The sequence below is a fragment of the Nannobrachium achirus genome (assembly GCF_963921795.1).
Source record: "Nannobrachium achirus genome assembly, chromosome: 23".
In the NCBI taxonomy this organism is placed as follows: Eukaryota; Metazoa; Chordata; class Actinopteri; order Myctophiformes; family Myctophidae; genus Nannobrachium; species Nannobrachium achirus.
Window position 1 is genome coordinate 23,273,163 of NC_137830.1, and position 62,021 is coordinate 23,335,183.

Genomic DNA, 62,021 nt, shown 5'->3' on the forward strand with positions numbered 1-62,021 from the left:
AATAAACAGCCTAATTATACATGAGAGACAAGCAAATCTGGGTATTGAAACCCTCAAGGGATGCGTTCATGACGTATGTACCATGCGACCACCTAAACTTAAGATTTCCAATGCTAGCACTTTTGACTCACAGATGAAGTATATTAAAGTATATTGTAGGTAGTGTGTCAAGATGACAGATATGCCACTTTAAAAAGGCAAAATTAAACTCATGGGACACTTTATTAGAACACAAAAAAAATCGCTATGGACTCAGTAGTCAACAACTGAAATTATGATATTTCACGATGCCTCTCATTGGGATTGCATTGGCAGCTGCAGTTCACCGTTCATCCTTACCCGAAGTGGGGTCGCTATCACAATAGGGCGGCCATATTTGTATGCGCCCGTGTGTCTCTATGCCTGGCGGAGATATTCCCCCAGAGGAGCGCACCTGAGCGCAGCAGCAGCCAGCACTAGCAGGTGAAATCAATTGAGGGGATTGCGCAGCAGAAACAGCTCAAGCTGATTCTAGCTGCTGAAAACGTAACATTTGGATCATTGCTTAAAAAAGCAACATAACATGATGTTTCTTGCATAAGGATTATATGTATTACTTGTACTTCACGTCAGAGAGGTGAGGTGCTGGTGCAGGGTAAAAACGCACGTCTCTTCTCTGTTCTCTCTATCCCTCTTGATTGAAAGGCAGTAAGCTAACAAGTGAACTAAACATGATCTGTCTTTGAATCGCCAAAACCAAATCTAAAAAAAAGCTTTTCCACTCTCTCTCTCCAATGGAGAGAGCGAGTGGAAAAGCTTTTTTTTCAGATTATCATTTTATTTTATTTCCTTTTATTATTTATGTTTTTTTTTTTATCTCATTTTGACATTAATTTTCAATAGTGGGAGAGAGGACTGAGTAGGCTATACAAAACGTGGCAAGGAAGATAAACCAATTTCTTTCTGCCCGTCATGTCAGCGTCACAGACATTGTTCAGACTAATTGAGAAATCTATGAACATTGGCACCTCAGAAGATCACACTTCTTGAGAAAGCTAGGTTTTGCTTCTTTCTTATTTGAATCCTGAAAAGTTACTTTTTGGGACATAATGAGTTTCATATGAGACCCAGTTTCTGACAAAAGATAACTGAGCCCAAACCCCAGGTAATCAAGAAGTGTTATCCTGTGAGGGAGGCACATAGTGCAGTGTTGATGTCCATCCCGGCTTACAATGTATCTAACATTCATTAATTCAAACAGTCACACAGTGACGGTGGAGGAGACCAAGGCATCATATCCTTCTTATGACAAGCAAGACACTTTGAGACGCAGTCAGGGATCGAACCCACCCAGGAGGGTCTATACACCACTGCAAGAGCCATTTCGCCTATACCCTCAAATCTGCTGTCAGACTGTCCATGTTTGCATATTATCCCTTTGTCTTTTAATTATTATTCTATAGTGACTGTGACAGTGGTGTTACCTGTCAAATGGTGACCATACACACGGCTATCCTATGCACTCCATAGGCCTATCACATCAATGCAGATTAGAGCTATGTGAATCAGGTGCGTCCAAATAATTAATTAATTTCCCGATACAATATAAAACATGGACATGGCAATTCTTTGGTGCAGTATTGAACAGTATTTTACGGGTACACATTGCCATTCCTAAAAGTGCCATTCCTACCCACTGCCATTCCTACCCACTGCCATTCCTACTGCCATCCCTAACCCTAACCCTAACCCCTAACCCTAACCCAAACCCTAACCCTAACCCAAACCCTAACCCTAACCTCAGTAGGAATGGCAGTGGGTAGGAATGGCACTTTTAGGAATGGAGAACTGACCCCGTATTTTACAATGAACAGTAGTGTAACATTAACATTAGGCTAATATAGGCTACAAATATATTAGCCCTATAGATATATGCTACACCAAAATAGCCTATAGAATGACTGGTCGTTATATAGGCCTACATTCTATTCCAAATTCAGTTCCATTGAAATGGCTGTATTGGGTTGTCAAACAGATCCAGGATCACAACATCATCTGCTATTTTAGCTATTTTCGTTCTGGAGTCCTTTTTAAATGTTCTAGGGTCCGTCTTTTTGATCCATTTTGCCTTAATAGACTGCCCATGTTTGCAACTGTGCGTCTCTCTCTCTCTCTCTGCGTCTTTTGTGTGAGGTACGCTGCGCACATTTATGCACACAGGTGCATTTACTCATGTCATCTCTGGTCGAAGCCCCACACCAAACACTCTACTCATACCTTGCTACAAATTAAACATTGGCCAAATTGTCAAATCTTAGAGGCAGAAATAGTGAAAATAGCCGATCTACATGCTCACATTGCCAGGCGTTGTGAGCAATCTGCTATTTTCACAATAGAACCTACAAAATGTAATGCCTCAACTCTTAGTGCTCGTCAGGGTGGGGGGCCCCAGCAGTTAAAATATGCACTGCACCTGCATAGGGCATGATTGTGAGATAAGAGCAGCCATGCACGGAATGCTTCACATTCTTCCGTATGAAATGCATATGATTCCCATATGGTAGGCTACGTATAAATTAATTATTTGGACGCACCACCTGATTCCAATAATCTGTATTGATGTGATTACTATGGAGTGCATAGGATAGCCTTGTGTCACCGTTTGACAGGTAACACCACTGTCACAGTCATCACTATAATAATTAAATGACAAAGGGATAATATGCAAACATGGACAGTCTGACAGCAGAATTGAGCGTAGGCGAAATGGCTCTTCAACGGCAGTGAATGGGCCAGACAGGGTAGGTGAAAACACTCTCCTCCACGGCGAAAGTGCCAGGCGAAAAGACCAAATCCATTAAGGCGAAAAAGTCTTAGGCGAAAGTGCTGGTGACCGGCCACTTCACACTCACTCCAGAGGGCCACATTGCATATAGTGAAAAATATCTGATCTATACAAGCTCAAAACGCGTTGCAATCTTCTCCCTGTGATGTGGCCCCCTTAGTGGTTGTGGCCCTAAGCGACCGCTTATGTTGCTTATGCCTAGAACCGGCCCCGAGTCAACGACAACAAATTCTCAATTCACCTTGGTAAAACTGAATGTATCCTCTTTGGATCCATCTAGTGAGAAACTCAGCAAAGTCGAGAACTTCAAAATTAAAGTAGGTGACACTGTGGTAACAAGAAAGAATGACATCTCCTACCTAGGTTGCATCCAGTGCAAAAATGACTACCAAAGTAAGTATCAAAAAGGTCAACCAACAAACTTTCTTGCATAGGGTTGCCCCGCTGATCAATTTTCCATGAAAGTCACTGGTTGCTTTCATGTTATATCCTTCATATACAGTCAGAGTGATGGACCACCAAGGTGGTTATTATATATTTTTTAAAGGTTGCTTATAGACTAATTCAAGTATAAGTGAAATTGTGTCTGATTTGATAAATTAAACCGGTTAAAGAGTTTGTGATTAATGACTACATTGGAATCATTGGATCCATTTGAATACATTTTATTCTTTCCATTAAATAGTAACTACTAGTTTTGGACATACAGGTGACGATATGCGAGTATTAAAGGGATATTTCACTTTCAAAACATTTTGGCGTAATATTATCATCTGCAGGCTTTTGTGAATCCCCCAGAAGTTGCTTGATGCAGTTTAGATATATATAGGCCTATTTTTATATTCTTCAGACACATCCCTTCCTATACAAACCCATTGTAATTTAAAATTCCATTATACCCATGATTCATGAAAAGACCATCCTTGTTTCTGGTGACTCATACTGCCCTCCTAATATGTGAGAGTAATTAATTTTTTCATTAATTTTTTATTGTATTGAATTATTTTCATTTTCACAAATATTATTAAAAAGAAATGAAAAAAGCAATGCAATAAATAAAATAAAAACATGTCTCCCTCGCGTATCCCGAGGGCAGTATGAGTCAAGGACGGGTGTTTTCACCAAGGTTAAAATGGAGCTTGAAGTTACAATGGTTTTGTATAGGAAGGTGGCATGTCTGATAATTTTTTTAATCAAATATCTAAATAATGAATCAAGCAACTTAAAAACTGTCCGGGTTCTCCCAAAATCCTGCCCTGAATAGACGATAAAATGACCAAAAAGGTTATGAATCTCAAATGTCCCTTAACTGGTTAGATGGTTCATTCAGCAGACCCGAGGCCTACTGTATCAATCTGAAGAAAATAGTGAGAGATTCTTTTAAAGTGAGAACATTTTCACATGGCATAACACATATGTTATCTCTAATCATTTTGTGGTTTCTTTATCTCCCCACATTCTCCATCCCAGATTTTGTTCCTTCCCAACTACCAGTCAAGAAACAACAGTGTAGGAAAACGTTCAGCCAGAGAAGTAGTCTCAAACGTCACCAGAGGATGCATACAGGAGAAAAGTCCCACCACTGTGACCTGTGTGGTAAAACATACAGCAACAGAGGGAATCTCAAACGTCACCAAAGAATTCACACAGGAGAGCAGCCCTACAACTGTGACCAGTGTGGGACAAAGTACAGCGATGGAAAGAGTCTCAGAGAGCACCAGAGGATTCATAGAGCAGAGCAGCCATACCACTGTCACCAGTGTGGGAGAAAGTTCCGCAGGAAGGATTATCTCAAACGGCATCAGAGAATCCATACAGGAGAGAAGCCCTACAACTGTCTCCAGTGTGGGAGACATTTCCGCCAAATACCTCATCTCAAACAGCACCAGAGAATTCATACGGGAGAGAAGCCCCACCACTGTCAGCAGTGTGGGAAAAGGTTTGGCAGAAGATTTGATCTCAGCCGTCACCAGAGAGTTCATACAGGAGAGAAACCGTACCACTGTAACAAGTGTGAGAAATGGTTCAGCACTGACTCAGGCCTCAGATCTCATGAGAGGATTCATTCTGAAAACTACTTCTATTGTGACCAGTGTAAGAAATTGTTCATACGTCACAGTTCCATAAAGAGACACACCAAAGCTATTCACACTTGAATGAAGGGTTCTAAGAAGGGTTTTAAGCTATGAATTGTGGGAACGGTTTTCAGTGAAGACAAATGTTAGTCTCTCCATATCCACTTTTTTCTTCTTTTTTTATTTTTTATATAGCATCAGTGTCAGCAATTATTCAGCCAAATGTGTCGCAATTTGAACACTTTAAACATGTCATCCCTAATTTAAGCATTTTGTAATATGCAAACATGTTCAAAGGTTTGATAATTATGCCTATATATGTTCATTTATTGATAATTTTCTTATTTTCTATGACTACTCACTTAAAGGTTCGACACCATGCATTTAACAATAATTTATATAACATTGTTTGTGTCCCAAAAAAAAAGAAAAACGTTTTTCAAAAGGTTTAAAGCTAAATTACAACTCCTGAATAGAGCCTCTGTCATTTCTGCCTGGCTTTCAGAGCATTTTCAGCTGCAGTACCACCTTGTCCTGAGTGGGAGGACTTTTGAGCCAGTTTTGGCCCCACACTCCTCCCCACCTCGTGCTCAGTAGGCCTGCCCACCCCTCCCCAACCCTCTCCCAGCTCCTCCTGCCTCCTTCTCAGGCCTTCCCATCCCTCCCCAACCCCAACTCAGCACAGCAGTAGCAGTAGGTCCCAATTGTGATGTCACAATTGGACCTAAAATCAGACAGCCTGTTCTGAGACCTGCTTACATATATCTGCCCATAAACTGAGAAAGACACAATGGTCAGAAATAGGACTTTGAGAGGATAGAACGTGCTGGTGGGACACCAAAAAAATACATACAAATTGGAAATGTTTAAATTCATGGTGCAGTCCCTTTACAATGTGTTATTGTTATTAAGCATCTACTTTCTTTGTATGTTTTAAGTTATTTGTAATTTCTGTTGTTTCCAAAGACTAAAAGCCAATCAGAATTTTATTTGTATGTTCCAGTGTTCAATGCCGGTAGAACAATAAAAGTCTGCACACCGATTTATGCTCCCAAACATTAAGTTTACTTGTGGTTATAGTAAACTTAATGTTTGGGAGCATACATCGGTGTGCAGACTTTTATTGTTCTACCTGTATGCACTGCTTTAGTCTAGCACCCAGCCAACTGTGGCTTTAGATGTGCGTGCCTTTTGGCTGTTTTGCAGTCACCTTGCTTATCCCAGTGTTCAATGCCAACAACAAATTGAAATCAGTAAAGGAAGACTTCATCCACTTTCAACCTATCTTCATATACTGTAGTTGGTCCTCACCAATGATCATTATACTATTGTACCATTTGTGTCTCAGAGAAGGGCTGTGGACTGTTCAGAAAGCCACCTACCAGTGACCTCTTCCATGTGGAATCCAAGCTACTGTAATACAAATGTTAGGCTTTCTATTCCTGGAACATCAGCATGCCTATAATGGAAGCCCTTGTTCTTGCGTTAATGAAAAATAAAACATAAAATTGGAAATGTTGTTTGAAAGAAACAAACCTGCCTAAGGGTTCGTGCACACCAAAGTATGGTTGTCACTGCCAAAAAAAAACACTCCATTGCCATTGAAATGCATTGGCAGAATCCGCTTATCAGCATCCAACCTTACTTTGGTGTGACCTTACCCTAATGATAAAGTCACTGGTTGGTGGGTTTCTGAACTGTCCTGTTTGACCAAAAAAGGTACTTTAATACTTTTACTCAAGTACATTTTGAATTCCAGACTTGTACTTGTTGTAACAGAGTGTTTCTACATTGTGGTATTGATACTTTACTGGTACTACACATAGACCGTAAAAAATATGGACCGTGGGAACCGTCACGTGACCCATTGGTTTCTATCAGAGGCTAGCGAAAATGAGCACACAAGCACACAAAGAAGAATCATTAAGCCTATGATCACAAGCCCCTCCTACAGCATACCCTGCTTTAACATCAATTATTATGTAAATGGAACCATATTTTCACAAAACGCATATCATGGTGATTGAAACGAGGCTTTAAACTAGCGACAGGAACCATAAAGTATTTATGACAATGTTTATTAAGGTAAGAAAATCAAATGTAAAGGTTTGAGGGAAATTAATGGAGTCCTATGGAGAACATATTGCTTTTAGTTCTGTGTTTGCTTCATGGGGGAAGCCAGGCGGGGATGGGGATATTCGGTCACTGCACGTAATCCAACAGGCTGGAGGTGGCACCTGTCAGCATGGAGTGTTGGGCGGGAGGAGTATAGGGCGAAGGTACCAAAGATAAAAGTACTCATTATGCAGAAGGTCCCATTTCACAAGTTTTCAAATGTATAAAATTCATATGACAATAGCAGATCTACAAGCTTTACTTTATTATGGATCCCCATTAGCACTTGCCTAAGCATGGCTATTCTTCCTGGGGTCCGTACAACAACAACATCACTTCCCCCAGAAGTCCCACACCCCACAGTCACTCTTATTGTCTAGCAACAGCCAGAGTGCAAAAAAACAGCAACCCGAACCGGTGAAGGGGTGGGGTCAGGCCTGGAGGCACAGGGGTGCAAGAGGGGGCTGGGCCCCCTCACACGGACCACCTTGCACATCCGTGAACCCTTTTTACAGAGTTGCAAATACTCTAAAACAAAGTCAACTTGCTTGAAACACACATTTGCATATGGTTGCAACCTTCACTTAAGCTCATGGCCCCCTAATAGTTGGACCAATCTGGGAACTAAATGCTAATGTAGTGATGCGTGGAAGCAGGATTGAACCCCAGGTTCCCACTCACTCGCCTGACCAACGCACAAACCGCCATGCCAATAGGGCTGACTGAGCCAAATTGGCAGGGCTGTTGTGGGCTGGTTCATGGCTGTACTATGGGGGCTACAATCACCCCCGATCTTTGGAACGCGTCCTCGCGCTTCACACTTCACGCCGGCAACGCCGCTGACCACCGCACACAATGTCCCTCATGATGTCCCTCACGCAAGGATATCCCGCTCCTCGTCTTGCCAACTACGCCAGATATAGTGTTGCACAGATTGAGGGGGCTCCCACTCGCCAGACCAACGCACAAAGGGGCCTTTTCCACCGACAAAGAACCGGTTCTGGTTCTTTCTCCCGCCTATGGGATGAACCAGAGGTGAGCTTTTCCACCGAGAACCGGAGTTGGTTCCGAACCGTAAAAGTTGGTTTGAACGGGAACCACAAAATCCTTGGTTCCTCTGGTTCAATCATGGTTAAAAATGGTGGAAACGCAAGCAGGTTCGCAAGAACGAACCAAGGTTCCAAGAAAGTTTAACCGGCACTGGTTCTGGAACCGGTTCTTTGCCGGTGGAAAAGGCCCTAAAATGTTGTGCCAATAGGGCTGAGCCCTGGGTTCAATCCCTGCTTCTGTACATTGTATCTTGAGCGTTAGGCGCAAGTTGGCACCTCGACAGAGTGCAGTTCTAGTTTATTCTGTTCCATATGGTTCGGTTTGGTTTGGATTGATTCCATATCATCTCATAATTGATGTATATGACCATTCATATATTTCCTTGTGATGGACACACACACACACAGCTGCTGGCTGGCTGGCCGATTGAATGATTGATTGATCGATCGATCGAACAATTGATTGATTGATCGTGTTGAGATTAGCTCTGCAGCGATCTGCTTGTTGACCAGAAATACTGAGGTGAAGAAATAGACAGAGAATATTTAGAATCAATAAATTAACCGACAGAGGGAGGCATCAGTGTCCTGCTAGAACTCAGTCAACACAAGCACTGAGGCAGATTTATTAAGTCTATCCGTCTTCCGTCTTTCAATGTTATATGAGATACTTAAAGTGTGGTTCCTGTGGAAATAAGCCTCGGCTTTCTAGGATCTCCTTTTAGTTGACCTTGTACCAGTGATTTGTACTGTCATGAAACTGTACTTTTTTCTATTGCAAACTTCTAATAAATTCTTCAATCAATCAATCAATCAGTCAGCTCTTAAATACAAGAGGGTAACAAGCACTTCCGGTCCTGCATTTCACAATAAGAGTTCATAATAAATATAATAAATAAATACAATGAGAGCATATCTCAACTTTATTTATTGATTCAGGTTGACTGACCGACTAGCGCAGACAGTATCAGTCTCCCATGGAAACCAACCAGCCAATCGCAGCGCAGCCGTCTCTCCAGGCCATGGCATCCAGAGACTACCTTTCTATTTGTGGCTGATGATCAGAGGAAGGGGGGAGGAGTGAGTGACCGAAGAGAAGGAGGAGAAGATGGGGGGAGGAGGAGAGGAGGAGGTCTCCTATCTATTTGTGAGCACAGAGGAGAGGAGACCACAGGAGGAGCGGCGCCATGTTGACCAAGAAAGCCCCCTGCTCCGAGCTCCTTCCTACCGGTGAGTCCTGCCTGTCCTCCCCGCCTCAGCCGTCACACAGCCCGGCTGCACTGTGTGAGACACACCGCCTCTGACCAGTGGTGGAAAGTAACTAAGTACATTTACCTAAGTACAGTTTTTTAGGTATATATTTTTTACATTTGGAGTATTTACAATTATCAGTACTTTTACTTCTACTCCACTACATCTCAGTGGCAAATACAGTACTTTTCCTCCACTATTTATTTGACAACTTTAGTTACTAGTTACTTTGTAGATTTTGATTATTATTACAAAATATACATTCACCACTTCAGCCCCAGTATACATTTCGGCCATTTGAAAATAGCAGACATGTATCTACTTATTATAACTCTATGACATACATTTTATACATTTGACAGCTTCTGAAATGGGACATTCTGTATATTTGTACTTTCTACATTTGGTTCATATTGCATTCTGATGCCAGTACGCCTAGTCGCCTACTTTCGTACTTTTACTCAAATGTTGAATTCCGGACTTTTACTAGAGTAGCTTGTTGTACATTGCAGAATAATTTGAGTACTCTTTCCTCCACTGATTAAGATTACTACACATGAAATGTGTTCACACGGACAGTCCTTTTCCTTGGGAATTAACGTCATTTTGGTTGAACAAAACGTCATGTTTCTCGAGCAACACGCTGGTGCTCATGTACTAATAATGTTATACGTCTGTAGTAAGTAACCAGTAAATACACGCTGTAACATTAATAACATGTATAATTCTATAAACGACAGGAATCTATCACGTTTCTATTGCTTGTAAATATGTCACGTGTATGTGTTTTGTCAGTTAAACGTGTCTTTTAAGTGTGGTTTGAGGTGTTTTTAGCATTTAGCAGCATGCTAACAGGCCCTCTGCAGCCTCAGTGTCTCCTGAGGGGAGAGACCCGCAGAGGGAAGCAACTATGCCCCGATACCAGTGGTGGAAAAAGTACTCACATTTCTTACTGAAGTAAAATATCAATACTGCAATGTAGAAACACTCTGTTACAAGTAGAAGTCCGGAATTCTAAATGTACTTGAGTAAAACTAAGTACAAAAGTATTGGCATCAAAATGTACTTTAAGTGGTAAAAGTACTCATTATTCAAGTTTTCAAATTGTGAAAATAGCAGCTCACAATGCGTTGCCATGTGACCCATTGTGAGCTTGTAGATCTGCTGTTTTCAAATAGACAAAATGTATATAGGGCTGCCTGTAAGTGGTTAATGTATGTTTTGTAATAATAACATAAATCTACAAAGTAATCAATAACTAAAGTTTTTAAATAATTGTAGTGGAGTAAAAGTATTGGAAACACTCCAGTAAAGTACAAATACCTTACATTTACTGTACTTAAGAAAATCTACTTAGTTACTTTCCACCACTGCCTATGCCCTGATACGAACAACACACACCGAACAACACACACCGTTATTATAATTTACAACTACAACAGCACGATTCATTATCCGTTTATATGTCCTCCCCTTTGAGATGAATGCAATGGCAAGGAAAGTCCTTGTGCAAGTTGTATTGTTTCATGTACTGATCATTTGTAACCTATGTATTGATCTGTTATTGATCTGTAGTAATAGGGTATAAGTCACTTTGACACTACCACTGCTGAGGTCTAATGCAATTAATAACAATGATGATGTATATAAACAAAACAGACACATGGTTAGGAGAATGGTCTAAGCTAAGGCCTTAAGCTCCTCGTACTGTAAAACCCTCAGTGAAACTGTTTGTAATTACTTTAGCTTAGTTTTTAACCCTGAGTGTGTAAGGATTCAGGGGTCCAATTGGTTGGATGGTACAATCTCAGAGTAACAAATGGATAAGGCGTTTACTGTGTATAAACCTACAGTGAAACACCAGGGGAAAACGTTAGGATCCTCTCTCTGTCAACATGTTTTAACAGAAATGTAGGAAAGACATCTAAGCAACACATTCAGGAGCAACCTTCCTGCATTCCTACTTGCCTCAGACTTTGTGTGACTACTGCTGGGACAGTTTGTTGTTTATGGTATGGAGTTCCTTTAGTGTGTTTGTGTGTTTAACTTTTGTGGCGACAACCTTCTCTCCGGCCAATGGCAGATTCAAGGAAAGCTTTCCTGGCTTCAGTACAGAGATTTTATTTTAAGAGTCTGTGGTTCTCTTCCAACATGAATTCTGTCAGTTTGTAGGCCTCTCATATGTTTGAGAAATGGACAACAATGTCGTTGTTGTGAGCATGTAGTTCGGCTATTTTCACAATATTTATCTGTGGAACCGAGTCACATTAAATGTAATGCCTACAATTCCAAGTGCTTGTCCGGGTGGGGTCCCCAGTTCAAATATGTTTATTTTGGGGGTCATGGCCTAAAAAGATTTGAGAACCCCTCCATTAGACACAACATTCATCCGACTGTTCTACATTCTACATTAGACAGACAGTAGACTATGGCTAGTTTGAGGTTGTGTGTTGTCACTGTTGTTGGATTTTATTGCAGTTGAAAGTTATGGCGCAAGTAGTCAAAGCAAACGTTCAGGTGAAGAGTTAACTACCCGGCCTAGTATTGAGTCTTGGGGGCAGGGGCGTAGGGAAAAGTGGGACTGAGTTACTAGGGCCCAAGGTGGAGGGGCCTTAATTATTTTGTGCTTTAACCAGGGGTGAGATGCCGCGAGAGCGCACAGGATCGACGTTCCCTTCCTTTGCAAGCTGCACGCACGCGCGCCTCACATGCACATGCGTGCATCACTGCGCGTGCATGCACGCCGTCAAGATGGCGGTGAACATTCAATCACCCTACCTAGCTGCTTTGCATAATAATACTCTTGTGCAGTCTCTCTGGCATTTCTCACCTGACACCTACTGTACGTCCTCACAGCAGGACGTTCGCCTAGTGTTCTGCTGTGGCTTTAGTTTTACCCAGGAATGAGGGTCAGGATAGGCGAAATGCCAGCCGAAATGCCAACGAGGTGCCCCCCCCCCCCCAAATCGAGAAGCCCACCCCCCAGGGGAGGGGGGCGCCCATAAAAAACACATTTTACATTTTAAATACGTTAAAGCGAATGAATAAATAAAAACACTATTCAAGTATATTCAATGTATGGATTTGTATTCTCAAAAAGCACAGCATTACAAACAAGGCAAACATTATGCCCAAATAGTGACACGTTTCAATTAGCGATTACAACACAACTCAATTAGTTCAAAGTAAACATGTGTCCCTTAAAATATGCCTACATGTCTCAAAACAGGAGACGGCGGGACTTGAACTTGAAAATATTGATAACTTCATCGTAATTCAGACCATCAGTTAAGTCTCTCTCAAACTCGAGGAGACACAGACCATTTAGGCGAGCGGTTGTCATGGTACTTCTTTGTGCACATTTGATTCTTTTTACACTGGAAAACAGACGTTCAACAGAGCATGTTGTCATGGGCAGTGTAATTAGTGCTTTTAAGAAGTAATGGACACTGGGGAAAGCGCTATCAGGGCACAGCATTTTCGATGTACTAACTGCATATCTATCCCACTTTACAATAGCATGTTCGGCACATAAAGCATTTGTTTCGGTCAGGATGCTTTTATATCCTTTCAAGCTATTTTCATCACACCTAATCGCTGACAGCTGTCTTTTGAGACCATCAATTAAATCTATAGCGTCTGGTACAGTAGTCTTTTTAGACTGCAGGCCATTGGTTGCTGCATCAGAAATAGAAAACAGGTTTTTAAAGAGAACGAGAAGGAAAAACAAACTTCCTTGTTTGTATCCTAGTTAACAATGCATTTGCTTCTTCACATGATGGACCTAGATTCAGGACATAATTACTCAAAAGGTCTATTATAACGGCCGCCTCGGTCCCCGCTGCTGTCGGTGAGTTGCTGCCGCTTGAGCCTGCCTCGGCCCCAAGCTGTCGGTGAGTTGCGTGCGGCGGCAGGCAGGTCTTCGGAAGGCGGCTCCAAAGCGGCGGCAGGCAGGTCTTCAGAAGGTGGCTTGCTTTTGCTGGCGGCGGTGAACTGGAGCGTCTTCTGGGTGAACTTCTTCTTAGCTGGTGGTCTCATGTTGGAGTTCAGTCAGTAATGAATCAAGGCTAGTCTGAGAGCCTGTTTTATACAGTAGCCCACCTTTAAGCCAGGTAGAGGTGATAATGGCCCAAAATCCCCTCCCCTGCCCTGTAACACCATTATAACAAGACGCGCAGGAACAAAAGGCGAGGAAAAGGCGAGCAGAATTCAATTTACATCCCAATGAACTGGCTGGCTGCCTTCCCCAGCGAGTGGGCAAGGGGGGTTGAGAAACATTCTTTAAATTAGCAGGGCTTTTTGGGTGCTTGGGGGTGCTTTGGGGGCTATATTTAACATTTTCTACAGAATAAATGTAAGGCGACGGCCTTTTCGCCTTAATGAGCCGTCCGCGCCTGGTTTTACCTGATCGTCCGAGCTCTTTAGTCAGCCCCATTACACAACAAATGGGGCTTATGCGCATGGGGAACACATAGCGTTATGGAGTTCTAACACTATGGACCAGAGTTAGGGCAACACCAGGAAATACAAGGACAAAAATTAAAATGCTTTTTATTAAACAATACAGAAGATACGAGTGAGTGACTCTGGTTGAGCGGCACGTATTCTGGCACGGTATTCTGTCATATGACCGTTTCAGGGCTAGTGTAGTGTGTGCGTACCTCTACTTCAAAAATCCACATCACACCACTGGCTTTAACTATTGAAAAATAGCACATATTCAAGCTCACAGCGCGGCACCGAGTGCTGCGCTGCGAGCTTGAATATGCTGCTATGAATATTCATTTTTGAATAAAAATGAATATGCTGCTATTTTTGAAAAGTCGTGAAAATGTGTGCGAATCTTTGAATATATGTATTTTTTAAGCGAACATTTGTAACTCAAATTTTAATTCTGGGGTTCCCTGGAATTAAATATTTTGAGATGGGGGTCCGTGGCCAAATACATATCATTTTGGGGGTCCTTCACATGAAAAGGTTTGAGCCACGCTGACATAGAAACATTAGTTTTTCAAAAAACCTTAGAAGGATTTGAAATATTCAAATTGAAATAGACACATTTTCAAGATTTTTCAAAAATAGCAGATCCACAAGCTCGCAGTGAGCTTGTATATCTTCTATTTTTCAATAGTTAAAGCACAAAATAATTGTGTGGGGGTCTGCAGTGAATCCTTGTACCCAGGGCCCAGAATTTGGTGTGCCACCACTGCCAGTCAACTGACCTGAACAGTCAACTAACCTGAACTAAGTATTTATGGTTTAAGTGCTTAACAAGTGGTGATCTGCTTCTCCAGCTAATTCACATTGTCATGACCTCGTCATGAAGCTGGAGAAGATCATTTTAAAGTGGGTTTATCACATGAAAGGAAAAAATAAAGACTAATCTGGTAATTATTACATAATTATTTACTTATACTTACTTATTCCCAAATTGAGCACTCTGCAGTAATGTGAAGTATGCACAAGGTGTAGTTGTCTATTTGGCACAGTATAGTCTTAAACCACTTTCAACCTGGCGTCCGTATCTATCTATTATTACATTCCTCCTATTGCCGCATCCCACTTCCAAGCCCATTCACGCCCCCTTTACATCGACTTCAACTCATAGGTAGTCGTCTAGGACGTAAGGAATACCGCCCATAACGCTATCATTCGCCCCCCGTCGCCATGGTGACAGCCCTCCATTGGCTCATTCCCAGCTATGGGACCGGCGGATCCAATTTCAACAGAGGGGGGCGTTGCCAGAAGCACGCACACACACACACACACAAGTGGAGTGAAATTTGACACCACTGTGTTTGCATGTGCGTGCTGCTGCTGCTGCCTCCACAGTGAGTGCAGAGAAATAGCAGAGGCATAACCACAGACATAGAAAGGTAGACGCCTCTTCCGGCTGGGGGGTGGTGGTCCAAGACTCCTGGCAAGCCTCCCAATAACTCTACGCAAGCCTCCAGAATTCTGAGGCGGGGCTCTTGGGAATTCTGAAGGACGCTTCCTTGTGCGTCACAGAATGGTAAGCTCGGTAGTCCAATCAGATGCAGGACTGGCAGGACTCCCTCTTTCCCATTGGAGGGGGCAGAGTGCCTTCCGCAGTTCCACAGTTATGCACTTCCGCCAGAGGTGTTTGACCAGTCGCGCTAATGAACTGCAGCGGCGGAGGAGGTATCTAGCTTTTTATATCTGTGGGCATAACAGTCACTTCTCTCCAGTGCGTCCGGCCGTCAAATATGTCTGACCGGAAACGTGCGCTGCGCCACAATAGTTCCGCCACAATAGTTCCGCCACAATAGTTCCCCCCCAAATTTTTTTTTTTTTTTAACTTTTTTTTAATTTTTTTATTTTTTTTAACTTTTTAAAAAAAAAATTTTTTTTTCAAAAAACTTTTTTTTTTTGAAAAAAAAAAAGTTTTTTAGTAAAGAAGCGGGCGTGGACTCTAGATGTGAGCGGCCCGAAGGGCCGCGAACCTCTAGTTTTGATACAAAATATCAACATTCTTCGGAAATAGCCGATCCAAAAGCTCACACCGCGCCGGGTTGTGATGTTGTTGTAAGCTTGTAGGCTATTTACACTTAGTAGTTGTAAGATGAATTATGTACAGCGTTGGTGTTTAAATGCTTACATTAGTTTTCAAAGGCAGATACTTAGTAGTTGTAAGATTAATTATGTATGGCTTTGGTGTTTAAATGCTTACATTAGTTTTCAAAGGCAGAAGCAGTGTTACGGCATACCTCATTACGGGTTGTAATGTGATTGCTTTGTCTAACCCATTGAGCTATAAGTAACGAAGTAAGTAGCCTTTACCATGTGGTCAGGAGCCTATCTCCTGTTTCAGTAGTGTGAGGCAAATTGATTTACTGTACACTTATCCCTCTTGGACATGACACGAGTTGTTCTAATACCAATACCATTATCGGAAAAGCTGCCTATTTACTGGTATATCGTATCACAGAGTATGCCAGTCTATGCCATTCCGATATGTCATTTACATCAATTATTTAGTATTTTGAATGCTTCAGTTGATGTTGCACTACTGATACTGTTACTGTAATATTTACATTATTAATTTTCTAACTTGTAGCTGCACTTTTACAATTTTATTAATGGTCCCTGGACCCCACTTTGAGAACCACTGTCCTAGATCTTTTTAAAATTTACACACTGGTAGATTGGTACTCGGTATTGACCGCTACGCAAGCTATGGGTGTCGGAACTAGTATCGGGAAGGAAAGAATGGTATCGTAACATCTCTAAAGTCGCAGGGACTTATCCCCATCCCAGCCCTTGAGCTATACAGGGAGTGGAACCCCCCCAACCTTGTTTGCTCGACCCGTTGAGAGTCGTTTCCCTACCTGTCGGTTCTGTGGGTTGTCAAACGGGTTTAAACACAATGTGATGTGATTTTGAGATAAGATACCAGAAGACGTTATTCTAATGACTACTACTCTCTGTCTTGTTTGTCTGTCCGTCTGCCTGTCAGGTAAAGGGGGTGAGACAGTGTCTCAGACGGCCTCCCCTGTCAGCCTGCCCCTCCTCCACCACAACAACAACCCTCTGACGGTACGCATGCACACACACACACACACACACACACACACACACACACATAGGGCTGTCACAATTATTACATAATCGTCTAATCATGATTATTTGACATTATCGCAATTATTTTGTCATAATCGTCATAATCGTGAATGTTGAAAAATGTCAGAAATAGTGGAAATAGCAGATCTACAAGCTCACAACGCGTCGCGTCGCATCGCGAGCTTGTAGATCGTCTATTTCCACTATCAATGTTATTTTTTAAGTAGTAAGTTGTCAAATATGTCAGTAATGTATTTGTATATTTAGGTTATGTGTCATATCTACCATATGCAACTTCAAAGCCTAAAAGCCAAACAGAAATGTAATTATCAACGACAAAAACACAATTAAATCGTTAATCGCCAATTATTTGAGTGACAATTAATCGTCATGTAAAATGTCATATCGTGACAGCCCTACACACACACACACACACACACACACACACACACACACACACACTAGCCTGCTGTTAGCATTATAAAGCGTATGACCACAGTCATCAGTAACATTTGTGTTGCCAAATTGAGGTTGATATTTTGGAAGCTGATCAGTCATCATCAAAGCCATGAAAATGTAGGAATAATAACATCAAGCCATGACCATATCACGTTGCATTACATCAGTCTCCACTCTCCAGTTGATCATGCAGGACTCGCATTACACCATTACAGTAGACTCTACATTAGACACGACATCCATTCAGACAGACTATTAGAAGCAACAATCATTCAGACAGTTGACTATGCATTAGACCAGTGGTTCTCAAACTTCGGGTGGGGTCCCCAGATTATTTTGTGGGGTCCCCAGATGATTATCTTAACTCTTTTTGTGCCGATCCCGAACTAGTTTGGCTTTATTTCGGCCTTTTGATCGGCCAGTGTGCCGATTCCGAACTAGTCCGGCTTTTTATATAAAAAAAAAAAAAACATCCAGAGGCCTTACCAAAGCACCGGGCTAAATCTTCGAGTCGGCCGCCGGCCGCGATCTGTTTACATCGGCCCGCGAGAGCGTCGCGCGGCCGATATTTGCCGTCCACTCCAATGCAATCCAGGATCTTTAGAGCTCATTTTCTCTGTTCCATGCATATCCATGAGGTGCGCAAGGTTTAATCACGGCTAAATCGCCGAAAATAGGGCTTCTAAAATGCTTGGTAGCCAATAGCTAACTTCAAGCTAACTTCATCCTGTTCCTGTTCATGACACAAAGGAAAGTGTTCAGGCGCATCATGGCTGCGCACGGCTTGTGCATATACAAGCATGTAGTTCAGCTATTTTCACAATATTTATCTGTGGAACCGAGTCACATTAAATGTAGTACCTACAATTCCAAGTGCTTGTCAGGGTGGGGGTCCCCAGTTCATATATGTTTATTTTGGGGGTCATGGCCTAAAAAGGTTTGAGAACCCCTCCCTTAGACACAACATCCATGCGACGGTTCTACATTCTACATTAGACAGACAGTAGACTATACATTAGACAGCAGATAGTGCCCATAGCGTATGTGGTAAAGGTCAGATGTTATCTATCTTAGCAGGTGTGTTCCAGTGTTGATGCTAAGAATAGCACTGAGCACTGAACTGTAAAAGTCTGATTGGTTTATAGCCTGGTTGTAAGGACACAAATGCACCGCTACACTGACAAATAATGTAGTCTTATTATTGCAGTTTTAATATATTCTGTTTCTGATCTATTATTAACTCATCTGGTGCCGATCCCGAACTAGTTCGGCTTTATTTCAATCCAATACAATCTTTTTTTTATTAATTCACTTACCCCGAGCTGCTTGTAGAGTCGTGGGTGGTCCTGGCTCGCTAGCCGCTAGCCAGCTATCCGTTCTACTCTGTCCGACGATATATTCCATTAAAAATGGTTTAAAATACATTTTTGAGCTCCCCAATGTTCACCCGATGTTCGGCGCCGCTTCCGATGAGTACACGAGTGTGCCGATCCCGAAGTAGTTCGGCTTTATTTAATTAAATGAATAAAATGATAAGAGGCCTTCTGAAGCCTGGCCTGATTTTTCTAGCTACTAGCCGAAAGCTAGCAACCTCCCGGCCGGCCGTAATTTGCGAACGCAATCGCCAATCTCCACCTAATCCAATGAAAGACCGCATCTTTAAAGGCTTATATCTCTTTTTTGTGTTTTAGGGAAGCGGTGCGAGGTTTATTTACGGCGAAATCACCCAAAAATGATCTTTTAGATGACAAAATGGGAATAGCCATTCTGTTAGCATCTTCATCCGGGACATTTCCATGCCGTGCATGAACGTGAGCACGTCAGGTCCTGGAAGGTGAAGTCCTGGAAGCTAAAGCGCTCGCCTATGAGAGATGCGCTGGCATTCTTTGGCCCCTAGAGGGCGCTGGCACTCAAAGAGTTAATATATTAATGAAGTATAATATTAGCGCTGGTTTTAATTAAATACAGGTGGATATCCCTTTCTACATGCTTTATTGTTCTAATGTACATGGTTAGAATCAGACAGATTTATAATTTAATAATAATAGTTTTAGACGTATTAGATTCCGTCCAATATGGAGCAGTCTAACAGTAACTGAGGCCATGTGTAACTGCCGAACTGGACTGCTTTTATGTGTCATAATGAGAAATGGTGATGAGAAATACATTGTGTTGCAGGCAGGGGACATGTAAATGTGATCTTAGCCCTATACTGTACTGCCTGTTTCGGTCTGACTCAGGGGTCTAGTATCATGGTTTAAAAAAAGAAAATGGAGAGAGAAAAAGAATATGCCATAGTGATTTCGAAACATGTTTGTAAAGCAAAGTTAGAAATGCTTTAAGCTGATAACATCATGTCACGTACAGTTACAGTAATGTAAAGGCTGTAGTATGACAGACTTGTGTGTTCTGCTGCATGGAACAGTCACGTGTGTGTGTGTGTGTGTGTGTGTGTGTGTGTGTGTGTGTGTGTGTGTGTGTGTGTGTGTGTGTGTGTGTGTGTGTGTGTGTGTGTGTGTGTGTGTGTGTGTGTGTGTGTGTGTGTGTGTGTGTGTGTGTGTGTGTGTGTACCTGATAACATCATGTCACGTACAGTTACAGTAATGTAAAGGCTGTAGTATGACAGACTTGTATCTTCTGCTGCATGGAACAGTCGTGTGAGTGTGTGTGACTGACATGTTAGTACATATCTGATGGTCTAAAATTAGTGTGGCAGCAGGCTGTTTGAGGGGTGACCACACAATCACACATGTGTGTGTGTGTGTGTGTGTGTGTGTGTGTATGAGGACATTTGTGCTACTTAGCTCATATAGTTTTACCCACTTAAGCACCCTATATACTTCGTTGAACAACAAGTAGTGAAAATAGCCGATCTACATGCTCATAACGTGCTGCGATGCAACACTCTTTGTTTAAAATCTGATCATTTTGTGAAAAGTATAAATTGTGTTTTTTATTTTTGAAAATTCTTGCATTTAATGACAGGCCCAGAATAGGGACACCAGATTCATCATCAATATGCCAGAAATAAATAATATAATCATTCAAAGCACAGTAAAATAGATGCAATAAACAAAAAGTTCAATTCATTCATACATAGATACATGTACATTAGAGGTCTTCGGACCTGCCCGAGATCCGAAATGACCCGGGGTCCGACCCGCCCCGAGCCGGGTAACGGGGCCGTTTATGCGCAGTGAGGTCGGGGCCGGGTCGGAGCCGCCGCCGTATGTCACGGGTCCTGGGTATTTGATAGTGAAATCGCCGGTTCCTGATACCCGAGGGGAACCGAGTCAGCCGAGATTGAAAAAAGATGCATACAAGTGCATTACAACGATTTCGCCACAAGATGGCCCTAAATGATACAGCAGGTAATCTTAAGCCTAGATAGTGAAATAAAGTTGTTTAGAAACTCAGCCTCAGGAGGAGGACACTGTCTGCCGTGTCTGGGGCAGTTATATTATTATTATCAAAGATATTAACGTAACGTGTTGGTTTGTGGTTCACAATCACAATAGAGTTGTCATCGCGTTTTGTCATGCTCTGCAAAGCATAATGGAAACTTCAAAGCAGACTATTATCAACAACATGCGACAGAAAATGATAGCATTAGCATCATTGGCTAGCCAAAGAAGAAGGAATAAAGAAGACATGGATTTATTTGTATTTACAAACTGTCCACATTGATTGACTTACTGGTCTGGGAAAAGATCATGTTGTGACGAGACGCAGCGCCGCGCTGACAGCAGCAGCAGCAGCAGCTGCAACCATTACCATGGCGACGTTTAGGTAAGAAAGAAGTCTCATACAACTCTTAATAATAACGTTGGTATTCCCTCATTTCGGGGCCACAGGTTCGGGTCTCGGACCTCTCGTTCTGCACGGGTATCGGATCTAATTTGCCTATTAATAGTACGGGGCCGTCGGACCGGGTCCGTCACGTTTCGGGGCGAGACGGGTAACGGTTCTGAAATTCCAAATTATAGACGGGTCCAAATGGGTCCGGCTCCATTTTCCCCGGGTCCTTTTGGGTTCGGGTAGTTACAATTGGACCCGTGAAGACCTCTAATGTACATACATGTATCCGCACAGCTGATGTCTCACTGCATTCAAATGTTGACTTAGTTATTTGCTTTCAACAGTCCCAGTTGCAATGTCAATCACACTTACACGTTGCAGAGTAAAACACGCTATTGATTCAACATTCAAGTCATACCTCTCCATCCGTGTTCTCTCATCTCTATTCCTCATTGACAGTGTGTCGAAGGAGGCACCTACTCGGAGAGTGCATGACAGGGAGTTTTCAAGCTAAAGAAATTAGTGACACTAACTAAAAATCCCCATGGCTTTTGATTGTTTTCATTATCGTGATAATATCATTAATCACAATTATTTTTTTGTCATTTTCATATTGTCCCATCTCTACTTTACAAGCAGTGTGTTGGCATCATTGCAGGACTGCAAGGTAACACTCCAATATGATTTAGCAATGAAGGGTTGAAAAATACATCAGAAAATCCCAGCTGCAAGAACAAACACAAACAACAATAACGTACATGTTATACAGTGCATCACAACACCCTTCAAGTTCCCAAAGAAAGATTACAGATGCCATCAAGGCACTTGTATAAAGATATGGCTCCAATCAACACGGTTAAAAACTAGGGATGAAAAAAAAAACATGAATACACTACTCTGTAGTAAGTAGTCATGTAATTTCCTTTGCCTTTAAGGCTAAGCGTGAGGTAGCTTCATGTAGAAGTATCCCCCCCTTCTGGATGTGACACTAGTATGAGTCAAGGACTTGCCCTCAATCCAACCCTTGATGCTGTGTGCCAAACAAATTGGCATTGGGTACCCTTTTTATTGTCTTTATGACTTGGCTGGGAATCTCAGGACGGTCGGACACTCTAACCACAAGGCCACTCACGCAACTGCTCTGTACACCCGGAGTCAAACGACAGTCGAGACAGCACTGAATAAAGCATGATTTATAATCATGTTGCTCGGCGAAAGCAAATGTAAAAGTTCACATCACAATGCGTGTGCTGCATCACAATGCGCTGTCAATTTGCAGGTATGCTATTTTAGCTATTCATCATTGAGCCCTACATCAAGTATGTAGGGCAGGGGTCTTCAACGTTTTCAGGCCAAGGACCCCTTAGCTGAGAGAGACATAAAGGAGGGACCCCTGCTACATATTGTATAAATCTGGCTATTTTTGTCTAAAGTTCTCCTCAGAATTGGGATGCGAGGGTTCAAGTTGTCAATTTAAAATAATGATCCTATCACACAAAGTTTTGGCGGCCCCCCTGTAGACCCCCTAGGGGTCCCGGACCCCCTGTTGATGACCCCTGATGTAGGGCTCAAATAAAGATTTCAAGTGTCCCCACACGTCCATGCCACGGTGGACACGCACACTGGTTTGTACATACATTACCCTTGTGAGGATGTCAAAAACATTTTTTTTACCCATGTCCCTTTCCCTCAAGGGGACCTGTGTGTGTGTGTGTGTGTGTGTGTGTGTGTGTGTGTGTGTGTGTGTGTGTGTGTGTGTGTGTGTGTGTGTGTGTGTGTGTGTGTGTGTGTGTGTGTGTGTGTGTGTGTGTGTGTGTGTGTGTGTGTGTGTGTGTGTGTGTGTGTGTGTGTGTGTGTGTGTCTCTCTCTCTCTCCAGCTATTTCTGTCAGTCATCATGACCTGCTGCTGAACCCACACCTGTTGGAGAGGACACACACACACACACACACCATATATGCGTGTGTGTGTTGTGTTAGCATTGATGTTCTGGCAAGGCAGGCATATAACTAGCAGCCTACATGAATAATACAATTAGCACTCAAAATTTAACCCAATTAACCCTCGGGCAAGGCAGAGGCAGTACTGCCATAACGGCACACACACACACACACACACACACACACACACACACACACACACACCTCTCCATTAACCTCTTAAACCATCTATACTTAGTAAACTAATGCTTAGTTGACCCACTCTTTGGTCTGGTACACCAAATCATTTCACTGAAAAGAGTAGATCTACAAGCTCACAACATGTCACAGTGCAGCACATTGTGAGCTTGTTGATCTACCATTGTTGGAAAACAATAGTAGATCAATAACAATGCTAGAACTTCAAATGGTTGAAGTAGTTGGATTATATGGCCAGTAAAGGGGTGTGTGCATGTGCGTGTAAATCTTTAAATCTGCTTTGACCTCAGAGTGACCAGAGTGATCAAACTAGCACTAACTCCATCCACTTGGTGCAACATGATGGAATCACACAAAACCCCTGTTGTTGTTCCTATGACAGCGGTTACCCTGGCAGCAGAGATGAATAGCAAAACACATCGTCTGGAAAGAGAGAGAGGGAAGATGCAGGAGAGAGAGAAATGACAGAAAGAGAGATTAGAAATGATGTCAGTTTTCAGATCTACTGGTTAAAGCATGCACCTCAGATGCCTGTAGCTTGAAGGTAGTAAACTGGCTCAGTGTTTTCACTCTGTTCCATGTAGGGCTGGGCAGTGTGGACAAATCGGGATGGTAATATAGCGATGATGATGATGTGATGATAATAATATACATTTTATTTATGATTTAGTTCAGAAATATGGAAAGTAGCTGAACGGCAATCCCACAATGTGTCGCATCTGATCTTAGCTTGTAGATCTGCTATAAAAAATCGCACCTGTGCGAAGTGAGTAGCGCTCACTTCAAATGGTATCAAACACAACACGTGCATTAGGGATGGGACGACGATATGAACATTTCATGTCACGATTATTGTGACCAAAGAAATTGTTATTTACAATATTATCAGAATAATCAAAATATCCCCTCTACAAGCTCACAACGCGTTTGGCAAAGTGATTTATTTGGTAGAGAGTGAAAAAAAGACTATCAGCTAGGTTATTTCCAGGTCCGTTTTTACCAATTATAGAGGGTTTTTACCAATTATAGAGGGTTTAAATATTACCGGATATCATAAGCAGCTCGGCGGGATCAATTTCCACTCATTGTGTCAAACTAGATCATGTACTTGTGTTGCCAGGTAACTTATTTGAAAGTCATTTTGTTAAGTGGTATCTATCTAGTCTCGCATAACCAGACTTTCAGAGAGCTCTGCCTCCTGAAGAGGCAGAGTTTGTTAGGCGGAGGTGTTAAAGGTCTGTCTGTGCGAGGCTAAGTGGTTTCAATGGCTGCTTTTGTTACCCCAAAATGGGGTGGAGTCCCCCGGTGTTTCCATTCTTGAACTGATGAGAGCTCTGCCTAATTGATTGAATTGATCCCAGTGCATGAGGATAATTTCACGATAAATTTAAATCTCCACGAAATGATTATTGTGATTGTTTTTTTTAATCACGATAAACAATAATAATGATTATCGTCCCATCCCTGACGTGTATATCTCCTTGTATGGGCCGTTCTGTCCGTGACGTTGGTTATCTCCATACATGGAGTTCCATGCTCATACGGATATAACATGCTCATATGGTCACTCATACACACACACAAAGCCAGACGTAAGAGCCGTTAGCCCCACTCAAAAATACAATACAATAAAAGCCAGTGTTCCTCCATAAGTAAATAAGCACCTGCTGTACCGACTCTGCTGCTGTATCAAACTTACAAACCCATTAATTGTGCTGCTGACTAACAGGAGAACTAGAGGCCAATGAGGTTGTTGAATACTTTATAGCAGTTTTATAATGGTGTTGTTGTATAACAGTTTACAGTGTAATGTATTTCGAACTGTACAGCACAGAAAGTTTAATGGAACAGTATGACTGAGTTCATATAACATGTTTAGAGCTGCTTAACTGATTTTGGCAGCGGGATCAATTTCCACTCATTGTGTCAAACTAGATCATGTACCTGTGTTGCCAGGTAACTTATTTGAAAGTCATTTTGTTAAGTGGTATCTATCTAGTCTCGCATAACCAGACTTTCAGAGAGCTCTGCCTCCTGAAGAGGCAGAGTTTGTTGGGCGGAGGTGTTAAAGGTCTGTCTGTGCGAGGCTAAGTGGTTTCAATGGGCGCTTTTGTTACCCCAAAATGGGGCGGAGTCCCCCGGTGTTTCCATTCTTGAACTGATGAGAGCTCTGCCTACACTCCTCCATATATACCTGCACTTTGACACATGAATGCTCAGTATACCTGACGAAGGCCGGAGAGGCCGAAACGTATTTACTTTACCGCTCTGTTATTCAATTATTTCGGCTGACCTGCTCTTCTTTCAGTTTCTAAACCCACCACATCAGAACGCGTTTCAGTCATAACCCAGCGGAATATCATCTTTGTTTTCTTTTTCTGTCTTTTTGCAGGGAGGTTCTAAGCCTGCCATGTCGGAACACGTTCAGCTGGGGTCCCAGCAGGTCCATGTGACCCAGCTGTTTGAGGAGAACAGCAACAAGCGTCCGGTTCTGACCTCGCAGCCTAACGGCCTCACTCCACGCGGCTCCAGGCCAGGGCTTCCTCTACCCGACCGCCAATCATCCTCAGAGCCCGCCCACTGTCGCCAGGGAAGCAGCACCTCAATCAAGTCGACGGACAGCAAGTCGAAGGCTGCCCCCATGACCCCGGATCAGGCCATGAAGCAGTTTATGTCCAAACTCTCCACCTTCGAGCATCACGAGGTCTTCAACTACCCTGAAGGTACTGTATTGTGTGTGTGTGTGTGTGTGACTGACTCTTTTTCTATATTGTAATTATAAGAGTAAATAGCTCTAGAGTTCACAGAGGTTTGTCACGATCATGACATTTCCGTTGACGATTAATTGTCATACAAATGATTGTGCTTAATGATTTAATTGTGTTCTTGGCATTGAAACATAAATACAAATGACATTTCGTTTTGACTTTTAGGCTTTGTACAAAGAAATGACCGGTACCAATAATCTAAATAAATAATGTACTATGGTCAAAACAGGACATAATATTTACAATCTCACAGCATACTGTACATCTGACGATTATGCAAAATAATTGCAATTGGCTCTAAATGAATTGTGATCAGGCGATTATGTATTAATTGTGACAGGCCTGCAGAGTCACACATAGGCATGAGCTGCAGCAGCTGTTACATGTGGATGGCACCCCCCCCCCCCCCCCCAAACACACAGATGCATGCAGCAAGAGCAAACATGCAGCCCTGGGTTGGTCTGCACAAAATTGAAGGGTTCCTTGTAGTTGGTCCAATATAATTGGATAAGTACACATCTGCACTGCTGTCAAAACAGGTTTGATTCCTGGGCTGAGTGGATTTTATTTACACAGTGGAGTCCATTTATAGACATGAGGACAGCGTTGGTTCATTCCAACATAGTGTTGCAACTCTCTCCAGTGCATAAAACAAACGCACCTCTGCAGTGATGTCATGTCGCACACAGATGTTATCAATGAATTAACACATAATTGGGTGTGTGCTCATTATTACTATAAAGTTTACTTTGTTTACCTTTTTGGGAATTTAATAACAGAAAATGAATAAACCTCAGAGCATGTGTAACCGGGATTCGAGCTTGGGTCTCCAGTGTGGAAAGCCAAAATCTTAATCCACTAGCCCAGGGGTTCTCAAACCTTTTTAGGCCGTGACCCCCAAAATAAACACATTTGAACTGGGGACCCCCACTCTGACAACTTGGAATTGTAGCTATTACTTTTAATGTGACTCGGTTCCACAGATAAATGTTGTGAAAATAGCCGAACTACATGCTCACAAGTCACAATGCATCGCACTGCGAGGCGTTGTGAGCATGCAGATCGGCTATTTTCACAATGTTCGCCTCTTGCTTACTTAATATTTGACAGTTTGGCCAGTTTACCTTTGGTATTAAAACGGTCTTGAAATTCCTTAAATTGTCACTTTATAAATGTGCAGATACCCCCTGTATACACTTATACTGTGTGTTGGTTTGTTTAACATTGAGTGAGGAAAGAAAAAGACATAATACATTTATAATTATAATTATAATTTATAATATAATTTGGGGACCCCAATTGGGGTCCTGACCCCAAGTTTGAGAACCACTGCACTAGCCCAAAGGCAGAGGCTCTGAACTGCTACAACACATTTTCTTATCTCTGTCCTATGATTTATGTGAGTAATTATGTAACTGCAACATAGGTCATACTAACAGGCTGAGGTCAGAGGTCATACTAACAGGCTGAGGTCAGAGTTCATACAGGTGAGGACTTGCGATCGGCCCTCGTCAATTTCTGAGGTCGCATTGTCAGGTTGTATTTATCAGGTGGTCATCAGCAACTGGTAAATATATCTATAAACAATAGCAGCTTCACCGATGACATCGCCCTTGGCAAGTTGTAAATGATAAATGGAAGCCTGGAATGAACCTTGTTGTTTGCTCTCATTACATGCAGGCTGTTTAAATAATTTGCACCCATTGTGATAAGATTAATGAAAGTTGAATGGGCATTATCCTGGGTCATTGCTTACCAGTCGTGCACCATGTGCTATAATGATACGTGACTAACCAGATTTGACCAGTGTTTTTTTTGCCTTTGCCAACTTTCTGGTAGTGAAGTGGCAAATGAATGACTTAACAAGTTGTGTCCAATAAACAGGCTGAAATCAAGGTCAACAAATGCATGAATGAATACTGTACAACAACACTGTGCCTCTTTCTATTTAATAATAATAATAATAAAACTTTATTTGTATAGCACCTTTCATGACATGAAATGCAGCTCAAAGTGCTTTACAGAGCATAAAATGAAGCACACGTGCTTAACAGAGAAAAAGTAAAATAGAAATAAAAAATACATAAAAAAGAGATAAGTAAAATGATTACAATAAAGCAAGAAAAAATAAAAGCATAGAACATTGAAGAACAATTTCAGAGCCGTGCGGACGTCAATAGCAGCATAGGGATTAAAAAATTTAGCTAAAAGCAAGAGTAAAGAAATAGGTCTTGAGCTGTGCTTTAAAGCTATCCACCGAGGCTGCCTGTCTTAGGTGTAGTGGTAGTTTATTCCAAGCTGTCGGTCCATAGAAGCAGAAAGCTGCCTCACCATATTTTTTATATGTCATTGTTGGCACCTCAAGTAGGTCTGCACTAGAGGACCTGAGTGGGCGGGTTGGAACATATCTATGCAGGCAGTTATAGAGGTACGAAGGTGCCAGACCATTTAGAGCTTTATAAACAAGTAAAAGAATTTTAAAATCAATCCTAAAAACAACCGGGAGCCAGTGTAGCGACGCTAAAACTGGAGTAATATGTTCTCTTATCTTAGTTTTTGTTAAAACTCTGGCTGCTGCATTTTGAACAAGTTGTAATCTGTCAGTTGTTTTCTTTGGCAGACCAGAGAGAAGTGCGTTGCAGTAATCAAGCCGAGAGAAAACAAAAGCGTGGATCAGCGTTTTTGCATCGTTCAGCGACAGATAGGCTCTAATTCGCGCAATATTTCTAAGGTGAAAGAAGGCAATCTTCGTGACATGATTAATGTGTGTATTAAAATTTAATTCAGCATCAATGATCACCCCCAGGTTCTTAACAGAGGTGTTATTTTCTTTAGCCAGGTTACCAAGTCTATTTATTATTGATTCTCTCTGGGCAGTAGAACCTATTATGAGAACTTCTGTCTTGTCCTCATTTAGCTTGAGAAAGTTCTCACTCATCCAGCATTTTATGCTGGACACGCACGTCAGCAATGGGTCTAGAGCACAGGGGTCGTCTGTAGCCACCGAAAGGTACAACTGGGTGTCATCAGCATAGAAATGGAAATTCACACCGTGAGCGGAAATAAGTTCTCCCAGCGGCAGTATATAGAGGGAGAATAATAAAGGACCAAGAATCGAGCCCTGTGGAATACCAGAGCAGATGTTGTGTTTGTTTGACTCGAAGTCAGCTAGATTAACAGAGTAGCTTCTGCCTGTCAGATAAGAGCAAAACCAGGACAGAGCTGTACCTGACAGTCCTACCCAGTGTTCGAGACGTTGTATTAGAATTGTATGGTCAATTGTGTCAAAAGCCGCCGATTGGTCCAGCAGTAGGAGAACGGACACATCTTTGTTATCAGCAGCCACCCTAAGATCATTAATAACTTTTAAAAGTGCAGTTTCTGTGCTGTGTCCTTTCCTGAAGCCGGATTGGAATTTGTTGTGCACCTTATTGTTCTGCAGAAACACATCCAATTGATGAAAGATAATTTTTTCTAGGACCTTGCCCAGAAAAGGCAAATTAGAGATGGGTCGATAATTATCCAGCACGGACGGGTCAAGGTTGGGTTTTTTGAGTAAGGGTTTAACTACAGCCGTTTTCAGTGAGTCTGGAAAGACACCTGATTGTATAGAGCTGTTTACTATTTTTAGGATATCTTCAATAACACAGTCTACAACCTCTTTAAGAAACGGCGTGGGTATTGCATCCAGCGAGCAAGAAGACGATGTCATTTGCGATATGGTTTTACGAAGTTCCTCTTCATCAATTGCACAAAATGATACTAGGCTCCCCCTAGATTTATCGATGCTTTTACACATGGCACCATTAACCGCATTTGCATTTGTGACAGTATTATTCGTAATACCAGCTCGAATGTTAACAATTTTGTTGTCAAAGAAGGATGCAAACTCATTACACTTTGCTTTAGAGGCAGGGAGTGACTGCTTGTAGGACTGGGGGGGGTTTAAAAGGCGTTCAATGGTAGAGAATAAGACCCTAGCATTGTTCTTATTCTCATTAATAATTCCGGAAAAATAGGCCTGCCTAGCCAGACGCATGGTTTTATTATAGGTGGCTGTTGACGCCTTAAATATCTGTAGGTGGATTGTTAATTTATTTTTTCTCCAAGCTCGCTCTGCTCTGCGGCATTGTTTTTTGAGTGAACGTATATGATCGTTTATCCAGGGTGTTACTTTGGAATTATATTTCTTTTTAGTTTTCATAGGAGCCACTATATCCAGAGCTGACTCCAATTTAAGATTAAAACGTTGAACCATATCATTTACTGAGGGAATATCCGGAAGGCGGGGTGCACACGCAAGAAGGCTGGCAAACTCTTCTGCTGCCGAGGAACCGAAAAATCTCTTTTTTATAGTATATTCTCTATTGTTTTTTTCTAGATCAGAGACAGTCATATTAAAACACAGTAAATAGTGGTCTGATAAATCAGGCTTAGCGATAATCCTGTCCATAGAAATATTTAGCCCTTTAGAGATCACAAGATCAAGGGTGTGGCCTTGATTGTGGGTTGGCCCGGTAACATGCTGATCAAAATCAAGGGAATGCAGTAACTGTAAGAAACTCATAGCTGTAAGATCAGTAACAGTGTCCACATGCAAGTTAGTATCACCAGCAATAAGGGTTCTCTCATAGTCCGTGGAACAGATAGATAGAAGTTCAGATATTTCTGTAAGAAATAAGGCTTTGCTACATTTTGGTGGGCGATATATCGTAATCATTAGAACAGAGGATTGACTCTCAAATAAGTTAGCTTGATATTCAAAGGATGAAAAACTTCCAAAGGACAGGCACTTGAATTTAAAAATGTCAGAGAAAATGTATGCCAAGCCTCCGCCTCTTTTTCCTTCGCGCACTGATTGAATAAAGTGATAGTTTGGTGGGCAGGCGACACCAAGTGCAAAAGCTCCATCGTTGCCCAGCCATGTCTCTGTTAAAAAGATTATATCTAATTTCTCTTCACAGATTATATCATTTACAGAGGAGGACTTGTTTAAAAGTGACCTGATGTTAAAAAGTGCCAGGTTTATTTTATGACATTTTACTGTACTATAGCCCCTACAGGGAATGTAAGTTAAGTTAGCTAAATTAGCAGAGCCACTGCTTATCCTGGACTCTCTATTTGAAATTACAGTAGAAATGTTGTGAGCCTGCTTAATAAAAGCGCTTGAAGGAGCATCGGGTCCAGATACGTTAGTTGCTGGGTATAATGGACCCAGCTGTTCCCTTTACCCAATTTAGTAGACCAGTAGGCCATTATTATAATACATTAAACAAATGATAAATATCAATTATAAATGGACCGTTACAATGGCTCTACCGGTTATCTTAAAGACTAGCAATTCCAACCCCTGCTCTGTCTCTCTCTATATCTCCAGTGTATTTCATTGGTCCAAATGCCAAAAAGCGCTCAGGTGTGATGGGCGGGGCTAACAACAGCGGCTTCGACGACGACCAGGGGTCATATATCCAAGTAGCGCACGACCACATCTCCTACCGCTATGAAGTACTGAAGATCATTGGCAAGGGGAGCTTCGGACAGGTACAAATGCTACGGCTATAACAGTAATAGTACTACAATTACTATTAGTACTGCTGCTTGACTTCTATTAACGCTACTACTACTACTACAGTTTTACTACTAAGGGTGTTGATGTGTCTCATTTTAGTGGTTAATTTATTTTTAATTCATACTTGATGTGGCAGAAAAAGTAAAGGATCGTATGAGAGATGATTTCAAAATCAGTTGATTTGAATGAACAACAGTGGTGAGTTAAGACTTTGAAAATATTTCACTAAGTCTGACATCTTCTCACACTAGAAGTCTTTGAAAATGCTTGAAAGGCTGGTATCGGTTCGCAGTGCCTCTCTCCCTGTTCTTTCCTGGTTTCTGACCGATATGTGTGGTGTGGCCTGGGACTGCTGGTTTATTTTTATTTTTCATTTTGATTTTACAGTGAGTTTTTTTTTTTTTTTTTTGTAAAAAAGAAAGGTTAATCACCCGGTTAAACCGTATACTGTGGTGTTTTTATGGACTTTTTGACGGTTTGAAGATGTTCCCTTCACCCAATCACCCTACACTACTACTGTACCAATGTACTAATCAGTATAAATTGTAAACTTGGACTTAATTTGTGAACATCTCTACAAAGTAATCCCCCTTCACACATGTGCGTGCACTGCACACACACTGCATGAGAGAAGGGAAGAGTGGGATCACTGCAATGCTGCGGTACGCTGGCTATATTGTTTACCAGTTTGCTTCCTGTTTGGTACTTGAGAGACCTCATCTATTGGCTGTTGACAACATTTACGTCATTGAACTTCAGTCAAGACCATAACGAAGTGCGATAATATCCAACATGTTTGATATGATCAGAGCTGTTAAGAGATGAGACAAAGACAGATTTTTAAGACTGTTCAGACTACCACCGTAAACCAAACTAACAAGTGAAGGGAGTGCTGTGACTCATGGTGATTTTCTCCCGACTTGTCTACGACAGTGAAATCGTCATGCTTCCCAGGGCTCTATACTTGGTCGTTCCGCTCCTTTTTTCCTGCATTACCAAATCTCTTCACAAAAAAATAGACAGTCTACAAGCATGTAGATCTGTTATTTTTGCCCAATGTTTTCCCCAGAATAGCATCCATATTATCTTCTGGTTAACCAGTTTCAACTTGGTGTCTCTGTTTTGGTCATGACATTTTAGGTGAAAGTTAACAAAGATCTATATATATTGCAGATTTACAAGCTCTGAAGTGCGACGCATTGTGAGCTTGTAGATCTGCTATTTTCTCTATTTTCATGCTGCATTGTCATACAAGGAAGTACAAAAATAGGGCTTACGTATCATTTTACATTTTGAGCTGCATTGAATCCACTAGTTCTGACGTTGGTTCACATTCTTTGCTCTCTTTTCCACTGCCTTTTGTCTTTTCTGTCTCTCCCTCACTCTTATCTCCTTTCACTCTTATCTCCTTTTTTTTGTCTTCCTGGTTGCAGGTCGTCAAGGCGTTTGATCATAAGACTCACACCCACGTAGCGTTGAAGATGGTTCGTAACGAGAAGCGGTTCCACCGGCAGGCGGCTGAGGAGATCCGCATCCTAGAGCACCTCAGGAAACAGGACAAGGACTCGTCCATGAACGTCATCCACATGATGGAGAACTTCACCTTCAGGAACCACATCTGTATGACATTTGAACTCCTGAGCATGAACCTGTATGAACTCATTAAGAAAAACAAATTCCAGGGCTTCAGTCTGCCCCTGGTCAGGAAGTTTGCTCACTCCATCCTCCAGTGTCTGGATTCTCTGCACAAGAACCGCATCATCCACTGTGACCTGAAGCCTGAAAACATCCTGCTAAAACAGCAGGGACGCAGTGGCATAAAGGTTAGTTCTACTACTCGCACTGTTAATACTATTACTGACGCTACTCCTACTGGTACTACTACCAGTACTACCATGGGTTTGAAATATAGCATATAGTGGTAGCCGATGGAAAGGTGGGGCCAGCAAAATGGTTTACTAACCTCGCGTCACCAAACTTTCCACCTTGGAGGAAAGCCTGGTATTCGTTCTAAAATGGTTTGATCATGTGATCCGGTCTAGGTGGCCTAAACCGGAAATGGGAAGAAGAAGCGGCGTCACTTTGTTTTGGTTCCCCCTATTTGTTTCCCCAATCCCTATTTAAATGCTCGAGAAGTGTAGTCTTGCCAGTCGCTATGAGTTGGACTAAAAGACGGATATACCAAACAAACTTTTCCAAAATAAGCAAAACTTTGCCACATCAAGGGGTTTATTGGGTAGGCCCTAAAATTATGCCCTTGAGCACAGGGGATTATTTTGGGTTAAAACTTGTTCCGGTTTGGTAGTTCCGGGCAAAGTGTAGTCAGGTTCAGGTTCAGGTTCAAGTTTATTGTCACACATATCCATACAAGTACAGATACAATGAAATGCTTGTGCCAGGAGCACTCTCACCTAGACACAAAGGCATGGTCACAGTGACCGACAAGAGTGTGGACCCACATACCATGCAGGCCACACAAGACAAGTCCCAACAACAACAATACCATACAGTGTAACAGTGTACAGTTTAAAAATGTGTACAGTGCCCATCTTTACCTATGTTTCACTTTCAGCCCTTTGTTGAGCAACCTGACTGCCTGGGCAAAAAAACTATTACTGAAATGAGTGGTGTGTGATTTGATAGTCTGGTAACGTTTTTTGGATGGGAGGAGTGAGAACAGGGAATGGGCGGGATGGCTGCTAGTCTGTCTGATGACTACAACATGACGTAGGTTGTTTCCGCTTCCGACCGGATCAGAAACCTAAATGGTACTGATCCCAGGCTAATGGTTTACTAGATGTGACGAAGGCTTTGAGTTGTTGAATACAATCCATTGATTTGACATATACTGTATTTCAAAGACCCCAGTCCCACCTACCCACATGAGAAGAGTAAGGTCGTACAAAAGGGGGGAAAAAACAACAACTACAACGTTGGTTCCGTTTTTCTGTACACTTCTAGGTTTCTAGGCTCTTTCTAGGTTTTTTGAAGAATAGTTCCAACACCTGTGCATATGGGAACATGACTGGTACTGCTCCATTTATCCATATTCATACACATGCAGGTGCTCCCCTTTCAATCTGAAATTAGATGCAAAATAAATCCATACATTTATGCTGAAAGAAACTTCACACCCAGTGTGAAGTGAGCGGTGCCTTTTATGAGTTAATTTCATGAAGTGTCCCGCGAAGCTTGGCCAATGAGCCAAGTGTGGGACTGACAATGACATACATACAGACAAAGCCAGATGTAGGAGCGGTTAGCACAGCACAGAAATGTATTCCCTCTTCCTCAGCGCTCTACTTGTGACCCCTGGAATTGAGGAAAAAGCTTGAATATATTCTCTGCATTGTCTCACTGTTTACTGCAATTGTCAATTCAAAACAAATCATGACCTGACGTGTAATTATTGAGGCTTGTGCATTTATTGATTCGCTACCTGTGGCCTTGTGCATCTTCCTCATCCTTGCGCTGTATTGTCTTAACCCATTTAGATTTGAATTATTTAATGCTTCAACTATTGAAAAATAGTAGATATACAAGCTCACAGCGCAGCACCGAGTGCAGTACTGCAAGCTTGTAGATCTGCTATTTTTTTAAATACAGATTTATTTCTTTTTTGCAAGTCTTTGAATATATCTTTTTAAAAGCGAACATTTGTAACTCAAACATTTGCTTCTGGGGGGGTCCCTGGAACAACATATTTTATATTTATTTATATGAACAAATACAAGTAATTTTGGCGGTCCTTGACATGAAAAAGTTTGTGAACCAATGATTTAGAAGTAGGATTTAGAAGACATTCTTAGAAACGGGTCAAAAATATTCAAAGACATGCACAAATGTTCACGATTTTCCAAAAATCATAGGTCTACAAGCTCGTAGCGCGGCACCGATGTGAGCTTGTATATCTGCTATTTTTCAATAGTTAAAGCATTAAATAATGGTTAAAGTGTTTCAAATCTAAAGTCACACAGATTTACGTTCAGGCCTAAATGGAAAACATCTTTGCATACTCATGTCTGGTGAGTAAACACATGTGAGATTAGGAGTCTAACCCTTTGTTAGTTATTCTGTCTTTCTATCTGCCATGCACTTTGGTCAAGTTACAGTTGTGCTGATTAACACTTGTCTGTCATGTAGCTTCCAATGAGAATAATTACACAATAAGGATTAAGAAGATTGAGTTGCTTTACCTGGTCTGTGTTTGAAGTGATTCACCGTGTGTGTCCATTTCTAACAGCATAATACCAGAGAACTTCTCTCTCTCCCTGAGTTTCTCTTACATCCCATGTGTGATTGTTACATGTAGTAAATCACACAATAGCTGAATGAACATGGATGATAGGGGGTAGAGTAGAAATTATGGAACATCTATCATGGATGGCAGCCTTTTCTTTGGACGGATTATAATTATTTTAAATGTTTAAATGGCTGCATATATACTTTGGTGGCCCATAATCACTTGTTTTTTGTTTAGTATTTGGTCAGAAATGTGGTTGAATGATTGGAATCAGTACAGACTACAGAGCCCTGGTAGACCCCGGTCAACTTAGTATATACTAGGTTTAAGTTGTTAAACTAGACACCAGGGTTTTCCAAACGTCTCAGTAAAAAGCTTGTGTTACCAAAACACGTGCACATTGCCAGAACATATTTGAGATTCCAGGCCCGGGGTTTCCCCACACACCCTCTGAACGCGTTCAGCACATGCACATCATACAAAAAGTCTGTGGTGGTTTTTAGGTTTTTGGAGCATGGTATTTTAATTCACCTTTGTTTCTCCTGTAAGGTCCAGGATACTGTATATGGGGACTGTCTGTTCCCAGAGTTAAAACTTGCTGAGGCTGCATTTAGTTATTATGCCACACAAACTAAATTGGACCAAACTAACAGGGGATCTGAGGCTTGAACAAACTACTTTTAAATCCCAGATTAATTATGTTTGCCTTTTTACAAAGAAATGTATTCAGTTTACAAACGATCCAGCATTTGTATTTACCTGGCTGTTACTGAACACTAGTTGCTTTCGGAATTTAGAGTTTTAACTTTAACTTAACTTGTTTGTTTGTTTTTTCTTCTGTATTTTATACTTTCAAATTAACGAAACGTCTTCTTATGCCTTTATATAAAGCACCTTGAATTGCCTTGGAGAATATATCAATTTGTGCCTTTGTATGTAGAAATAACACAACATCTTTCCATAATTCATCAAATCGTTTCAGTGAACACAAAAGAGCCCTGCTAACAGCTGCTGGGACTGCCTAGATAAACAGACTTCATTTGTCACCATCTGTCTCGCTCTCACACAATCTCTCTCTCTGTTGTCTCTAGGTGATAGATTTTGGCTCCAGTTGCTATGAACACCAGAGGGTTTACACCTACATCCAGTCCAGGTTTTACAGAGCACCAGAGGTTATACTAGGTGAGACTCGTCCTGTGGTGGAATAATGACCGAAAACCAAGCTTTACACGCTTTATTGCATTGGTTCTCAAAGTGGGGTCCAAGGACCCCCAGGGGTCCTTGAGGGAGTTCCAGGGGGCCCCAGCTAAATGATAGATAGTTAGGAACCAAATGGACCCTTATGGGTCTGTAACTCAGAGAGTGTACAAATGGAATCAAATGTACCCGTACACACTCAAGTTACCGTAAATTAACATTGATTTAACAATATAAATTGGCGTCCCAGAGATAGAAATGCCATTAAATGGGGGTCTGTAGCCGCTGCCTAATGCATGTCAAACTGGGGGTCCTTTAGGAGGAGATCTGACTTAAAGACAGACTGACCCGCACACTGCCGCTTGTCCGTTTCAGAGAATTTATTAAAGTAGCAACGTTTCGGTCACCAGACCTTTCTCAAGCGCTTGAGAAAGGTCTGGTGACCGAAACGTTGCTACTTTAATAAATTCTCTGAAACGGACAAGCGGCAGTGTGCGGGTCAGTCTGTCTTTAAGTGAGATCTCCTCCTAATGTTCTATTACCCACGCACCTGCAAAGAGAGGAACTGGGTGTGCGTAAGCCTTTTCTTCAAAAACTGGGGGTCCTTGAAATTAAAATGGTTGAGAATCACTGCTAGTGCCGTTTTTTCTCATGTAGGTCCCTGGTATATCTTTTCAAATGGCTAATACTGTAAGTGTCAATTTGGGAGTCCTTTTAATTTCACCTCTTGTCTCCTCTTCCTCTCCTCCAGGTTCCAGGTATGGCATGCCCATAGACATGTGGTCCTTGGGTTGCATCCTAGCGGAGCTGCTGACGGGATACCCTCTGTTGCCGGGCGAAGACGAATCCGACCAGTTGGCGTGCATCATGGAGCTACTGGGCATGCCCAGCCAGAAGCTGCTGGACGCCTCCAAGAGGGCCAAGAACTTTGTGTCGTCCAAAGGTTTCCCCCGCTACTGTTCGGTCACCACGCTGCCGGACGGCTCTGTGGTGGTGAACGCCGGCCGCTCCAGGAGAGGGAAGGTGCGCGGGCCGCCGGCCAGCAGGGAGTGGGGCACGGCGCTGAAGGGCTGCGACGACCCCCTGTTCCTGGACTTCATCAAGCAGTGTCTGGACTGGGACCCTGCCACCCGCATGACGCCCGGACACGCCCTCAGACACCCCTGGCTCAGACGACGCCTGCCCAAACCCCCCGCTGGCACCCCCTGCTCCTCGTCGGCCGAGAAGACCTCCTCCTCTTCCTCTAAGCGAGAGGGGGGCGTCTCCTTACCGCCTCACTCGTCCTCCAAGGCCAGGACGAACCTAGCAAACATGACCGACGCTAACGGGAATATCCAGACGAGGACGGTTCTGCCCAAACTGGTCAGCTGAGACTGGGACACTGGGAGGACTGGGTCTGTTTTCAGTCAGGCATAAAACTGGAGAGAAACCGGTTTTGGTTTTTATAAACCCATTTTTAGATTGGGTTTGAAACCTGGCTGTGAGGTTTGAACAGTTGGGGGTTTAGACAGCCTGTGCTTTTTGACAGAACCGACAGCCATCATCCAGTGGATATGACCAGTTGCACCAGGAGTCCAGGACAAAACCTGTTGTCTTCTGGTGTTTTCCACTGGGCCAGAAGACACACCACCTTGATTGGGTGAGAACTGGGCAGTCTGTGTGAACTGGTTTGGGGTGTGTTCAGACAACCTGAAGTTGGTGAGACGGTTTATGAACCTGCCTGTAGAGCTCCGACAATCTACCTACACACACACACACACACACACACACACACACACACACACACACACACACCCTGATACGGTGTGATTAATATGGTGCTGATAAGGGACTTGTTGAAAACCAGGTGTTACACCATGATGGGCATTGTTTTGCAGGATGTAGCAGTGCAAAGCAACAGTGCACAGACAAGAAGTGTGCCAGTGGATGGCACGTCTGTGTTGGATAGCAATCCGTTATAATCTATTTAGACATTGCATGTCGATATGAAACATAGGTTTGGTTCAGAAAAGGTGACATTCAGTGTATCCGTGGTTTGCTGAAATGTACAATGCCAATGTTTTTTATCTGGCGACCAGGATGCACCAGTAGCGTTACACGGAAGGAGCAAAGATCTAAGTGTATCTTAAAGAAAATAAATAAATAGGCCTAATGTTTCCCATATGGTTTAACTTTGGGGTTAAGGCAAAATGTGCTTAATAAACAACGTTTTAGGTCACAGCTAGCTTATCCAAAAAGTAACAAGACGACTCGCTCTGAGCTGCGTATCAGACACACAACACTATGTGAGCCTGAGCCCGGGTGAAAACACCTGTTTTTAGGGAGTACCATGCTGAAGAAGGGGATGATGCTTTAGCTGGCTAGCTGTGAGTAGCAAGCTATTAGCTGGCCAACCGTTCGTATACTAGCTACCTGATTGGTATGGTGCTAGCTGTTAGCTGGCTAAGTCACCTGGCCAGCTAAATCTGTCTTATGTGCACATTAGTTGTAGCTATCTACTTATTAATTTGCTTGCTCTTTAAGTTGTAAGTCTATAGCTATAACAGCCACCTAGTCTATTAGCTTGTTAGCTGTCTGTTATTGCTATTGAGATGGCTAGCTTTTAAACTTAGACTAAACTGTCGCTAGTGGTCTGTTCTTACTCTCCAGACAACTAGCTTATAGCCTGTTAGCCATAACTTTGTTAGCTGTACACTGCCCAGCCTTAAAAAGCTCAGGACCACAGCAGAACACTGGTCTGAGATCAGATCTGTGAAGAGTAGAAGGAAGTGTAAAAGGACTGTTGTTTTCCTCATTCAACCACAGGGGATGAGTCTGCATTACTAAGCTGCTGATAGAATCCCGAATGGAAGCGAGGTGTTATTGGAGGAAAAGTTAATTTAAAAACAAAAAGGAAAAGCATGAATGTTTGCCATGTAGGAGTAAGTAAGTTGAAGTGGCTTATTGTCGGTATCAACTCAGAAACAGGGGTGTCTATCCCCCTTACAAGGCGCTAAACCAGGGAGATAGATTGCTGTGGTTCAGCGCCACGCCTACTGTCAGCTCCCAGTACTTAACTGAGTCGTCAGTAGACTAGCACAGCTAAACAATCCACCCATGTATCTATCCCAGAACTTGGGAATTCAAAGATAAGCGCTCTACCAACTGAGCTACCACAGGAAAGGATTGATGACCGATTGGTCAAAGGTGCAGGGCTTTAACATGTGTTGCCTCCTGCGTGGACAGCAACCAGTCACACGTGTTAAAGCACATGCGGTAGCTAACATAATAAATAATAGCACAATGCTAGGCACATGGTGTTACCGTGGTGAGTAACAGCCAGTTAAAGTCAAGAGTAATGAAACACTAAATGATGTAAATCTTATTATGTGTTATGGGAACACATGTTAAGCCTAGTCATGATTTTAACATTTGTAGTTGTCTATTATCAATAACTTTATTGTACAAACCCATCAGAGTTATTTAAGGTGATATTCCTGATGAAGGCAAACATATTGGTTTTTACAATAAACTTGGTGGACATTTATTTGTGTTGCAATATTGGAGTGCATGTAAGGAGACTGTTGTGGCAGCAACTGCAAGACAAACAGGATTCTACGCATGGCAGGGCTGTTTCTGTGAGTTAGCATTTGATTAGCTTAAATGCAGTTTAATTCAATTGAGTGCATTTCCACAGGCCGGTGCGTCTGCGCGCCAGGGAGCGAGTGCACCCATTGATTCTGTGTTACCAAGTAAATACAGTACAGCACTGCTGTTTAGAATCACAGATTCCTCTGTGACTAACACAGATTACATTGACAGATAGTTAGCCTTCAGCCTACCAGGCTTTTCTCTCTTCTCTTTTATATATATTATATATATGCTTCTCCCCCCAGGGCCCCCACTGTTAGGGCTGTCACAATTATTACATAATCGTCTAATCGTGATTATTTGACATTATCGCAATTAATTTGTCATAATCGTCATAATCGTGAATGTTGAAAAATGTCCGAAATAGTGGAAATAGCAGATCTACAAGCTCACAACGCGTCGCATCGCGAGCTTGTAGATCGGCTATTTACACTATCAAAGTCATTTTTTAAGTAGTAAGTTGTCAAATATGTCAGTCATTTCTTTGTATATTTAGGTTATGTTTCATATCTACCATGTACAACTTCAAAGCCTAAAAGCCAAACAGAAATGTAATTATCAACGACAAAAACACAATTAAATCGTTAATCGCCAATTATTTGAGTGACAATTAATCGTCATGTAAAATGTCATATCGTGACAGCCCTACTCACTGTCAACATACAGGTTTTTAACCTGTGTCTTTTCTTTCCTGTTTACTGTGCAGTAAACGGATGCAGAACCAAATGCATTCTGTACGAGTTCAAATCGGAATGCAGCTTTAACAATTATGGAATGATAGTATATATTGCAGGGCGGTTGGTGGGTACTGGATGAAAGTGTGTTTCATTACTCTTTATTTTGTTTTACCTCGGAAGTCACTTTGAGATAAAAACAAATAATCTCTTTGACAAGAGAGGCCTTTAATGTGAAGTTGGTGGAAGGACACAGGTGAGGAGGCATTTTGTGACATGGCTGGTGGAGGATATGATAGTATAAAACCGATATTTACAAAAATATGTACATTTCCATATACTTGAAGTTTATCGTGTGCAGATTCTGGAATGGTTGAGAACAATTAGAAGCTCTACATTCTAGAACAGAGCTCACCACACACACACACACACACACACACACACACACACACACACACACACACACACACTGTTTATTCCTGGGTTTCTTAGGATCGTAAACGTTGTACAGTTAAAGTGGAGGTTGAGTGGGAATGAGTCTGTGGATCAGGACTATGGCGGAGTGGATTAGATTAGAAGGTGGACTTGGCATTGGGTGTTAAAACCAGAGACATAGAAAGGTAGACGCCGGCTCTGGGGCGTCTGTAAAAACGTATTGGCAATTTGTAAGGCAAGCCTCCTGAATTCTGAAGAACACTTCTGTATGTGTCACAGAAGGGGACGTTCGGTAGGCCAATCAGAGACGGGGCTCCCTCTTTCCCAGAGGCACGTCTTGCTTTGGCAAAGTAAACGTTTGTTTCCTCATGACGATAAAGCTCCTTTAAATTGAAGTCCCAGAAAAGATGCGCTGTGATTGGCTAGCTAGTAACTTTTGAGTGGCAGTGTGCTTTCCACACTTAAGCACTTGCGTCAATACTTTTCTACAGGTCGCGCCAATGAACTGCAGTGGCGGATGAAGCATCTAGCTCTTTATATCTATGGTTAAAACGTCGAGAGGTCCAGGATAGAAGTATGGATCATGTGATGTAGCACCCGGGAAACCAACTCTCATAACATCTTCCTGCACCACCCCGTGGAGGATGGAGATATTGATGTCATAACCTGTGAATAATGAAGGTGTAGCACATGACTCCCGTGATGGAGGGCCACAGCAGAAGTTGGATGTTACTAACTGTTCCCAACATTTTCTGGATTGAGGCGCACTTGAAAATCTCAAAAGTGTGTGTGGTTTGTTTGGCTTGGATTGATGGAACATTAATTCCATTACATTAATTTTGTAATATTAAGGTTATATTATCATTAGAATCTTAGTATTTTGCCAATTATTTGGGGGGCCACTTGCAATATCCTCAAGGCCCAGCAGTGAGCCCTGCCCCACAGGTTGGGAGTCGCTGTTCTGCAGTATAACCTTCTGATTCTACCCTGAACAGGGCGTAAGGGGTCAGTCACCTGTATTGATTTTCTATCTGTTTTTTTTACTTTGGTTTTCGTTTGATGGATTGTTTCTGTGTTTTTATTGTGAGCTGACAAAGAGAAGAGTCGACTAATGTGCCTTTGGTTTAACAATGCCATACTGGCCTATGCCCAAATGCACCAACTACACCTATATGTACACTCAACCTAAATACACCTATATACACATACTGTATCTACACACCTAAATACACCCAGCTACACTATGGGTGACTCAGTGGTTAGGACTTTGGCCTCACAGAAATATTTCGGAGTTTGAACCCAACTGGGGTCTTTTTGTGTGGAGGTTGCCTGTTCTCCCTGTGTCCATGGGGGCTTCCTCCCACATCAAAAACATGTTAGCCTTAGGGACAGACTCCTGCCAGAGCCCTAGACCAAGTTGAGCAGGGGCTGGTCCCTGGCAGTGAGCATTGGCTGCACGCTCCTTCTAATAGACCCTCCCTAATGGTTAGGTTGGGTCAAATTGCAGAGGATTGCAAATGTACAGTATCAAAATAAATATATGAAACTCAACTACTCCCCACTGACACAGTGGCACAACATACAGACATATCAGCCAACTGTTGCTACACGTTGCCTTGATTCCAAGCGTGACAATGGGGTTAAGCAAGAAAAAAAAGAAAAAAAAGCAAGAATGAAGCAGATCAAGCATCCTGCTATCTGCACTGATGTTTCTCTATGGTGAAGCTAACACTAGCCTATTGATGCTAGCATCGCGCTAGCCGCACTGATGTCTCTCTATGGTGAAGCCAACACTAGCCACTAACAGCTACCAAGATGCTGGCTGCAGTGAGGTCTCTGAATGGTGCAACTTACACTAGCTGCTAACATTGGCATTACTAGTGTGGTTTGATGTGCCTATTAGAGACCAGTGTTTTTCATATCGGTACCTCAGATTGCTCTGACTTTATTATTAGACTGTTTGTTGTAGTAGTAGTACTAGTAGTATTGGTAATCTTGTCATACTTGTGGTGATTGTAATAACACAGCAGGGCATTTGGTTAACTTTACCAAAGTGCATTCCTTTATGACTGGTGAAGAGCTAGCTGCCATTGTCAATCAGACTGACAGACAGACAGACAAGGACAAGACGGCGACAAGCTTACATAAATATAAATTAGTGTTTAAAAAGAGACTAAGAAAGCCAAGCGTGTGTACATGTATGTATGTATGTGTGTGTGCGTGTGTGTGTGTGTGTGTGTGTGTGTGTGTGTGTGTGTGTGCGTGCGTGCGTGACTAAAAGAGGCTGCTAACAAACTGTATTGTGGATTGTTCTCTCTGTTTAAATGGAGAAACCATATACATTTTCATTTGGTGGCAGATTTTTTACACAGACAGAACTTAATGTTGTGTTGTTAGTAAGCCGATTAAAAATAAAGATGCCAGGGATAGGACAAGTGACATAACAGTCATTGCTGTGTGGCCTGTTTGTTGTCTTAAGTGCCCCATGGGGATCAAGTATTTCCACCAGGTAATGCTTTGTGACATGATCTCTGACAAATCCTTGGTGTCTTTATTCTAGGTTAGTTAGTAAAAGGTTTGATATCTGGGTTAACATGATTGCTTGCTGGCTAGTTAGCTGCTTATCTAGTTAGCTAGTTGTCAGAGTAACAGGTCGTTTTCTAGATGGCAGGTTAACAAGTTAGCTGGCAAACTAGTTGGCCATGTGTAAGGTTAGTTAAAAGGTTAACGTGGTTAGTTGTCCTTTTAACTTTGACTTTGGAGCAACGTGTCTGCTTCAGAAAGTTTGAAACTAAGCAACACAGTGAACATGTGTTAAACTGCGCTGTGTATAAATGTGATATTTGCTCTGGATTTTATTTGTAAATAATGTTGGACAAATGTTTTAATAATTATTTTTTTGTGTTTTTGTTTTTTCTGTTTTATTTTTTAATCCGCTGCTGTGCCACGCTGCGGTTGTAGTGGGGTTCAGACCCACGGCCAGTTTTACAGTACGTACTGTATCTATTGTACAGAACACATGAAGTCAACACTTTTCTAGTGATCCTTTTGTTAAATTTTATTGTTGTGGCCAGGGGAAAACAAATTATATTATTATTATTGTTATTATTAATAAAACAGTTTTATTGTTGATCTTCAGTAGGTGTATTTCTTTCACAACATAAATGGATTTTTGCCACACTTCAATCACAGCCACTATATGTACAAAGGCCAGATCGGTAATATTACAATCACTGTAAATTAATAGTTCACTTCAATTGCGGTTTAAAGGGGCCTCACCATGAATTTCACATTTTTCATTTTTGGTCTTCCCAGTCTCTTCCAGCCCCCCCCCCCCCCCCCCAAAAAAACCAAATTCATTAACTCTAAGCCTTGCCTTTCATATCAGTGATTTTCTGAATGGGCGTGTCTGAATGGTACTCTTTTGAAATCGGCCCCATGCTATGTCACAGGGGGCTCATTTCCTACTGGCCCCCCTCGATATATTCTATTGAGACTATATATATATATATATATATATATATATATATATATATATATATATATATATATATATATATATATATGGTGGAACCATGAGGTAAAGTGGTACTAAAATTGGAACGATACGGAGAAGATTACGATTGACCCTACATGGTTCTCATCGTGGTTCTCTAATCTCTGTATCGTTCCAATTTTAGCCCAAAGACAGCGCCCCGTTGCCAACATAGGGCATTTTGGTATTGCATCTGAAACGGCTTGGAATTAAAGACAGACAGAACATGAAATGTCAATATCCGAGTGGTTGTTTAAGCTAAAACCTGTATAAAACCGTATTATGGACCAATATTTATATAAAATATATATTTTGAAAAGCATGGTGGGGCCCCTTTAAACGAAATGAGAAAATAATTAGACTTTAAAGCATACAAACATCACCAATACACCAACACCACACATTATGTTTTTCTTTTTTTTGCATGCTATTTTGTTCCAAGGAATTGTTTCTTATGTTGTAAATTGAGTTGACAGCTGAGAGTCCTGCATCATGTCTGGTCTGACCGGTCCCTCTACATAGCAGACTGAACTGAAAACAGCGAGCTGGAGCTACTGCGCTTGTAATAAACACACACACACACACACACACACACACACACACACACACACACACACACACACACACACACACACACACACACACACACACACACACACACACACAGGTGGTGTGGTGTGATGTAACATTGAGTAGATCAGGTTACAGGTGGATTTCAGAAAGCATTTACCAGCTGACAGGAGGGAGACGGAGATCAGTAGAAGACAAATGAAGTATTTATAGAGACAAACCGTATAGGACAGCTGAGAAGATCACTGTAGAATCCTCACTGTTAATTTAACTCGGTAGTGTGCGAATGTGGGCAGCCTACATTAAGATGGTTACATTTGTAAACTCCTGAGTTACAAATGGAATTTACTTGCGTTAATACTTACAAGACGTCTGAACATTGATGGCGAGCACAAAATGTTGGTCAAAAGGATAACACAAAGAAAAGCCTGAAGGCTTATTTCCCTTGTGGTCCTATCCGTTGTGTGTTAGAAAAGAATAATGGTCAATTGGTCTCCAGAAAACCTTCCTCCCTATAATGTACAAGGACCACAATGAAAACGAGTCATGACATTCTTTGTGTATGGTTGTGTTATCATCCCTCTTTACAGTCGAATTGCAAAATAATGATGGCAAGTTCAATGTCTTGAACTTGCAAAATACTTGTACATTACATTATAATCAACGTTTTGGTCCTTAGACCTAAAACATTTTACTCCTGATGAAAGTCTATAGGGACCAAAATTGAATTATTTTCACAAGTTCAAGAGTTTTGAGTTTGGACAAATCTCATATGCGTGCAGCTATACTGTTCTCTCTCTGTCTCTACTGTCCTCTTAAGTGTCTACTGTCTATCTAAATTTAAAAGAAAAAACTTTGAGAAACGCCTGCTGGACTGCATAAAAGTCCAATTAATTTAAACTATCACATGATGTCAGTTACCATGCAACGTTATGTTCTGTGTTTCAGCTCCCTGCAGTGTATAGGTTTGTTACCATATGGTTAATTTATGTTTAAGGTTAAGGTTTCTGAACACTACAATGACAGCCGTCAGCCACAGGAATGTCTTCTCCATAGCAACAATTTCCTGTGTAAACAGAAATGAAGACATGCACACACACAGGGGTGTCGCACCAAATTCTGGGCCCTGGGTACAAGGGTTCACTGCGGGCCCCCATGAATGTTCTTCATAGGGGAAGGGGGTTTAATCCATTTAGACTGGGAACGCATTATTACGCATTATTTTGTGCTTTAACTATTGAAAAAATAGCAGATCTACAAGCTCACAGCATGGCACTGAGTGCCGTGCTGCAAGCTTGTAGATCTGCTAGAGTACAAATGTTCACTCAAAAATATATATATTCAAAGATTTGCACACGTTTTCATGACTTCAAAAATAGCAGATCTACAAGCTCACAGCGTGGCACTCAGTGCCTGTGAGCTTGTTTATCTGCTATTTTTCAATAGCTAAAGTATAAAATAATTAAGGCCCCTTCACCTTGGGCCCTAGTAACTCACTCACTTTTCCCCCCTTGTGACACCCTGCAAACACACACACACACACACGCGCGCGCGCACACACAAACACACACACACACACACACACACACACACACACACACACACACACACACAGGCAGTCATTAACGGCACCCGCCCTGTAATTGACAAGGTAATGAGCTCACCATGGCAACGGAAGGGTCAGACACGGGATTGGAGGAACTGGGTTCCATTTTAGGAGCTGAGGATTAGCCAACTAATTATAGATGCTAACAGGATGCTAACACACATATATACCAAAGCTCATTATAGCTATCAGGATGCTAAAAGGCCAGAGATAAAATTAGAAATAGAGAAGAGATAGTTAGAAATAGAGATCACATACAAACTGTGTGTGTGTGTGTGTGTGTGTGCGTGCGTGCGTGCGTGCGCCCGCATGCATGTGTGTGTGTTCTTGTGTGTGCATGTAGAGGTCATCAATAACTTTGCCTTCCATGGTCATGCTCTCACACGTACGCGCACGTATGCTCTCACACGTGCACACACGCACGCACACACACTGAGGGCACTGAGTTTCTGTATATTTAGAGTGATCCAACCTTTCCCATAATCTCTAGGGACCTGCCAACAGGATGCCCATCTCTCTCTCTCTCTCTCTCTTATTCCTTCTCACTCTCTCTCTACACGTCATGTATTTATTGTGCAAGGTATTGTAGTATTCATGGGTTGCATTTGTAGTCCTACACCAGCCATTTTGAGGACCAACACAGGTGTTTTGATTAACATAGAACATTGGTTCTATGCCAATCAGACAAATTGAACACATGTGTTGGTCCTCAATATGGCCGGTTTAGGACTACAAATGCAACCCATGAATACTTTGTAGTTAGTGTTGTAGGCCTGCTATGTAGTGCACCATATTGTACTAGGTTGCATTGTATACTGTATTATGAAGTGTAGCTTACTTGACAGTGTACTGTGTCTATCAAGCACCATGGCCCTGGAACCTGTGGTATACCACGCATATTTCATTTAGCAATAGCAATACACATTAATTGAAACAGGGAATACATCTGTGTCAATTTCTGATTTATCATTGGCTTTTAAAAATAGCAGATATACAAGCTCACAGCGTGTCACTTCATGCTGCACTTTTACTTCTTTTTCCCTTACATTTTTATCCCACGATTTTTGTTTATAACCAATTTTTTCACCCAGTGTCAATTATTGTCTAATGTAATCCTGGGCTCCACACTCCCTCTGCCAACCTGGGGAAAGCAATGGATTGACCTCACGTGAGCTTGTACATCTGCTATTTTTTTGAAGTTTTGAAAAAGAAGAGTGAGAACTACTGATTTAGAAGGCATTTATAGGATCAGCCTCGAGTCTTAATAATGGCTCTGTGATGTAAATGTGACAGATCATTTCCCTGTGCTGCTGCCCCGGGCCAGGTTGATGCTAAAGGGTCAAATGGTTAACAGGGTCAAAAGGTGAACAAGGTTAAAAGGTTTAAAGGGTGTGTTTTATTACGGCGTGACGTGGCTCTACGGGTGTCTAGCCAAAGACGGACGGTCTGTATGTGTGTGTGTGTATGTGTGTGTTTGTCCGGAGCCAATCTCACAAACCGCTGGATGGATCAGCGCCAAACTTCATTTGCACTCTGCCTAGTATGGCAACAGAGGTGCCTCCACTAATTCTTTATCATGTTATTATTTATTAATTATTCAACTTTAATTTTAAAATGGAAGTCAGATCAGGCTGAAACATTAGGCATACGCAGTGTACACATACACAAAGCAAGCCAGGACAGCTTGGCAGGTGTTCTTAGGTCAACTTCCTGCTAGCCACGGTGACGATATCCACAATGCACATCTGTCAGTGATTGTCAACTCTTATGGTGTGACAGAGTTGACGCGTTGAGGCTATCCCACACGGTCATGTCCCACATCCCACACGGTCATCCCACACGGTCATGTTACCCAAGAACATGTGACACCACGGTAGACTGGGATCAACTCGTTTTGCAGTTTTCTGATTCGGTCTACAGCGGATATAACCTTGTGTCACCTGGCGATTCCCCCTTTGTCAGAGGTGTGATAATTTTAGGGCCAACCAATAAACCCATGATGCGTTAGCTCATCTTTAAAATAATAAATAACATAAATATAAGTGTACTGGTATGTCCATGTTTTATTGTAACTCGTAGCGACTATGGGGAGATCAGGCTGAACGATTCAGCATTCATGTGCGGGCACAATAACATTGTGGTACTCAATATAACGGATATATAACCTGGATATAAGTCTGGCCTTAACACGGATCACACTAGTCCGTTCAGAGTGAAAACCAGGCATCCCGACATGTGGAAAATCCTAGTGACACGAGGTTACACCACAGTGAACCATTCAAAACAAACTGCTCTCTAATAAACAACACTTCCTGCTACCTTTCACCCAGCAGATTATGACATTGTCAAGATGGCTGCGGTCAGGCTTGGCATGTGTGGCATGTCGCTAATGCTTTTCACTTTTAACAGTTTAAGTTTAAAAATTCACAGGCATCAAACTCATGGATTCAAACCAGGGAAATGCAACACATGCCTCAAAGATGGCCTTTGGCTTGAGAAAACATGCAATATTACAAAAATAAATACTATCCCCCCGGGCACGGTCACCAGAGTTGAAGCAGAACCAGCAGGGGAGACATGTGGTTGTCTACACACCCTCCTCTGACCAGCTGTGGCCGTCAGACCATCAACTGTGATCTACAATGTCATGGCACAACGCATGCATTGTGATCATGTCGTGAACAGAAACCCAACAAGCCATGCCATGCTTTGGAAAACTATAGTAGTATTAATGGGCTAATCATGCCAGACCAACAGCTATATGGTCCTTTCATTTTGCCCCCCCACAAAATAAAACTGGTGAAATGATGGTGACCTAGTTAATACATGTTTACATAGGCTATATACTACCCTACTCTGAGAGAAGGTTGTTACTCTACACCCCCAGACTCCACAGGTGGTCTGCTGTGTGAAACCCAAGCCAGACGCCCCTCTCTGTCTCTGCTGACCCTGTTTCACCAGCAAATTAAAACATGCTCCTAAAGCGCGTGATTCCTAAACCCACCAGGCTTGAGTTATGACCCGCCTCGTGGATCTTATGGATCAGTGGGTAGTAGGTACTTTGCACTTGAGCGAGCAGCACTAACGTTCATGGGCACTTTCATACTTAAGATTATCGAGAGGAGGCGGGTCTTAACTCAATCCTGGTGGGTTTAGGAATCACGCTCCTAAAGCACCCAGATGGACCTGTATGACCAGTAAAGTGATTAGCATTGATGTATTGATCAAGTAGATCAGGGATGGGAATTTTTTATTTTTTATTTTAAAAATAAATGCAATGCAGCTTTAGTCCATGCATGAGGTAAAATTTGAAAATGTGTTTATTTTGTCAGAGTGAACCATGGGGGCGGCCCGGGGGCCGGGCCGTACAATACCCAGGTCTGAAGTAGATGATAGGTGAGTGGGTAGAGAGACACATAGTACGATAGATAGATAGATAGATAGATAGATAGATAGATAGATAATATATCTCAGCCACCTGTGGTGGGTGACCTACAGACCAATTTCTTACGCACGCACGCACGCTCAGAGAAACACACACACACACACACCCCCCCCCCTTTTTTATTATTCTTTTTTCTGCCTTTGTATTTGATGTTATGCTTTTGAAACTGATATTATCCTAGATAAAGTACTATGTTATATCAGTCTGTCTTTCAATGTTATATGAGATACTTAAAGTGTGGTTCCTGTGGAAATAAGCCTCGGCTTTCTAGGATCTCCTTTTAGTTGACCTTGTACCAGTGATTTGTACTGTCATGAAACTGTACTTTTTTCTATTGCAAACTTCTAATAAATTCTTCAATCAATCAAAAACACACACTAGGGATGCAAATTAGCGATTCATTCATTAATTGATAGTTGATAATGTTATCAATGATTAACCGATTAATTGATAAGCAATGTTTTTTATTCTTGGCTGAAACCGAAAATGAGTGCAGAAACATAATTGCCTTGATGTATATAACATTAACGAGCGTCAACGAGCTTCAGCTGGACAGCGACACCCTTTGCAGTGTTCTATGGAGTGTCTCATTTCTCTCAAAAAACCCTTGAAAATGATGGAATATGATTAATAATTAGGCCTACTGTGATTATGTTAAATTCACATTTGATATCACACACACACCAAAAAATAAATTAAAAATTAAACAATTAATTATAATCATTTATTTTAACAGATGAATTGTTAGCACACACATGCATAATCTTACTGACACCAAAATGTGGAATGCTCTAGGAACAGCCACAATCAACTTCGATTGCCCAACCAAATTTAAATCCTAAAACCTAAAAACATGGTTGTTCTCAAAATATAATTGGAGGTAGATAGATTGATCCCCAGAGATGCAAATAAATAACGCACTCCCCCAGCAATATCCATGGAAGGAGCGCATTCCTGTGAGTGGCATCCTCTGCCCTTCCAAACCCTTTTCTATGTTGGCCCCTATCTATTATTGCTTTTAGTGTTAGTGTTATTGTTTTTTTTTTTTTTTTTTTTTTAAACAATATGTTTATTTTTATTTTTACTTTCAAAACAATATATACATCACAATAAAGGCAAAAAATAAACAAACAAAAAAAAACCACACAAACAAAACCCCAAATAATACAAAATAATCATAACACAAAGAGCACGTACATCACATCAACATCACAACAGGCCAGACAAATGAATGAATGCAGAGGGAAAACAAAACAAAGAAAGAAACAGTCGCCACTTCTGGTTCCTCCATCAGATAGGAAAGGTCATTTCCCTTGACATACTGGATAAAACTTCCCCATATTTTCTCAAATAGCTCTTGTTTGTTTTTGAGAGTTTAAGTAATTCTTTCTAAAGGAAGGCATAAAGACAGTTCCTTAAACCACTGAGCGATGCTTTTAGTGTTATTGTAATGTAAAATGTAAAACAAATTGTAAATGTAATGTATGTAATCAATCAATCAATCAATCAATCAATCAATCAATAAATTCTCTCTCTCTCTCACACACACACACACACACACACACACACACACACACGCACGCACGCACGCACGCACGCACGCACACACACACACACACACACACACACACACACACACACACACACACAGTACAGTGTGCAAATATTGTACGATGCTGCACCCTACTGGTAAAGGACCTGTAGTGGAGCTTCCCCCGTTTCTCCTCAAAGTCTCCTCTAGAAGGCACGTTCATGTAAATATATATAAATGTTATTGATACAGCCTATATATATATATATATAGACCTACACAAACACAAACACACACAATATAATTCAAGCAACCACTTCACCCTCATTTGTCATGATAAACATTGTTGTTTGTTATTATGCTGTTGTTGGTCTATCGCCGAAAGCAGAAGAAGAACCAGCACCGGATGTGTTTTGAACCGGCACCGGAAGTGTTTTCTCGCGGTAAAGTCAAGACGGCGCGCGAAAGAACAACGTTTCATTTTTCATTTTGAAAAGTTATTAGTTTTACTAACAGGTAAGAAGAACTGTGTTTATAACCCAGCGTCTCAATGTTAATGTAATGTGACTGAGCCTCTTTGTTTGTTAAGAAAATAGGTTGAAACGTTAATAGCCTAATATCTATGTTCCTTGTGTGTATGCCTATTATTACAGTAAAATGTAAGTCCAGTGATGTGAACTAACTAACTCATTACATTTACTCAAATAAAGTAGGCTACTTAAGTACTTACGTTGCCTACTACCATTTTGAGGTATTAGAGTATTATACACTGCAGCATAGATACTTTTACTTAAGTATAACATTTGAGTACTTTTTCCTCCACTGGTGTGTATTACAGTAAAATGTTTATCGGTGGTTGTCAAACGTGTTTCAAGTCACACACCTTGAGAGTGTAAAAAATGTGACATTATTATCACATTTCACATAGTCTCTCTCGCATGCACTGCTCTCTAGTCTAAATGCTGTTAATTCTTTTGCCTAAAGTTGCTAAGCAAAAAAAATGTATCAAACACAACGCACGTGCATATACAGTATCTCCTTGTATGGGCTTTTCTGTCTGTGACGTCAGTCATGGAGATCCATGCTCATCCACACAAAGCCAGGCGTACAGTAAGAGCGGTTAGCGCTGCTCAAAAATGTGTACTGTTCCTGATGAATTCCATCCATTTACCATTTATTGAGACCGTAGGTCGCAGTTTAGTATGTTAACGGTCACAGCAGTATCTCTGTCTGTCTGTCTGTCTGTCTGTCTGTCTGTCTCTAACGCCTGACACTGTGGTTCCCCTGACACATCACTGTGACATGTGATGTCACAGTGATGTCAGATCCATGTCAATGTGATGCCAGGGGAACCACTCTAACAGAATGGGTTTGCTGCTCTGACATCACACTCTGACTTCACTGTGATCTCAGGGAAACCACACTAACAGAATCCCTTTTATGCCCATATATGGAGAGATCCCTCATGTCATCAATATTAAGCCCATATCTAACTGGACTTTATATGGGAATGCCCATATATAAGCTGAGACGACTGTTTCAATATGATATTTTATCTTTTGCTTAATTTCTGGAGAAAGCTTGGTCAATGAGAAGGAGGGCCTTATACATGTAAAAGTGCATTGTTTTATTTGAGAATATTTTGTGCATGATGTATTGTTCTCATGTCTATAGATTTGTTAATTTATAACAAGGGCGTAGTGTAAACGCCGGAAGGACTATTGATGTCAGTTTACTTTGATGTCTAATGTGTCATATAATCCCATATGGGATGGGCCAAATTGTGGCATGACACAGAAATAAAATTTTCATTCATTCATTCATTCATTCATATATGGAGGCCACGTCGGCCACATACCACACTAACAGTCTAATCCATATATGGCCAAGACAGCCCATATCTGTGTGGCTGTTTCTACAGACAGGGATCTCCATGTATGGGCATAAAAGGGTATGAGATAGGACTTTCACATAACGAATAACTGAGTAAGCAAGTTTGGGCTCTCACAGCATATCTCCATATACAGTACATGGATCTCGATGGGTACCACTACCAGGCGTCTCCATATATGGGTAACTCTTCCGATATACATCACTGGCTAGATGGCCAAGACATGGCGTGTCACAGTCACATGACAATTTAAGGACTTTTTAATACCTCTAAAATTACAAATTAAACATTGGCCCAATTGTCAAATATTAGAGTAAATTTCTAATTTCTAATCTACAGTACATGCTCACAAGTTATGAGCGATCTGCTATTTCCACAATAGAACCGTGTTATACAAAATGTTATGCCTCAACTCTTAGTGCTCTTAGGGTGGGGGGGTCCCCAGTTAAAATATGATTATTTTGGGGTCGCGGCCTGAAGGGGTTGAGAACCACTGCTTTGGGGGGCACGGTGACGCAGTGGTTAGCGCTTCGCCTTACAGCCAGAAGGTCCTGCGTTCGATTCCCACTGGGGGACGTTGTGGGCGCTGGGGGCGTGTTCCTCCCTCTGTGTCATCAGCACCCACACCCTAGGTGGGGTTGGCGATAGGGCCTTTCTGCATGTTCTCCCCGTGTCTCCTAGGGTAGATGCCCTCACAAAAACAAGCAGTAGTCCTGGTTTCTATACTACCTCCCCCTAGCCAGCCAGGTGCTCCCCAATTCCCCTGGCGCGGCAGGGGGATAGCGGAAACCAGGACTACAGGTTAGGTAGTTGGCACTGGGTGAGAAAATGGGTTGCAAAAACCGAGAGATAAAAATTATAAGAGAACCACTGCTTTAAACAAATAAGTACAGTATAGTAGCCTACAATGTATACCAGTAAAGCATCTTGAAATGCTCCAAAAAGGTGTGGGCTGAAGGCAAAGCTTAGTTTGCCTACCCTATTTGAATACAAAATCAAAGACAGAACAAGTGAACATACTTTAGTAATTTGATTTAACAAATAAGAAAACAATTGATAAATACGTTTACTTTCTTGAGTCATTTCTCTCTAAAATGGAGTTGAAATAAAATGATGTGACCATGTTTATGTTATAAACATGCTCCGCAGCGTCATGCCATCCAACGTGGAGATCAAGGCCAGAGTGACCAACGCTACGCTATTGGCTGAGAAGGCTTGTCAGCTCAGCCAATCAGAGGGCACCATCATCAGACAGCACGACACCTTCTTTAACTGCAGCAAAGGGAGACTAAAACTGCGAGACTTCATGGTAAGACCCTCTCTAGTCCAGAGGTTCCCTAACTGTTTTGGCTCAGGGCACCCCCATAAATATTTTCTTCCTCTGAGGCACCCCTACATTATATTCATATATTCATGATTGTCTTGCATTTATGCCATATTTTAATATTAGCATAACAGTATGATCTAGGTCCGAATTAATTTATGTTTAATTGAGTTAATCAGAATTGCGTTGTACAATCAAATTAATTCACCTCCATAAGGGGAAACATGGGAATTTTTGCCATTATTCTCCCCGAGATTATGTTGCGAGGAAAATGTTTACATAATAGCCAGTTTGACTTGGAAAATAACTTTGTACTTCAAGTTTATTCCAAATATTAACAAATTATCTCACGGCACCCCTGGACTGCTATCACTGCATCCCTGAAAACCCCTGGTCTACACACACACGCACGCACGCACGCACGCACGCACACACACACACACACACACACACACACACACACACACACACACACGCTTAGTTTTCATAGCTTGTGGGGACATTACATAGACTTCCATTCATTTCCTGTGGCCTTACCCTAACCTCTATCCTTAACCCTAACCCCTAACCCTAACCGTTGAGGGACCTACTATTTGGTCCCCACAATGTCTATTTCTCCAATTCTACTATACTTGTGGGGACATTTGGTCCTCACATAGTAATATAAACCTGTCCACACACACACACACACACACACACACACACACACACACACACACACACACACACACACACACACATACACAATCAGTAAATCCATAACCTCACCTTTACATGTTGTAACTGCCTGTCTATCTACCTACACCTGTCTGTCTGTCTGTCTGTCTGTCTGTCTGTCTGTCTGTCTGTCTGTCTGTCACTGTGTGTTTCTGTCTGTGTACCAGGATGGCTCAGGACAGTTGATCTTCTATGAGCGTCCAGACTCGGATGGACCCAAACTGTCTCGTTACTCGATCACTCCCACACAGCACCCCAATGACCTGAAGGTTAGTGACACACTCATACAGTGGTTCTTAAACTTTAGAATTTCTAGGACCCCCAGAACATCTGCATGCCTGCATGATGTCAGTATCACGGTCTGATAAGGCGATGGTTCTTAGGGGTCCTTAAAGGACCCTTTTCATAGTTGGGAAGCAGATACTAAATACATTTGGTTCCTGATTTCTACACTCTCAGAGTTATGGGGGTCAGTGCAGATGAATGCATGCCAAACTGTGTGGGGGTCCATGAAATTAAAAGGTTTGAAAAGCACTGTGAGGGAGGTGATAGAGACCCCTTGTCTCTATCACCTCCCTCCCCCAGGACAAATAACGTGTGTGTGTGTGTGTGTGTGTGTGTGTGTGTGTGTGTGTGTGTGTGTGTGTGTGCGTGTGCGTGTGCGTGTGCGTGCGTGCACACATGCACGTATAGACGGTGCTGTCTGATGCCATCGGTATTAAAGGGGAAGTGCGAAAGGAGAGGCATCTGTATCTGATTGGTCAAACTAGGGTTCATCTGGACACAGTGGAGGGACTGGGACACTATATGGAGCTGGAGGTAATAAACACACACACACACACACACACACACACAGTAACACTATGGAGCAGATGATGACGTCAGAAATCTGGAACTTTGTCAAATCAGTGTTGGAGTCATGAGTAGGGCTGTCACAATTATTACATAATCGTCTAATCGTGACTATTTGACATAATCGCGATTATTTTTCATAATCGTCGTAATCGTTTCCATGTTGAAAAATGTTCCTATATTTAAATAAAAAGTCAATAAAAATCACACCCGTGTGAACTGAGCGGTGGTCGTGGAGGCTGCGCAACAGCAAAACAAATAAATATATATATATATATATACACACTATATATATATTGTGTTTGTGTGTGTGTGTGTGTCTGGCCTGGCCTGAACAACAGCGCCCCTCCCTTAACATGTGTGGTCACAAAAGGTACTGTAGGCTACATACAGACACGGATACAGACAGACAGACAGACAGACATACCCACACACACGGCCACGTATAGGAGCGTTGTGACCACCGCTCAAAAATAGTGGAAATAGCAGATCTACAAGCTCACAACGCGTCGCGATGCGACGCGTTGTGAGCTTGTAGATCGGCTATTTCCACTTTCAATGTTCTTTTCTAAGTGTAAAGTTGTCAAATATGTCAGTAATTTCTTTATATGTTTGGGTTATGTGTCATATCTACCATGTTGTGCAACTTCAAAGCCTAAAAGCCAAGCAGAAATGTAATTGTCAACGACAAAAACACAATTAAATCGTTAATCGCATTTATTTGAGTGACAAATAATCGTCATGTAAATGTCATAATCGTGACAGCCCTAGTCATGAGGTGAAGACATGTACAGTATATTTAATTCATGACTCACATTCACACCAACAGATAACACAGACACCCAGCTACCAGTCAAAACACATGAGTCATATTTCAATAAACAGGAATAACATATAAATATGCATTGCAGTATGTTCCTAACCTGGCAGCTTTTGCATATTATGTTGATGCATATAAATGGGAAACACTTAACGCTGGTCATAGACATTTCATGTGACATTTGATGATTATTCCTTTCCCTATATTTGGGACATTTTGAAAATAATAAATAAAAAACGTTTTGTGCTTTGCTCAAACTCAAATGGATCAAAGTCATACTCATTTCAGATGGTCTGTGTCACGCGTCGACACACCAACATGTTTTGACGAACCCCAGTGTGGTTGCACCCGTAGTGAGATATGCATATTTTATACTTAAGAAATACATACCGGTATAAAATACCAGAAATGGTCATGCAGTCCCAGCCCCAAGGGATTATTATTCATATTTGTCCTACTCTTCTTTATATAAACAAACTACATTTGTTAAATGAGGTTGCATGACATTTTCAAAGATGAACTGATTGCTATGTTATTTGCGAGGCACTTATATTATAATAATATACTGTAATGAAGTCAATAATCACTAAAGGTCCCCATGGGACAGAATAAATGAACCCCCTTAATTTTCTCTCTCTCTCTCTCTCTCTCTCTCTCTCTCTCTCTCTCTCTCTCTGGTTGTGTGTTAGGTCGTGATGCGTCCTGATCAGAGTGTTGAGGAGGGACAGCAGGTTTGTTGTTCTTTTCTTCCTCTGGTTGCTCAAAATGAATGTTTATTGATAGATGTATTTTTGATATTGACAACACATTGATCAACACACGTTTGATAGTTTCATTGATGGAGTGTTTTGTTGTAAAGGTGGCCCGGGATCTGATGAAGGCACTGGGAGTTTCAGACGACAGTCTGGTGACCGGAGCTTATATGGACCTGCTGCTGGAGGGACGCTCCTAGTGACAAATCAGCCCCACTAGTGAGAGAACAGGGCTCTGGGAATTAATTTGTCACACTAGTAAGAGAACATGGCTCAGAGAATGTCATTGTCGGTCAGTAAAAAAATATATTTTCGTCGGTTGGGTGTAAATAGCACTTGTTCTTTTGTTTTTCATCTTTTTCAATAGAGGGTATGCGCGTGACATCATCATCGTTTGATCTGGTCGTTTGATCCAGTCTAGACCGGATGGCATCCTAGACTGGATGGCAGAAGCGGCTTCGCTTTGTTTTGGTTACCCGTTTGTTTCCCCAATCCCTATTTAAATGCTAGAGGAGTGTAGTCTTGCCAGTCGCTGCGAGTTGGACTAAAAGATGGATATACCAAACAAACTTTTCAAAAAATAAGCAAAACTACGCCGCATCAAGGGTTTTATTGGGTAGGTACTAGAATTATGTCACTGAGCGCGTGGAATTGTTTTGGGTTAAAACTGTTTTCCGGTTTGGTATTTCCGGCCAAAGTGTAGTCCGTTTTGATTGCAAAATGGCGTTGGACGCCATCCACTCCCGACCGGATCGATCCCAGGCTAGTTACTTTACACTGCTGTTTACACCGCAGCAATGGCGGCGGCCTCCTCGACAGGGGATCGCTATAAGGTCTATAAGGAGCACTTGTAACCGCACATTTACATTCACTGCTGTGCCATTGTTTTTCTTAATAATGTAGCCTATATTAGACACCTTTAGGAGTCTAACAAGTGGATGCACCAGTGTCATGTAATGTTAGCCAATAATGAAAGTAGTTCTTTTAGCAGACCTCAGAATAAGAACTGCACTGACAAAATGTGCTATATGGTGCTATAGTTTCATTAATAACACTTATTACCAGTGTAGATCTTTTATTAGGGATGTTGTTGAAATGCTGTTTTTTCTTTGGTCTTGAAAAGCTTCACAGTTGTCTCTCGTTACTTTTCTAACGGTTACTTACAGACAGTTACATATTGGATGCAGTGATGTTGGTTCAAAACAGGCATTTTGATTGACTGATTGATTAATCGATCGATCTAAAACTGCACATTTCTGTATTACATATATTTCAAAACAATAAAGCTTGATAACTTATTTCCGTTCCTTTGAGGGGGTGAAATTACAAAAAAAGGAAAATCTATAAATACATTCATACATTAAACAAAACAATTAAAGTGACAAAAACGGCATGGATGTATGGAACCAGCTACAACTCACTGGTGACAATGTAAACTTCAATGTGAAGTCTTTGAGACACACAGACGGGCCACAATTTTTATTCGGGTGAAAACAACACAGTTTACACCATTGGATTGCATTACGGAAACTACACATTTCTTAATAATATTTATTTTAAGAAACTGATATACAGTTTATGGTTTTTCTTTTTGTCATAGTGCAACATATGGTATATGGCAATTACAACAACCACTGATCTTGTGCAAAATGTTAACAGGACTATATGATATATGATTATATTATTTGAGAGTTTGAGACACATCCAAGTTTTTGCTGTATCAATTATTTTAAGCCTAGAATCAAGCCATCCAGGATCCCGGTGAATCATGGCCCTAAAACCTATGATTCTGTGAAAAATGTGAATATTTAATGATATAATATACTACATTCAAGCAGTGGCGTCAAGTTCAGCAAAAGCTAAAGGTATAGCAAGCAACATAACTGGTGCCTTGCAAGACACCAGTTATGTTGCCATATCATATGATGAATTTATTTTAAGAAGTACTTTTTTCCCTTCCCTTTAGCCAAGGTATGACAGCTACCATACCTTGCCATACCCAATCGACGCCTCTGCATTTAATAAATACCCTTTATTTAGCGGTTTTCTATATATTTTTTATTTTTTTGTATTCACAGAATAATAATAATTGTTGTTATCAATATTTTTGTAAAAGAGTATGGGGGGAAATGAATGGCCGATTTCTTTTTTTTAGTGGTACCAGTAAACCACACCCACTGCTATGCCTAGATCTTCGTCAGGTCATGACCTGACCTGTCCCGTTCCTGAGATGCACCGTACCAGGCTGGGCTGACCAGCCTAAACTTGGCTTGAGGCGCGGTGGAAACCCTTTGTGCAATACTTGGATTATGTCTTGCTCATGTGAGCTGTGGTGTGACGTTTTGCTCTCTCAGACATGTAGCCTACATGGATATGCAGACATTCTTTTGTCAAAGATGAGTCATCACCAATAGTAGGCTAATGAGTTTTGGGCTGTTGATAGCTAACTAGCTAACTAACAACAGACAATTATAGCTATAATGATTACCCGGGCTCCCCATTTTTTTGGCAAATAAAAACCTGTAGGTGGAATGCAGAGACAGACAGACAGACAGACAGTGGATGGAGTTTTATTACTGTGGTGAGTGATTTGACAATAATAACTTGTGATGCAGATTGTCTTATCAGAGCCTTTATGGAAATCAATGTGAATATGGAAGCCAGTGGTGGAAAAAGTACTCACATGTTGTAGCCTACTAGTAAAAAAAATACTCTAGGCCTAAGTAATAGTCCGGAAATCATTTACTTGAGGAAAAGTACAAAAGTATCAATATCAAAATGTACTTAAAGTAGCCTACCAAGAGTAAAAGTACTCATTGTGTAGAATGTCCCATTTCACAAGTTCAAAATGTATACAAAATATTTTGACAATAGCGGATCTACAAGTTGCACATGTGAGTTTGTAGATCTGCTATTTTCAAATAGCCAAAGTTTAAATAGGGCTGAAGTGGTTAATGTATGTTTTGTAATAATCAAAACCTTCAAAGTAACTAGTAACTTAAGTCTTCAAATAATTGTAGTAGACTAAAATGTTTGTCTCTGAGATTTAGAGTAGAAGTGAAAGTATTGGAAATTGGAAATACTCCAGGTAAAGTACAAATACCTCATTCAAAATTGTACTTAAGTACAGTACTTGAGCCTATTTAGTTGCTTTACACCACTGATGGAAACAGC

The 62,021-nt window shown here is 41.6% G+C and overlaps 2 protein-coding genes across 2 annotated transcripts; both read left to right on the top strand.

Moving 5' to 3' along the window:
- The first annotated feature begins 9,217 nt into the window (after nucleotides 1–9,217).
- dyrk2 (dual-specificity tyrosine-(Y)-phosphorylation regulated kinase 2) lies at nucleotides 9,218–41,050 on the top strand. The gene is made up of 7 exons (XM_080753976.1): nucleotides 9,218–9,293; nucleotides 16,792–16,871; nucleotides 25,681–26,011; nucleotides 31,434–31,597; nucleotides 33,059–33,448; nucleotides 36,960–37,050; nucleotides 37,817–41,050. Exons 1-7 carry the CDS (start codon nucleotides 9,251–9,253, stop codon nucleotides 38,434–38,436), a joined length of 1,719 nt encoding a protein of 572 aa, XP_080610102.1. The 5' UTR covers nucleotides 9,218–9,250; the 3' UTR covers nucleotides 38,437–41,050.
- An 11,873-nt stretch (nucleotides 41,051–52,923) lies between these two features.
- Nucleotides 52,924–60,093, top strand: LOC308309038 (uncharacterized protein). The gene is made up of 6 exons (XM_080754495.1): nucleotides 52,924–53,007; nucleotides 55,532–55,691; nucleotides 56,591–56,692; nucleotides 57,117–57,242; nucleotides 58,785–58,826; nucleotides 58,955–60,093. Exons 2-6 carry the CDS (start codon nucleotides 55,536–55,538, stop codon nucleotides 59,045–59,047), a joined length of 519 nt encoding a protein of 172 aa, XP_080610621.1. The 5' UTR covers nucleotides 52,924–53,007; nucleotides 55,532–55,535; the 3' UTR covers nucleotides 59,048–60,093.
- Nucleotides 60,094–62,021: the final 1,928 nt, after the last annotated feature.

Bases quoted from the DNA above. Each gene is read 5' to 3' on its own strand.
- LOC308309038 (XM_080754495.1), top strand. From the start codon at position 55,536: ATGCCATCCAACGTGGAGATCAAGGCCAGAGTGACCAACGCTACGCTA. The intron at 56,693-57,116 runs GTTAGTGACACA...ATGCACGTATAG, and splicing joins AGCACCCCAATGACCTGAAG to ACGGTGCTGTCTGATGCCAT. The intron at 58,827-58,954 runs GTTTGTTGTTCT...TTTGTTGTAAAG, and splicing joins GTGTTGAGGAGGGACAGCAG to GTGGCCCGGGATCTGATGAA.
- dyrk2 (XM_080753976.1), top strand. From the start codon at position 9,251: ATGTTGACCAAGAAAGCCCCCTGCTCCGAGCTCCTTCCTACCG. The intron at 33,449-36,959 runs GTTAGTTCTACT...TGTTGTCTCTAG, and splicing joins AGGGACGCAGTGGCATAAAG to GTGATAGATTTTGGCTCCAG. The intron at 37,051-37,816 runs GTGAGACTCGTC...CCTCTCCTCCAG, and splicing joins AGCACCAGAGGTTATACTAG to GTTCCAGGTATGGCATGCCC.